The sequence below is a fragment of the Phodopus roborovskii genome, unplaced genomic scaffold (assembly GCF_943737965.1).
Source record: "Phodopus roborovskii unplaced genomic scaffold, PHOROB, whole genome shotgun sequence".
NCBI classification, from domain to species: domain Eukaryota; kingdom Metazoa; phylum Chordata; class Mammalia; order Rodentia; family Cricetidae; genus Phodopus; species Phodopus roborovskii.
Window position 1 is genome coordinate 8979672 of NW_026126599.1, and position 72089 is coordinate 9051760.

The 72089-nt window shown below is 43.4% G+C and overlaps 1 protein-coding gene and 1 pseudogene across 1 annotated transcript; one reads left to right on the plus strand and one right to left on the minus strand.

Annotated features, from left to right (window-relative positions):
- Window positions 1-899: 899 nt before the first annotated feature.
- Window positions 900-58232, minus strand: B3glct (beta 3-glucosyltransferase). The gene is made up of 13 exons (XM_051205583.1): window positions 58211-58232; window positions 52380-52489; window positions 36800-36876; window positions 35715-35826; window positions 32196-32332; window positions 28351-28414; window positions 26074-26193; window positions 22816-22885; window positions 16560-16673; window positions 15459-15558; window positions 11373-11492; window positions 6429-6573; window positions 900-1327 (listed from the first exon to the last, which is right to left on the minus strand). The coding sequence occupies exons 1-13, from the start codon at window positions 58230-58232 to the stop codon at window positions 1160-1162; spliced, it is 1359 nt and encodes a 452-aa protein (XP_051061540.1). The 3' UTR covers window positions 900-1159.
- LOC127237352 (60S ribosomal protein L8-like) lies at window positions 58231-59003 on the plus strand (annotated as a pseudogene).
- The last annotated feature ends 13086 nt before the right edge of the window (window positions 59004-72089 follow it).

The following is a 72089-nucleotide window of genomic DNA, read 5'->3' on the forward strand; positions in this document are numbered from 1 at the left end:
CATGCTGTCCTTCCATGAGGGTCCATGCAGCAGCTGCCAGGGTGGAGGTTGTGTATACTGAGCCAGAAACAAGTTACTAAGTAACACTTGGAGAAAAGCAAGAGTTACATCAGCTCCATCAGCTCCAGGTGCAGACTTCCTGAGCCAGAAACAAGTTACTATGTAACACTTGGAGAAAAGCAAGAGTCAGCTACAGGTGCAGACTTCCTGAGCCAGAAAGGAGTTACTATGTAACACTTGGAGAAAAGCAAGAGTTACACCAGCTCCAGGTGCCACTTATAGCCTGAGACTCCCACCTGATTTCCACCAGGTTTGCTGACACAGAAGAGACCTGTGGACCCAGCATCCTAACTCCTGGCGAACTCTGTACACTCACTCCAGGAAGGGGCTTCCGGAAGGATGGTACCAATGCATGCTTCAAAGGGAGCAGGAACTTCAGCAGATGGCCTTGAATCTGTTTCTGGGGTGCCACCAGCAGAGAAGGTAAAACACAACAGCCATGATTGTGTAGCCCGGGATTTCACATTTATGAATCAGCCTCAGTACCTCATTCCTACTGAGTTCCTGGGAACTAATTTTCATCATCAATAGGACTCTTTAAAGCAACAGTTCTCAATCTTCCTAATGCTGACCTCCAGTCATAATATTATTTTCATTTGCTACACCCTAACTGTAATTTTGCTACTATTTTGAATTGTAAGGTAAGTAAGGTCTTAGGTGACCCCTGTGAAAGGGTCATTTTAACCCCAAAGGGGCCCGTAACCCACAGATTGAGAATTACTGGTTTAAAGGTTCATCCCACTGGCAATATCCATGTCAAAAGACTCAATGCTTACATAACATCACAGCCAGTCACGTTCTTGTATTAGAATATCCATTACAATGAAAAAAAAAATGAAGAAAATTCAGGTACCATTTATTTCCTGTGACAGTAACAAAGATGTTGAGTCACATCCCCCCCCAAAAAAAAAGTACAGTAATTAATCACTGTTACAATAACGACAAAAATCAAAACAAGTGATTTCCCCCAGTCTCCCCTTTGAGTCCACCCATGTTCAAGAAGGCTGAGAAGTGTCTATTTCACGTGGCATACACAAGCAGCTGGAGCACAGCTCAGCCGATGGAATGCATCTCTTTATCTGCTCCCCCAGGCTCTGTTCTATAATTCTTCTCTTGGATCCTTCTGTGTCTCCTGTGTGGAGCTGTCTTCCTCACTGGGTGCCAGCCACGTGAGATACACCTTCACTGGGTCAATGTGCCAGTGTTTGTGAAATGATATAGGGATCTGATGGGAGAGGTAGTCCTTTGGGTAATCTACTGGCCGAGCCTGTACAAAGAACAGAGAGTTACAGTTTCCTGGGGATTAGAGTGATTGGCTCATCCCTCCTGCAAATACAGACAATCCACAACTGGACAATACAGAGAGACCTTGGAGAACTCAGTCCCAAATGGGATGCCTCCATCAAATCCCTCCCCTCAGGGCTCAAGGAACTCTTCAAAAGAGGAGGCAGAACGTGTAAGCGTCAATGGGGAGGGAAGACACCAAGGAAACAAAGCCATCTAACCACAGCAGGACCAATGCCCTCACAAAAGCCCAGGCAGCATGCTCAGGACCTGCATAGGTCTAAGCCAGATAGGGTTCCAGTGCGAGGGAGGGAGTGGGCACAGGCTCCCTCCCCTGGTCCAGAAGTTATCTCCAACTGATAAGTGCTTGAAAAGAAAAAATTAGTTTTCTCCAAAGGAGTCTCACTGGGTATACAAAACCCACTTAAGGGTAGGCTCCATGCCCAACAGAAGATGGTAAGATGGTCAACACAAAATGAACCCATTGCTATTTTTAGAGAGTTATTGTTTGTTTGTTTTTGTTTCAATGCTATGTCTGGGCTGTTTGTTTCCTTTACAGGTCTTTTGCTTATATACTATGTTTTCCCATTTTGTGTGTTTATGAGACATCTGTGTGTGCAAATATACGTATATCTACATCTGCATGCATCTCCTGTGCTTTCCTTCAGCTCTTTTTTTTTTCCTGTTTGTTTGTTACTTTATCTTATTTTTGTTGTTGTTGTTTTTAGATCCCTTTGCAGAGAAAGAAAGGGTGGGGAGATAGAGAGGACCTGGGAGGAATTGTGGGGTGACTGTACTCAGAATGTACTGTATGAAAAAAAAATTATCAATAGAAAAACATTGTGATTAGCTCAGCAGGTGAAGGTGATTGATGTCTAGCCTGAGGATCTGGATCCATCCTCCTTTGAGCCCACATGTTGGAACAGGGAGAACTGATTCTAGCAAATTCTCACCTGACCATCGCATGGCCCCTGTGATGGCATCTTTCATCCACACACTCAATAAGTAAAGGTAAATCTTTCAAATTATTATTTCAGAATAACATTTTGCTTTGCTTTGCTATTAGACAGAATCTCTCTATATAGCCCAAGATAGCCTAGAAGTCCCTATGTAAAGTAGGCTGGCCTTGAATGCTGGGATTTAAAATGCATGCCACAACAATTGGTCCAAGATAAACGTTGACCCATATTGCAACTATTTTGCCTTAATATTTGATAGTGACAATGGGACCCTTAAAGCGAGAAGGGACATATTTTCTACTACTTTCCCTCAGATTCCATATTCATTGCCTTATTTTCTCTAATAAATTTCTCAAATGTTTTACTTTCTATGCCTGTGTCCCACACTTGGCTTCTGGGAAACTGTCCCAGCATGGTAATAAACACAAAAGGTTTCCTCCATGATTCATTCAAGTCTTCGGTGTGTGATATAAGTTTTGGTTAAAAACAATAACAACAACAACAAAAAGGAAGAAAAACTTATTTACAGAGTCTCTTCTGAGAAACCACCAGGCATGGATTATTCAGGAGCTGAGGCAAAGTGTTCTCAGAGCCTGGCCACCTACTACTTCAACATATCCAGGTGACAGCTTTCAAAGAAGGAAAACATCAGTTCACTGTATCGAAAGGCAGTGTAATCCTGGTCTAGACATACAAATGAAAATAAGAACTAGACCTAAGAAAAATTAAAAAGGTTTAATATCATCACCGTTCAAATTCTCTACAACTCAGAAAATGAAAGACAGGCAGAATTAGACATGCCCTAAAATGACAAGATATAGGACAAAAGCTACAGTGTTCAAAGGAAAATGGAAACCAGGCATGTTCTTGTTTGCATTAATCAAAGTATCCAGTTTCTGTCAGGCAAATCTTTAATTTGCCTATAAATTTTATATAGCAATTTGTTTTATGTGGCAAACTACCTTATACTATTAAAACTGTCTTCATTTTAAAAATGGTATGTAACACTTTTTTTTTTTAGATTCTTTTACTTTACGTGTATGAGTGTTTGCATATATGTATATGTATGTGTGTCACATGCATGCCTGGTGCCATTGGAGGTCAGAAGAAAGCACTGGATCCCTGCAATGGGCATTATAGATGATTGTGAGCCGGGTGCTGGGAACCAAACCTGGGTCCTCTGCAAGAATAACAACACGCTTCTCTAGTGATAGCTGAGCGAGACACTGATCTATGGGGATAGCAGTGGAGATGGGGCCTATTTTTGTTTGCTCCATGTCAAAACGGACCATTTTGGCTGACATATTTGTATGTTTTCATCTGTTCCCCCACCCCAAGCCACATCATCTCTTCTTGAAGCAAAGCTTTTATTTATTCCAGTGAGGTACAGGTAAAAATAATGTTCTTTGTAGCCAAGCTGAAAGGGTAGGGAAAAGGCAGAATGGCAGGGACTTGGGCATGAAGAACTTGTATCCCATTATTCATATTCAAAAATACACATAGCAGGTGGTTTTTTTGGGGGGGAGAGAAATCAGTGTTTGTCAATTTATTGCTAGCTTTTACTTGATGTCCAGAGTCCTGAAATCATTACTTATTTTTACAAATCCTTGTCCAGTTTAATATTTGTATTTTTTGCAGAGAATTTACTGACCACTGCGTATTGTCATATCCACTAGTGAAATAAGATTTTGGAAGAGGTGATCTAGAAATTCCTTATAGCCCCCTTTTAAATCTATGTGATTCCATAGTGATATGCCCTGACAGAAACAGAAGGTAGCCTGGCCAGTGCTGCCACCAAGACCCTCTCTCCATCTCTCACATAGCGGGAATCTGAGGTGTGGGCACACCATCTTAGATTCTCTCAGCACGAATAAAGTGTGGAGATCTTGGTTCAGTCCCTGCAAATGAAAAACCCTCCTAGAATCCAATCACATGCGGAAAGATGCTGAAGACAGCAGATATAGCAATGCCAGTTTCGGCACAGGTTATGAACACACTCTGTAGCTTCACATCGGGTTCAGGGTTACCATGGGGAGTAGATTAGAGAAAACACCATGAGGACTGACACATAATTCTAAAGGCATAATCATTTCTGAATTATCTTCAAAGTACTTTCACTTAGCGATTAACATTATCTTTCCCTCTCTCTTTCTTATGATTTTATTGACTAATGTATTTTATCCTAGGAGGAAGGGGCTTCAATAGAAAAATTTAATTAATCTTGATAAATTACTTCCCTTATACCCAAACAGTTTTAATTATTTTTCCAGGAGTGAAGCGTTGTGACATAAAACATCATAACATAGAATCTGAGAGGGAGGGACAGAGCATAATTCACTTTCTGAGTTATCGTAAAGATAGCATAAGACACTGACTTAAACGGGAAAGACTTCTGAGGTATGGGTGCATATGAGCCTTCCCCTGGGGACCAGGAGTGGGGTTCCTGTGAGCTTCCTGTGCCTTCCCCTGGGGGGGGGGTCAGGAGTGGGGTTCCTGTGGGCTTCCTTTTTCAAAGGTTTATTCCTAACCTCCTTGTGTTTTCCCAGATACCAATATGGTTTCTATCTCTGTTGCCAATGCTTTGTTCGAGTTGTTTTTCTATAGTGAAATTCTGCCACGTTCAATTTTCTATAGTGCCGTGCTAATATTTGCTACTTATTGCTTTAGAAAAAACAGGGAGAGAGAGAGAGAGAGAGAGAGAGAGAGAGAGAGAGAGAGAGAGAGAGAGAGACTCAGAGGTAGGGGTTGGAGAGATAGCTCAGTGGTTAAGAGGACGTGATGCTCTTGCAGAGGACATAGGTTCAATCCCCAGCACCTAGATGGTGGCTCACTACCATCTGTAACTCCAGTTCCTAGGGATCCACCGCCCTCTTCTGGCCTCTGAGGTACTGCACACAGGTAGAGCACAGACACACGTGCAGGCAAAACACTCATATACATTATAGTAATAATAATTTTAAATAATTTAAAAAGCACAGAGGCTGTATTTAGGATATATGGTGGGACTTAAAATTTACATGTGTCCATATTCAAATTTCAAAAGGCTTCATAGCTCTTATAAAGGACATATGTACATTAAATGGATGTGAATTATAAATTATATATACATATATATAAATTTTTATATATACATATATATAATTTTTAGAACACTAGTTGACTAAGGTTCTTAAAATATTACTAAAATTATTGAGAAGAATTCCCCTTTTCAACTCTGAAATTCATATCAAGAATTTATAAAAACCATCACGCCTATAAATGCCATCTTATCCTTTTATTGGCTAATGTAATCATTTTATTGGTTTTCTATAATCTGGGAAATACAGTCAGACACCACCTTGACATTTAGTGGACTTTAGTCACCTGTTTAAAGTAAACCAAGGAGAGAAGCCATAAAAACTCAACAAGTCAAAATAAAAACCGAGGATACCATAAACTTACATCTACCTGATAGCATCCAGCCTGAAAAGACATAAGTTCTTGTTTCCTATCAAGGTCAGCAATTCTGGCTGACATCCATGGGTTCTCATTTCCTGTCCCCCGGGAAATGATATATTGATATATCTCTGTCTCTCTTCCCAAAGGAGAAAAGAGAAGCAGAGGAGAGGGAAGGGGAGAGAAGAGAGGAGCGGAGGGGAGGAGGAATGAGGGGAGGAAAGGGAGGAAATGTGTGCTTCCTAGTGCTACCTGCAAGCCCACTGGTCCAATGCCACTTGGTTTTCTAGGCATTGTTGCCTCATCTTTAGGATGCACATGAAAAGTACAAGATCTGGTAAGGACCTCTCTCCTGGGAGGGGTGAAGAGATGTCTCCGCGGTTAAGAGCACTGGCTGCTCTCCCAGAGGACCCAAGTTCAGTTCCCAGAAACCACACAGCAGCTCCCAACCATCCATAACTCTGAGTTCACAGGATAGGATGCTGTTTTCTGAACTCTGTGGGCATAGGCACATACAACACACACACACACAAGCAAAACACATACACATGCCTGAAAATAAAAAGAACGTTCCCCCGTGGAACTTTTCCTAGTCCTTAATATTATTTCCAAAAGTGAGAGGAGAAAGAAACAGACAGTCTAAGTGAGAGGGACTCTCCCCCTGTGACGAGAACAGAAACATTTTCTCACCTGATGGAAGAGGGGACTGTGTGTCACAGGAACTCCCAACCCACTGAAGCACATTCCCAGGACCATGTCATCGGGAGCGTCGTTACTGTAGCACCGGCAGCTGCTGGCAAGAAGTCTCTGGATGGCTTCCCTGCTGAAGACCATGCTGGTGAAAGCAGACAGAAAAAGGAGTTAGAGTAGAGCCATGGAGCCAGGTAACCTGAATGGGGGGCTTCGGCTCAGTTAGAGGCTACACTCCTGAGAATGGCACTCATTATTGACATGGGCACACTTCGTTGACTGCACTGGAGAGAACAGTTTCATACTCCACTTACTTACCTAGTAGATAGTTGTATGTGCATTTCCTATAAACAAACACTATGAGGTGATATTTTTCTGACATTCCTGACTTCGCTTTTTTGTCAGCTTGACACATAATTGAATCAACTAGAATGAGAACCCACCTAAGAAAATGCCTCTATCAGATTGGCCTTCAGAAGAGTCTGTGGGGCATTTCTTGATTAATAATTGATATGGGAAGGATAGCCCACTGCGGGCAGTGACAGCCCTGGACAGGCAGTCCTGGGTTGTATAAGAACAGGCTGGGAAAGCCATGGGAACAAGTCAGTAAGCAGCAACCCTCCATGGCCTCTGCATCAGTTCCTGCCTCAACTTCCCTTCATGATGGACTGCAAGCTGTAAGATGAAATAAACCCTTTTCTCCCCAAGTTGCTTTTGGTTGTGGTGTTTGTCACAGCAACAGAAAAGTAACTATTGCAGGGGTGGACACAGTGTGACCTGTCTTGAACAGTGCTGTGACACCATTTGGCCTGGGATGCAGGGACTTACTTCCTAGGAGAAACTTCAGCCTCACCATGGTCTTTCTATGCTTCCCTCAGCATCCTGGGCAGCAAAGTGTTTTCATATAACCTTCCTGGGCTTCCCCTGACAGCTGAGTTCTTGATTCATCTGACAGTAGGGGGCCCAAGACTGAGGGAAGACTGTTAGCTGCTGCCCCTGTTGGTCTGTGCTGCAGAGGCAGCCACTCATTCTTCCAGAGTATCTAGGGAGCCAATCCCTATACGTGCTTTGAATAGAGTATCTGAGCATCAAGATCCCACAGCAGCCGTGGGCGGAGAGAATGCACCCATCCCTGGCAGCAGGAGTTCTCTATGGTTGGTGACCTCGAGGTAAAACTACTGTCCTGTGATAAATTCTTTTTAAAAGAGAAATGAGTTTTTTTGTTTCCCTTCTGGTCCCACAGCAGTAAAAGTCCTCTTCAGACCGTAAAGCCTCAAAGGTAACACAGCTGAACTAAAATCCACACACATCTTCCCATCCCCAATGCGTGCACACAGTAGGTGTTCAAGGTATAAAACAACCCAGAAAATCCTCCTTTGCAAAGATCTTCCACCAGTCCACCTAGCAGAGCACTGGAGGAAGTTGGAAGACACTGATTAAAAATGGTGATTCTCTACCTCACTGGGGTCTGCTGAATACCAGAGGCAAAGGCTGCATGCCTGAGACAAATGTAGGGAACTGCAGTGCAAACACTGGGGAGGACGATAGTTCAAATCCTAGGGACAACAGTGCAATGCTGGGATTGACAGTGGAAACACTGGGGACAACAGAGTAAACATCAGGGACAATAGTGAATGCTGGGGATGACAGTGCTGCTGGTCTTGCTGAACTGCCAGATGACTCAACAACAACAAAAACAGAAGTTCTTTATAAGATGATATATAAAGAAACACACACACACACACACACACACACACACACACACACACACATATATGTAAAGTTCCTGTCAACCACATACACTAAGAAACTACAAGTTTGCAAACTGGAAAGACCTTTCTTAGAAATATGCCGGGCAGTGATGGTGCATGCCTTTGATCCTAGCACTTGGGAGGCAGAGGCAGGCAGATCTCTATGAGTTCGAGGCCAGCCTGGCCTACAGAGTGAGTGCCATGGATAGGCTCCAAAGCTACACAGAGAAATCCTGTCTCAAAAAAAAAAAAAAAAAAAAAAAAAAAAAAAAAGCAAAATTAAAAAAAAGAAGAAGAAAAGAAAGGGAGAAAGAAAGAAAGAAAGGAAGAAAGAAAAGAAAAGAAACATGGCCAGTGAGACCCCAGGGCCACATGCTTTCAGGTCCCTGTCAAACTCCAGCACAGATAGCTAGCTATAGTTAGTTGCCCCCAAGCCTGAGGGAAAGGCTTATGTGAGCGAAGTGTCCAAAATACTTTCTTGTTTTCTTTTGCAGCTCCAGCAGAATGAGAATATACATATATATCCTTTCATTGTGGTTGGCTCCTGGAAGACCAACTACAGGCAGATAAAATCTAAGTGTGAAATTCCTGTTGGTAATATTTTATACGTTAGATAATTCACACTTACTAAGTACACACTGGCTTTAGCAAAATTTGTCTTTTGGATAAAGTTGACCACCGCAGGGAAAGTGACTGATCCCAACTTGATCGGAAAGAACACTTGAGTGTTCCATCAGCCCACTTTTAAATATTAAAAACAGTGGGGGATGGGGAGATGACTCAGTAGCTGTTTTTATTTTATGTGTATGCTTGAGTGCCTGCATGTATGTATGTATGTATGTATGTATGTATGTATATATGTATGTATGTATGTATGTGGGGCCAATGAGGCCCCAGATCTGGAGTAACAGATGGGTATAAACCACCATTTGGGTGCTGGGAAGTGAGCCAAGTCCTCTGCAAGAGCAGTCAGTGTTCTTTACCTCTAGGCCCTCTCTCTAGCCCCTAACCTACTGTTTAAAAACAATTACTTCTTCAGTCAAATTCTTAGAAAATCCTAAGTGGCCCTGGGCAAAGTACACAATATTGTCTGTACCTTTTTTCGAGGACTGACTAGAGGGATCACCGTGTGACTATTACTTCTGCATCTCAATGAAGGAACATTTTTTTTAAAAAAAACCAAACCTTGTATGAGTCATGCCATCTACGAGGAAATTAAATGCCAGTGTCTGGTGTCTCTTTATTTACAGGTTCTCTGTACCTTGAAAAGCAATGAGTCCCTTTGCTACAAAGTGGGACCATAATGAGAAGTAGGACACAGGTGCTGTCTACAAATAACGTACAACCTAAGTGGGAAAAAAGAGAGTAAATCGGCAACTAGATGGTAATGGAGTACATAGTGCACTGTGCAAGTGTGTTAGAGAAGCATTGGACCCGACCACAGGGGCTGGTCCACACTGCTGCCACAGGAGTGGAGAATGACAGGGACTGAATCTATAAGGAGAACTGGCCACATAGGAAGCTGGGTTGGGGAGCGATGCTTTACTGGGACCATATTCAAAGAGAAGAAAAAGCAGTGTTTCTGGGAAATTGCAACAAGTTCAACATGGATCCATTAGGATAGGAGTGCACACATATGAGGCTAGAATGTCCAAAGGACGCATGCCAAATTGGAGGTGGGGCTCAAGAACCTGGATACATGCTGGGCTTTGCACTTTACACTCTGGTAACGAGGCGGAAGCTTCCTCTTGACTGGCTACTGGGTTATCAGAAAGGAAGAAGCCGCCCCTTGGACTTCTCTTGCTTCCTGTCTCAGCCTGTTTTCTCCCTCATGCTCTGCTCCAGTCACCATGCCATCCTCCGTGTGACGTTGCCAGAAGGCGGCCACTGAGGCTGAGCAGAAGTCAGGGCCATACTTTTAGACTTCTAAAACTGTAAACTAGAAAACCCTCTTAGTGGTGAAAGTTACGCAGGCTCGAGTATTTTGTTACAGTAATGGGCAAAATGGACTGGGACAGGAGCATTCCAAACCCAGGCAAAATAAAATAGGAATGAAAAGCCTTCCAATGCTTCTACACTTTCTATGACACTGCTTGGCACACAGTGAACATGAATACCTGTGGATGGTAACCAGTTAATGCCCTCCTTAATACCAAATAGTAAAGACTGCAGCAATAACAGAAAAGACAAACTGCTCGATTGATTTGCCCATAAAAAAATCAAATTAAAATCTTTCCCCATAGAGTTCAGGCAGGTGCTTCATCTAAAACAATTGATTTCTTCTTTTTTTTTTTTTTTTTAGCTATTATTTAAAACCTATATATCCTATACAAATACTATTTAATTGCCTAAATCTAAGATTCCATATTCTTTCATCAAATATGATTTATTAAGCACTGGATAATTTAAAAGTTTAATGATTTATTTTTTTCTGAAATTAAAATCTATAAGCATTTTTCCCCATCTAACATGACAGTCAAAACTAGTTGGTCATCTAGAATCAGGCATTAACTCCAGGGAGATTCCTACCAAGTATGCTGACCTGCATTTTATATTATTCCATCAAAGGATAAGCTATTCCTTACTCTTGAGTTCTGTTCATATTTCTCAGATGTAAAGTTTATTTTTCTGTTATAGGAACTACCTCCACCTAAAAAGTCCACATGTCAGAACAGGCCTCAGCACTGCAAGCCAAGTCTGCATGTGCAGAAAGAAAAATCCAATGTTTAAACTACAGTTAGTTCTCTCTGCACCCATGGGTTCCACATCCGTAGACTTCATCAAACACCGATGGGGAAAAAAACATTGAGTTTTATCCTTTTCATCATCCAGTAAGGATCACAATATAAAAACTATTTCTAGCTAGGCATAATGGCACACGCTAGCTATCCTATATCACTCTGGGGGCAGAGGGAAGAGGAGGAGTTCTAGGCCTGCTGAAGCCACACACTCAGATCCTCACCTCAAAAGAGGAAATTCCATAGCATTTACGTTGTAATATGTATTAGAAGTGACCAGGAATGGACTTAAGTTTGCAGGAGTGTGGGCACAGGTCACACACCAATGTCACATTTTATCTAGAGGCCTTGAGCACCTACAGGGATTCCTGAACCCTACCCTTCAGGGGTAAATAGAGATACAGAGAGGCAAGAGATGGCTGTATCCATACCACCCCCTCACCGCACTCACTCACCCGCCTCCTCCTGTGACATAGCTGTAGCCTCCTGTGCCCAGTCCGTAGCCATAGCGCTCACCCAGAAACACTGGATCACTGGAGTCGTAGCAGCTAAGCAAATGTCGGAGCCTGGAGATGCTGAGACGCAAAGAGAGGCTCATTTAACTTCAGAATAAATCATTTAGAGGTGAAATTCAAGTGTAGAAGAAATGGATTTTAAAAGACCCCTCCCCCAAAAATATGAACACTGTACATTAGAAGAGAAGGCAAGAAGTCAGAGGTACCCTGCATCCAACCTGAACTCAGCCCTGCCAGGCACAGGTGAACGACAGAAGGTGGTCAGATGGCTAGAATCTCCTCTACCAAGCTGTTTCCAAGTGAGTGTCACTCAAACCTCCCCTCTTCTCAAATGGACAAGGTTATTTTAACTCTTGATGGGCAAAAAAGAGCTTCCCAAGGGCAAATGGGCTTGGGGGTTTACTCTCAGGCTGGGGCAGGCAGGAAGAGAGCAAGGCTAGACGGTTTCCCCCACAAATCTCCGATTGTGCTTTCCTCAACAAGGCTTCCGGGGGATGAGCTATGGTCTACATGTGAATCCCTTGAATACTTTGGGAGCCCACCTGTCCTTGAATGGTCAACAGTGGCAGCTAGCAGAGGCCAGTGAGAATGCTCAAACGCAGCAAAGAGAGCTGCAGTGAGGTGAACAAACCAGATCATTGGGGGGGGGGAGGCATAAAACTCACTTTTAAAAGCCAACATACAGGTCCATGTAACAAAGGCAAGAGCTCCCCTGCTTTTAAGCGTTAGACCATTCTGAGCTGGGTGTGGTGGGCCACGCTTTTAATCCCAGCAGTTGTGAGGCAGGGATAGGCAGATCTCTGAGAGTTTGAGGCCAGCCTGGTCTACACAGTGAGTTCTAGATTAGCTAGAGAAGAAAGATGAATGGAAGGAAGAGAGAGGGGGGCAAAGGGAGGGAAGGAGACAAAGATGAGGGAAGGGAGAGAGGAGAAGGAGAGAAAAGGAATCCAATGATAACATTTAGAAATGCCTCCCCTACTCTAGAGATTTCCAGGTCACCCACCAGCAAGTGTTCATTTTCCCTTAGAACACTGACCAGTGATCCTTAAAACTAATTTTTGAATAGCCCATGACTCTGGGTTAACATGTTAAAGGGCCTCTGAGACCCTACTCCATGAGCTCAAGGGCTCTCAGGTGAGTGACACAGGCATCATAACACTACAGAATGAGAATAGGGTTAGCAGGGTTCCCAGACACTGGCTGTCCCTCACCTGGGGAGAGTTGACAAGGAAGAAAAGGCCAAACACACAAAAATGATGGATCTATCACCCTTTCTAGACACTACAAAAATAATAGATAGATAGATAGATAGATAGATAGATAGACAGACAGATAAATAAATGTGAAGCTTGGAGTGGGGAAAGCGATTTTACTGTATAAAGACAAGACAAAAGCAGCCACAAACTCTCCATACAAGGATGTGTTCCAAGGCCTTGCAAGTTGGCAGGCAGGTTTAGAATGTTTGGAGTCCACGGCCTTTGCCGACGTTGGCAGTTTCTGATTGAGCAGAAAGCACTACCCTTCTACATTCTGCTCTTCCGAATGAAGGTTACACACATCCTAAGCACTGAATTTGGAATCTGTCTTCAAGAAGCCATCAGAGAAGTTAATCTGTAAGGGGAGGCTGACTGTATTTGCCAATGGAGGACCCACACATTGAAACTTCTAAGGGTTCAGTTTGTAAGAGACTAAAATCCCCCAAACTTTCTAGGGCAAACAAGTATTTCTTGAGCTTAAAAAGACAGGGGCCGCTAGAGGGGTAGATCGACAATTAAGCACTGGCTGCTCTTGCAGAGGACCTGAGTTTGGTTCCCAGCATACACATGGCAAGTCCCAACCACTTAACCCCAGGTCCAGAGGATTCAGCGCCCCCTTGTGACCTCTGCAGGCACTGCATGCATGTGGTACACATACACACATGCAGGCAAAACACTCATAGACATAAAATAAAAAATTTTTTTAAATCGCAAAAATTTAAAAATGGAAATAATTGTTTTTCTCTTCTCCCCACATATTGTGAAATTATCAATTCCACCTACAACATTCAGTATTTTAAGCTTAAAGTAATTTAAGATTCCCCTGGGCTTCTTTTCCTTATAACACAGATGATTCTCATTTTCAACATCCTGCTGCAAGGCTCAGGGGCTGCAAATGGAGGCTGGTAATTATCACCCACTTCACATTCACTGAGGAGTAAGAATGTGGATGAAGCAGATAGACTTCAACTCCATCTATGGGGATTTGGCCCAGGGAAAGCATTTCACATAACAATCTGTTCCCATTTCAGCACTTCTGAGCCTACGACAAGTAGGAAAACAGCACGTCCATGCTCTCTATCCAGCACACCCCTGGTGGACGAGTACAGCCTGGCAGTGCAGGCAGATTTCATGGGCAGAACACAGACCTTGCAATGCCAGAGGATGCTCCATTCTGCCCTATTATGGTGTCACATGCTATAATTATAGGAAAGTTACAAAAAAGAAAAAAAAAAAGGATAAAAGCCCCCCAAATAGCCTTTCCCGAGATTAACCAATTATTCCCATTTACTCTAGTGTCTCGTTCACAAGCTTTCCTCTGAGTATATATAAAAACACACACACACATAAACACTCTCCTGAAAGTGCATACATTACACCCTTCACCACTGTATATCTCTTAGGGGCAGAAAAAGTCCTCATCTTCAGGAAATTTAACATTGACACGATACCTTTCTTTAAAAAAGCAGCCATCCTGCTCCTACATATTTAACCAAGAGAAATGAAAGCTAGACTACACTGAGACTTCTATGTGAAAATACATAGCGGGCACTGGAGCGATGGCTCAGCTGTTAAAAGCACTGGCTGCTCTTGCAGAAGACTGGGGTTTGATTCTCAGCATCCACATGGTGGTTCACAAACATCTGTAACTCCAGTTCCCAGGGATCGACGCCCTCTATGGACACTGCACGCATGTGGTCCACATACATAGATTCAAGCAAAACATTCAAACATAAAATAAGATAAATGAATCTTTAAAAAAAGTAAAATATATAGTAACTTTAATTATCATAACTTGAAATTAAAACATTAAGACAATATATTTAAGCAATAACATTATTTATAACACCCCCCCGCAGTCTCTGGGGGGGTTGGCTATTAATTATTGCCATATTGTTGAATTCCTATATTTTTCTTCTGCAATGTCTAACTTGCTGTTAATACTGCTCAAAAGGCTTTTAAAAATCCCTGATAATAGCCAGGCAGTGGTGGGGCACACCTTTAATCCCAACACTCTGGACGGGAGGGTCTCAGTGAGTTTGATGGCAGCCTGATCTACAAAGCTACACAGAGAAACCCTGTCTCAAGAAACAAAAAATAAAATAAAAGCTAAACAAAAGAAAAAAATCCCTGATATTAGTTTTCATGTCTATAAGATTGTTTCAAACTTGTAGTATACCTTCCATGCATCTCCTCTGGACATTGGAAATAGTTGTGATTATTTACTAACAATATAATAACTAATGATAACAATTAGATATCAATTCTGGGACAGTGTCACCGAGTTATGGTGCCTCATTCTGCCCAGTGAGAACAGGGACCATGCCCAGCCCTGCACGAGTGCCCACTGCCATTCCCTCTCATCATTTTGGTGGGTTCTGTCTCAGCATGTAGAAGCTTCCACACACAGACATTCTATTGTACTGAATACTTGAGGAGGGCCCTCCCTCTGCAGATGCCCAGGGATGTCATTTTGGACATTTGTTTCTAGTTCTAGGTCCTGCAAACTCTAACAGCTTTGGTCTCCTGAGACTCTCAGATCCAACTCTCTAACATAAACTGTGTGTAGGTTCCCAGCTGGTGCCTTCTCCCCCTTAACAATGACTGAGCAAGGCCAGAAGGCAGTCAGAGGGACAGTGACCTGCCTCAAATTGCCAGATGTTCAGGATCTTAAAACCATTCCATCGCTGCTGCTGCTGCTCTCATTGCGCAGAGCAGACATGCCTACCATAGCAGTTAGAGCCAGTCCTAGGATGAGAAGGGCTCTTACCTGATTAATGTGTCATCATCCACGATGACTAACCATGCCACTTTGTCATGACTGTGGTTCAAAAATCTTTCCAGAATGGCAAAGGTTTTCCCACAATGACCTAGGAAAGGTAAGAAGAAAACTGTAAGTGTATTATTTGCTATATACAGCATACATTTATTTGTTTGTTTAGTCTATTTATTTATTTTAAAGCTTTGTTTATTTACTATGTATACAGTGTTCTGCATGAATTTCCTGTAAGGCTGTTGGGAATTGAACTCAGGACCTCTGGAAGAGCAATCAGTGCTCTTAACCCCTGAGCCCTCTCTCCAGCCCTGTTAGTTTAGTTTTAAAGTAATGGAAAAGCCTGAACGCTGACAAGCACAATAATAACTTGAAATTTTCCCAGAAATTAGCCTTCCCTAATTCTCATGTAAGCTGAATTAATCCCTTTCCTCCCTAAGGTGTTTGGCCATGATGCTTTATCACAGCAACCGAAACTCTAAGGCAAAGCCTATAATTCTAGCACTTGGAGGTGGATGCAGCAGGATCCAGCACAGTGGCTTTAAAGGCCACCCTGGGCTACATGAGACCAACCCAAAACCAAACCAAAGTGTTTTCCACTAGTAAACTCCCCCATCTGGAAGGAAAACCAGATAGACTCAGAAGCACACTCTAATCAAAATACAGACACCGCTTACTGAATATCTGAGCACTACAAGAATGTGCCAGGTGCTCAGAAAGTCAAAGTATGAACTAGACCAGAGACTTGGGATGACACAAGCTGTGTGTGGGAAGCTGACAGACTAACTTGTCACCTCCCGTTCTGGTCATGACAAACTGTGGAGTTGAGAAACCACTACCATTCATCTGTATTGTGACTGTCACGAGCTCAATGCTAGGGTGCATCATATCCTACCCAAAATGCAGAGCTTCTGTTTGTACTAAAAGTCCCATGTGAGAGCCTGTATGTATCTACAGGTAAAGATGCTCAGTGGAAACAGAGAAAAAGAAAAACTAACATAAGAAATCCTAGTGCTTAGATTTCGGTTTATCCTGACTTGCTGAATGTACACAGTCTGGGATTTTAAACCCAGGGGATAGTAAGAATTCAGGGCTCACCTCTGTCCGTATTGGGAACCCCCAGGTCCACAGTGGGAATGGGACTTTCTGCATAGTCACTGTAGTATTCGATAAGGCTTGCCTGTGCCGCCCACGTCTTCTTTACAATGGGTACTGAAAACACAGCGGAGGGGATTGTCACAGGCATGCCACAGAAAGAAATGAACATTGACACGGGCAGCATGACCCTGCAGAGAAGCAACTTCTTCCTTAGTGTCCCCAGACTTGGTGCTTGCCCAGTACCCAAGGGAATGGCAGTGTCGTCTGCTGCCGGCCATGGGACCGACCACTCTACCTGAAGTATTGCTTGCTGGCAGCCCCGGGTGCACGCATCCATTTTACCCCCATGTAATAAAGCATTGTTCACAATACTGCCTTGTTCAGATCAATTGTGAATCATTTCTCTTTTTCCAAAAGGTCCTTTCATTTACCTCTCCATAAATGGATTCTTAGAATATTTTTGGAAGCTAGAGAGATGGCTCAGTGGTTGAGAGCACTGACTGCTCTTGTACGGGACTCAGGTCCAAGCACCTACAAGGTGGCTCATAACTACCTGTAGCTCTAGTTACAGGGGATATGATGCCCTCTTTTTACCTCCTTGGGCATCAGGTACACATACTCTCATGCAGGCAAAACCTTCACATACGTAAAATAAAATACATATAAAATGTGTTTTGTATGTATGTGTGGATATGCACTATGTGAGGCATGTGTGCGTGCACGTGTGTGATGTGCACATCTGTCAGCACAGAGGTGGGAGGAGGGCTTGGGGTGCCCTCATCCATCACCCTCTGCCTTATATCATCCGAGGCAGGGTCTCTCACTGAGCCTGGAACTTGTGTTACTCAGCTAGGCCACATGTTCAAACACATGAGCTGATGGACTTCCCATCATGGAATAAAATCATACTGAATCAAGGAAGCTTGCCATAGAGTTATTTTAAATTGAAACAGAGTAAAAATTTATTATTCAAAAAAAAAAAGAGGAAGAAATCCCAATGGCACGGGTAGTATGAATCTTTCTAGATGCAGTGGAAGACATATCTCACTCTAAGGGACAGCAGAATAACCCATCTTACCCCTATGAATCAACTTGCAAAATTGCCTCGTGTGACAAGTGACATTTGAACATTTTATAAACGTTCAATCCATCAATGTGAACATAGTCAAGAGTGACGGGCTGTTCTGATTCTGAGGAATTTATTATTATAAACTGGCAAATGGGCCTTTTCTCTCCAGGTACAATTCAGTGACCACAAAAGGGAAGTCCTGGTGGTATTTTTCTTCCCCAGAGAGTGTTAGGGACACACAGGTGTGCAAAGTTCTCGCTTTTGAAGACTTAAGTGCCCCTAAGCAGGAAAACCATCCCTCCTGGCTGGTCAAAACAACATCGGGAACATATTCAGCCATTCAACAGCCAGGTAGAGTGAGGGAACACATGACTCCCTTCAGTTAATTCATATTTAATCACCTTGTCCGATTAGTGTGGCCTTCCAACTGGGGGCATTTTAATGCAAGCCTCGCCTTGTAAGGAACTGAGTTGTGTGCCTGTACCTGAAGCCTGTTTCATCAGAGGTGGCAGCTATGACATTGTCTAATACAGTCACTAAGATTTGCTTCCCTTGGACAAGATCACAGCGGGAAAGATTTTTCCTTTTTTTTTTTTTTTTTTTTTTTTTTTGAAAACAATAGTGTTGTTTTTAAGACCTAGGGAAAAGCTGAGAAAAAGCTAATAGCTGAGGAAATCGCACTTAACGATTTTAATTAGAAGCCACAGGAGACCATGTCACACCCCGTCTATGGTGATGAACGGAAACTGCCTACTCCAGGAATGTGAGACATGTGTATGCACCGTACGACGGCGTGGCAGAACGAGGCAGAGAAAACACTTAAGGGTTCCTGACAACTCACATCACACAATGAAGACCCTATAACGCAAGAGAAGTCACTGAGGGGTATCATACTTCAAATGGTGTCAAAACATAATACTCCCTACAGTTAAAAAAAAAAAAGTAAAATACTTTTTGCTATGAAGGCAGGGTTTAAATGAGTCCACCAGACCCAAGATAAATGATAAGTAGGTGCTTATTAAGGCAGCACTTACACAGATAGGAGCAAATAACCTCTGTGGTCTCCCTGCTCCAGGAGATGCGGTCTCTGTCCTTCCGATGCTCTCTCTCCACAACCCGGGAGAGAGCCCCTCCTCTACCTTATGATGGGTCATGTCTGCACTTGAGACCACACCCAAAGGGTGTGGCCAGCACTACAAGTTCACTGGCAAAGCAAGATGCCACTACATTGCTATGTTCTAAGAATTTTCTATTCTATTTCTGTCAGAATCCACACAAAGTCAGTAGCATTGCTCTTTTGTGGTTAGGGATACAAGTAAACTTGTTAAGAGATTTGAAGTTGGTCTTGTTATCAGTTCATCATGATGATATAAAGATATGAATTCTATGTTCATTAAACCTTGCCATTCTGACCCTCATCCTCTTCCACGGATGTGATGGGAGGTCATGAAGCAGGTGGGTCCACAAGAAATAGCATGGTCGACTCTCAGTTTTTCAAAAATATAGTTTTTTATCTGTTTTTTTTTTTCCCCTCCCCTTCACTGCCATTTGGCTTTTGTTCCTTCAAGGACTTCTACCCCAGAGATCAGGAAAAGAGGAACCCTAGCCCCCATCTGTGTATTCTGCTTGGATAGTACTATGCTTTGATGGGGGCCCCACCCAGTGTGTGCTGTGGGTCACAGGCGGCCTCCAATTCCTTGCTTCCCTTCCTCATTGCCACTGCAAAGGGAAGACCTGCTCACACAGCTTCTGTCCAACCCCTAACTGGCCTTGAGCACAGCCAGGCATCAACATGAACATCAAAGACAATTTATCAAGTGAGGTTTGTAATAATCCAAGAGGTATAGTCAGGCTAGAGCAAGGAGACCTCCTGTTGTCAATGGTGGTAGAGTAGCATTGGAGGCTCACTAAGAGCTGTTACCTCCAAGCCAAAAGAATGGCGTGTACCTGGGGCTGGAGAGATGGCTCAGCGGTTTACAGCACTTGTTCTTAACTGTGTTCAATTCCCAGCATCCACAAGGCGGCTCACAACCGTCCTAACTCCCATTCCAGGGAACCTGATGCCCTCTTCTGACCTCCACAGGCACCAGGCATAAAATAAATAAATAAATTGTGGAATCTACCTCTGGATGGAAACATGCCATTGTCTCCTCCAATTGGGCAGGTAATGAATGACCCACCCCCTCAGGAAGACAGGTTCACCTTCAGCCATGTTGAAGAGGTGGGAGGGATAATTATCCCTTTAATAAGACAATATACTCTTCCTTCCCAGAATCCTTGCTCCTGTACAGTCATTATAGGTCTCCCTGGGAGCTTCTGCTAGATCTGCCCACTTTAGAAAAGCATAACTTCTCCTTTTTCTGCTGTTTTGCCTCCAGATGCTAACTAGAGCACGTGTGCTTCCCCTGGTACTCTGGATTTCTCACAATTTTCCTATAGCTCCTTCCCTGGCATGGCCCCTTGTCCATCATGTGTCTGACCTCCATGCCCACTCAACTCAGATGCCATGGTCTCCTCATTATCTCCCACATCTAGGCAGGTGCCAAGAATTATAGTTTGCCTGCTTGGAATTTTTCTTTTAAATGCTAATTAAACAGTCCTAGGGTTTCTGCTTAAATCTGCTCTTAAATTTACTTATTAATGAGACTAAGCACCCAAGAGGGGATCCTGATTTCCTGGTAACATATGGCGACTGTAGCAGGACACCCCCACATTTCTGGTAACAAGAGGCCGTGCTATGTGGCTCACCTGTCTCTAGAAAGTCAAGGGTATCACAGTAATTGTCTAGCATAAGGAACTGTCAACATAAGGTCAGATTAGGGAATGGCTATAACACAGAGAGAGAGAGAGAGAGAGAGAGAGAGAGAGAGAGAGAGAGAGAGAGAGAGAGAGAGAAGCTATTATGGCATTGTCTGCCACTGGCAGGATAACTGGTCAATCTGTGGGCTAACTGGTGGTTAGATTACTTAGTGAACTATTTTTATTACCTTTAAATTGTGTGTGTGTGTGTGTGTATTCCTGCATGTGAGTAGGTATACACAAGTGGCAAAAGTATCAAATCCCCTGACATGGAATTAGGTGACTGTGAGCTGGCTGACACTGGTGCTGGGAATGGAGCATAGGTCATCTGGGAGAGCAGTACATGTTTTTAACCTGAGTCAGCTCTTCAGCCCTGGACTAGACCTTTAAAGGAGACTGCAGAGCCCAGTGGCCAGGCAGGATTTGCTTCCACCCAGCAAAAGACAGAGCCAATCTCCCTACAAAGTTGTCTTCACAAACCAAGGCATGGAAGCTTAAAGATAGTTCACTTATAGAAACTCACGTGTGAGAGCTTCAGACTTAGGTCTCTCATCTCAGTCCCAACAGATTCAGAAATGAATTCTTAAGGTTTTTATAATTTTAAAAAAATGTTTAAACTCTAAATCCAAGGATAAAAACATTTCATAGCTATCTGGGAGAAAAATTATCTCAATCTTAAAGAAATAAGAAAACTAAATTACTCAAAATTCAGAACCCATAATGAACACACATTCACTTGCATGGATTATGAAAAATACAACAGGTGAGACATTTAATTTTTTTCTGTTTCTCTACCATCTGAAAAATATGCTTTAAAGCAAAAATTACAGTGTCATCTCTTACTTTCCACATTATTCTCACCATCAATATAACAAAAATAATCACTATTCTGAGGGTAGCTTCAAGATCAACTAAATCAATGTAAATATGTTTCCAGCAAAACAAAAATTTTAAAAATCTAGTGTATTCCTCTATTACCTTTTCCCCAGTGTTAAAGATTTACTTTTGGTGTATGTATTGGGTGCTTGTCTACATGTATGTCTGTACGCCATGTGTGTGCAGTGCCCTTTAGGGGAGGCCAGAAGAGGGAGCCAGATCCCCTGGAACTAGAATTATAGATGGTTGTGAGTTGCTATGTGGGTGCTACAAACTGAACCTGGGTCCTCTGGGATAGCAGCCAGTGCTCTTAACCACTCCATCCCCTCAAAGATATTTTTTCAAAATCACCCCACAGAGCCCTTCCAGATATTAAATTTAGGTTAAATTTATGATAAATAAAAGTCTCCTTTCAACTCCTTTATTGATCTTAACAGTACATGCTATAGGCCTCCTTGTATAATAAATACATATATTTACTCAGTCAAATTTAATAGATTTGGGATTTGACATGACAAATTCAGGTAGGTCTAAAGACATGATTAATACACTTTTACTGGTTTTTAATTGGTGACGATGTCATAGGTCACAAGATAAATCCAAATTATCATATTCTTACATTTATAAACCTCTTCTCCCTTAAAACATAACCTATGTGGATTGTGTTATAGCATAAAATATGTACATGAATTTCTCAATACTCTAATCCCATGACCATGATGGTTGCCTTAGGAAGCTTCCTACATACACATGACACCCTGTGCAATCAGTCTACATAAAATGTGCTAAAATCAGATCATGCAAAGGAATGTCTTGTTCTGAGCATCAAAACGCGTTGATTCAAATGCAACATGAAAAGAGGAATTGTGCCAATTATATCTAGGATGGGTCTTTTCTTCTAGCATTGTCCTCATAACTAGCAAAATTCTATAATGAAACAAAACAACATTTATCTGCACACTGGGGGTTCCGTACATTGGGCCATTGTTTCTAAGGTGAGTTTTGTTTTGTTTTGTTTCTCTTTTCCAATACAAACACTCAATGAGAAAATCCATGTTCTTCATTAAAAAGTGCCAGTGTGTACATGTGAAATAAATATAAAGGGGATATTCTCTATTGGGATAGTATTACCTTGGAAGCCCCTCTGGTAGTTTCCATACGGTTTGGCCACTGAGCCTGCACACAGTGGGACCCTTTACAGAACAGAATGTCACCCACCCACACACACTGCCCCAAGGCTGACACAGCTGAGTTTCCCATTTTCAATTTAAGGTGCTGATCTCAACAATATTTAGAAGATCTATTCGCACCCATGCGTCAATACAAAATTGCCTCTCCTAAGTGATCTCCCAGGGAGTGGAGTGGCCCAGCAAGGAACCCTGATTAAATAGTCACTTTCCCTTCAGCTTCCACTATCATAATCACCCATCTTGAATTTGCACCTGGCCTGCACTGTTTCAAAGACATTTTGGATCTTCAAAGTTCAAGAAAAATGAATAGGGCAAAACATACTTCTATCACCGTGAAATTTCTTGCATGTTTTCACTGCAACAAAAATCTCCTCCTTACTCACTGGTGTTCCCTAAAAAGAGGAGGGGGGGAGAGAAAAGAAAAAAAAATTATATACATCTGTGTGTCAGCATTATCTACACTTCATGCCCATAGGAGATCTTACAACTATAGTTAAAATTAATCCATGGCATAGCTATCTAATCTATCTATGGTAGTTCTAGGGAAGAAAGGGAATGTGTATGGAAAGTGACAATGAAGGCTCTAGAGTCAACCAGCACAGGACCCGAATCCCAGCTTGAACCTGGACCTACATCCAGTCCAGCCCCAAACCTATTTCCCAGCCCAGCACTATTTGCATCCCAGCTCAGCCTTGGTCCTGCATCCCAGCCCAGCCCTGGACCTGCATCCTAGCTCAGTCTTGGTCCTGCATCCCAGCTTAGCCTTGGTCCTGCATCCCAGCCCAGCCCTGGTCCTGCTTCCCAGCTTAGACTTGGTCCTGCATCCCAGCCCAGCCCTGGACCTGCATCCCAGCTCAGCAGTTACAGACTATGAGTCATACAAACAAGTCCCTTAAACTCTCTGAACTTCCATCTTGTCATTTAGGAGTCAGGAATGAGAACCGCCAAGGGGCTGCTGCCACTACTAACTCACTAGGCCCATGGTAGGTAACTAATGAATGTTAGCCGCTCTCCTCATTTTCTCACCTGGCAGAGACTTTGACAAAGGGAGAAGACAAAGGATGACTTCATATGTAAGTGGGAGCTATCTGCTTCTCTAGGTGTGACCATGCTTGGCACCGAAAGCCATGGATGATCTCTTTATTTTGTCATTTATTTCGTCTAGGCCAGGGCTGCTTTGTCCTCTGCTAAAGAGAGAACTGCTTCACACCCCTGGTGGGAGCAAGGTCACACAGGTGGGAAGCAGACCCCCGAGGGATTTGATGACCATGCATACCGAAGGACTTCAGCTGCTTCCTGGGGGCTGGAGTGCTGGCCCCACTTACTGCTTAAAGTTTTTGTGGATGACTCGAGTCACCTGGGAAGGAGGATGCTCAGGTGAGGAATCACTTCCATCAGTCTGGCCTCTGGGCATGTCTGTGGGACATTCTCTTGATTACAGATTGATGGGGGAGGACCCAGACCACTGTGGGTGGTGTCCTCCCTGGGCAGATGGTCCTGGGTTCTATAAGAAAGCTGGCTGAGCAAGCCATGGGGAGCAAGCCAGTGAGCAGTGTCCCTCCGTGTTCTCTGCTTCAGTTCCTGCCTCCAGGATCCTGCCTCGAGCACCCTATCATCAGTGGTGGGTGGTGGTCAGGATGTGTAAGCCAAATAAACCCTTTCCTCCCTGACTTCATTTTGGTCACAGTTTATCACAGCAACAGAAAAAACAAACCACAACACCCCCACTTGACTGTCTTCAGTCTGTAGTAACAGCCATGGTGACACCACCATGAAGTTGGGGTTAGTTCATAGTGATGTACCCCAGCTCTACCACGCTACTCAAGACACCAAGAGCATTACAGAGCGAACAGGTTTTATGTATAGAAAGACCAGTTGCCCACTGGGAACTGCAAAGATTACAGGCACCCCACCCCCACTGCCACACCGTGGTGTGTGTGTATACCTTTTAAGATGGCACACACAGCCTTTTCCATAACTGGTTTGAGAACAACACACACTGTATGACGGTGCTGAATGTATTTTCTCTGACAAGAAAAAAAGGAGGAGGGATTAACAATCTACTAAACTTCAGAGTCTCCAGGCCCATGGTGGCAGTAGACCATAGGTCTTCATGGAAACTTAGTGTCCTGTGTGAGTTCTGAATTGTCCCAGGTGAACTCAAAAGCAAGGTCACATGCTGAAGAGTGGTACAGGCAGGGCGCGTCACAGAAAAGGCCTGCACTCGCCTTTCTAAGAAGTGGAACAAAAATTCCCATCACCACACATACCAACAAAGGGTATGACATGGGCAGAGGGTGCTGAACCCAGCCCTCTGTTCTCACTCTGGCCAGGCAGCCTTCTCCAAGCACCCGCCACTGCGGTGCTGCTCCTTCAACGGATCTGACTGGAGCTTCCCTTCCCTGGCTTTCTAAGCCTGGAAAAGCCACACCTAAGTGACTAAGAGCATTAACGGCTACGGCATCTTTAGACTTCCAGAACATCTGGCAACCCTCGGGTACCTTCAGAATGTGCGGCTCACCTCCTCATTCTTTAAACACAAAGCATAGAAAAGACTGTGAGATAGTTGGGAGCAGCTCAGGAAAGCAACGTTAATGAGCTGTGGCTGAGGGTGGGTGGGTGGAGGGAGGAGAGGGGGAAAAACAGGGAGGAAGGGGTAAGGACAGAGGGGCAGATGGGACACACAGCCTTTCCCACAACTAGCTGAAAACATACACACTGAATGAGGTTGGTGAATGCATTTTCCCTCACAAGAAAAATATATTTACTAGTAAGTTCCAGAGTCTTCAGGTCCATGATGAGAGCACACACACACACACACACACACACACACACACACACACACATACACACACACACACACACACACACACACACAGACCTTCCCCCCACAGCGTGACAACAGAGGAGATCTGTAATGTTTGCAGTCCCCAATGGGCAACTAGTCTTTCTAGACATAAATCCTGTTTGCTCTGTAATGGTCTTGGAGCCTTGAGTAGTGGACCTTTTATGACAAAGGCCCTACTAAGTACACATAGATTCCTGCCCATCACCCACTGTATCTCCTTTCCCTGCCCAGTGTTCCCTGCACTTCCTTCTCCTGCCCAGTGTCCCCTGCACCTCCATCCCCTGCCCAGTGTCCCCTGAACCTCTTTCCCCTGCCCATCACCCTCTGCACCTCCTTCCCCACAAAAGCCTTTTCATGTCTATGTTCTCTAAGACAGTCTCTTTGGGAAACAACACTTCCCATCTTCTAGTACACTAGTCTTAAATGATCCATTTGTTTCCCACGGCTCTTATCTCCCTGGTGCTGGCTGTCAAGTGGTAAGCAGATGGACCTGGATCCAGGAACACTAACTCTCCATGCATCTCTCATCTCAATATAGGTGATAGGAATAGCAACAGCACTTACCTATAAGGCATATGGCATATGGCTGTGGCCAGGCTCAGAGCAAAAGCTGATTTATTTTTAAGTGAGTGACTTAGTAGGATAATGTTATGTCCACAACACATAAATGTTATACACACAATATGTGCATTTTCCTTTGAACCACAAGGAAGTGTTGCTGTTTTTACTTACACAAAGTGGCAGAAAAGAATGGAACGTGGTGGCACAGTGGGAGCCAGCATCGTCTGTACAAAACTCAGGCACATGAGTGAGGGGAGAGCCTCCACCCTTGTCCCAGATGTAGAGGGCAACCTGTCTCAAGACAAGAGAGTTGCAGAGAAGAAAGAGCTAAACTGTAGTGATATGTTATTTATGATATAATAAAGCTGGCCTGAAGATTCAGAAAGCAAAGTCAGCCTCAAGCTACAGTAATCAGGCAGCAGTGACACACACACCTTTAATCCCAGCAGCCAGAAGCCAGGAGGTGGTGGTACACACCTTTAATCTTAGGACTCAGGATTAAGAGATACAAGGATCTCTGTGAGTGCAAGGCCACCCAGAGCTACATGAGTGAATCAGTCTAAAAGAGTTAATCCCAACAATAGGGAAGTATATAAGACAGAAGCAACGTCTCAGAGAGGAGTTCATTCTCCAGCCACACTGAGATGAGGCAGCAGTTTGAGACTTGGAGAAGAGCTCATGCATAGATCAGACCTTTCAGCCTGAGGTAGTGGTGAGAGCTAGTGGTTGGCTACTTTGCTTTTCTGATATTCAGCTTAGAGTCTGAACCCCAACATCAGTCTTTTGATCCTTTTATTTATTCCTGTTACACTAAAGAAAAATAACAAATACAGGAAGGTACAAAATGTCCGAAGGGGCAGCAGGATACACCTAGAAAAGGCATTACGTTGAACAATTCCCTGTAGCCCCCAGTTTAAAAAAAAAAATGGTAATGCCACATAGATTGATCTGATCTTTTATAATCAATAAACAGTTAACCATGAATCATGCAAAACAAAATGAACCATGAAAGAAAAAAACTGTAAAGATGACAGGAAGTAGTTTGAGGAAGGCGAGCCAAGTCAGCACAGAAACTGATACAAGGATACAACACCACAGTCTGGTACCCAGAACAACCAGTAGCTGACTTGCTAGAAATACCTGTGGTGGAGTGAATGAGAACTGTCCCCACAGGCTCACCTGTTTGGATGCTTGCTCCCCAGCTGCTGGAACTGCTTGGGAAGGATTAGGAGGTGTGGCCTGTTGGAGCTGAGCTCCTGGAATCTGCCTGTCCTTGCTTCCCAGCACTGGGATGACAGCTGGGCTGCTGTACCAGGCTCTTATGTGTGTGCTAGAGGTCTGAACTCAAATCCCCATGCTTATATAAGTGCTTTACAAACTAAGCCTTCTGTTCCACTTTTTTTAAAAAAAAATGTATTTTTTAAAGTTAAGTTGCAGTTCAAAAGAGTTTTAAATTACCTTGCAATAGAGAACCTCACAGGTAGTTGTGGCACATACCAAAAACATTCATAGAAACAATGATTACCATAATGAAAAACCAGGAGCCAAGCAGACACTCACTATCAAGAAAGAATAATATTATGTTAATACAAGAGACCACTATATAGGGCTAGAGAGATGGCTCAACATTTACAAGCACTTTCTGATCTTGCAGAGGACCTGGGTCAAATTCACAGCACCCACTGGTGGCTCAGACCTGCCAGTTCCAGGGGATCTGATGCCCCCTCTGGCCTCTGTGGATACTGTACATACACAGTACACATGCATACACAGAGACAAACACTCATACACTCATACATAAAGATAAATCAATCTTTAAAAAAAGAATGAGACAGAGAGCACCGTGGTAAGTAACACTCCCTTGGCTAGAGCTGCATATACCAACATAAACAAACTCCCAGTTACAGCGATGCTCCTGGTCCAATTCCAATGTCACAAAGTCCGGAAGGGTACAAGTGCTTAAGCACCAAGCAATAGAGGGAGGTTTTCTGTGATGTTTTGGCATGCTTTTAAACATTCACCTCCGGACTCATCTACTTACCTAAGAAAGCAAAGAATCACAAACCAACCTCCCCCACCAACTCCCACTTCTTCTCCACCCACTGCTGTGACATCATCTCAGTGGGGAGAACACGAGGTTGTGTGAGGAAAGGGGATAGAAAATTTAAACCACGACTTTTGTATGAAAATACATGACTATTTTTTTCTTTGGCACAGAGTTAGTGACAACAGTCGTGAACTTTCCAGCTAGGCTGTGTGTACAACCACTGAGCCCCACCCCAACCACTGAGCCCCACCCCAACCACTGAGCCCCACCCCAACCACTGAGCCCCACCCCAACCACTGAGCCCCGCCCCAATCACTGAGCCCTGCCCCAACCACTGAGCCCCGCCCCCAACAAAAGGGGCACCTCCTTGACCACTATGTCTTAGTCAAATCATGACATACCTCATGCTTTAAATCTATCGTGAAATCAGACTTCAGGGGCTCACTCTTTAACCTCTTGGCAAGCCTAGAAAATAGAGACATTTGATTTTAGTTTTTTAGAGATAACAGATTTGTGAGACGTTCTAATAGTTGAAAACAGATAAAAATACAAGTTTTAAGGTAAGAGTGTACACTGGGTTTGGAAGGAAAATGCCAGTTTTCTTTCAAGACACTTTTTTTTCTTTAAAAACATCTTCATGGTTCCTTTCCTAAAAGGAATAGAGCTCCATACTCCCGCCTGGCCCAGGGGGGCTCTGCTTTCCACCAGCGTCCAGAGTCTTAATCCCCATGTGCTCCCTGGAACACACCCCTCCCTGCCCCATCCAGTCCTCTCTTTCCAGGCTTCACATAGCAAACCTTTCATTTTTAAGAACAACTCTAAGGAACCATCCCTGAAAGTCAGCTCCTCACTAGCCCATCAGGACAAACACTGTCACGATCCCTGAGTGTGGCGATGAACAAGAGTTGCCATCTTCACATACTTTAGACCAAGAGCAAGCCCAAACGAATTCTGTCTGTCTGTCTCTAACAAAGGGCCTATTCTACATATATTCAACACTGCAGGGAAAGGAATGGAGAACATCTGTTCTTAATTTTTAAATTTCGTATTTATTTTATTTATATGGATGTTTTGCCTGCAGGTATGTCTGTGTGACACCTGCATGCAGAGCCCAGGGAGGCCAGAAGGAGGCACTGAATCCCTTGGAACTGGAATCACACATGGCTATGAAATGCCACATGGGTGCTGAGAACCAAGCCAGGGTCCTCTGAAAGAGCAGCGGGTACTCTTAACTACTGAGCCACCTCTCCAGCCCCTTAATCAAAAGTTTATCAGAGTTTATAGGGGAAAATTTACTAACCCAGAATAGAACTCAAAATCACAAACAGATGTTATCAACCTATACCCACTGCTTCCAACATTTACAGTGAATAGATCTTTTCTTTAAGGTTGCTTCCAAACTATTAGCTGCTTTTAGCAAGTGATCAACACAACACACACATACACACACACACACACACACACACACACACACACACAGACACACACACACGTGGGGAGGGAGGAAGCAAGCTTTAATAATAATTGTTTAATAAATCTTGTGGGCTTCATTATCTTAATTTTTTTTTATTCCTTGCCTGCACCAGAGGGAAGCAAAATATAATCTAAACCACCAGAGTTTGGATTTGTTACTATGCTAAAGTCTATATTTTTTTTTCACTTGACTGTTTTTGCTAACAGGAGAAAAGGTGGGCAGAAGGGAGGGAGAAGACCACAGTTATTGACTAATGCTCTCATTTGTTCATCACTGTTCAGTGTGGTAAAAAGCAGATGACACTGAATGCGGAGGTCACCTGGTACCAGAATTACAGGGGCATGTTGGGAGCTTTTTGAACTCTGAAAAAAAAAAAAAAAAAACCAGGCTCTTGACCCTAATTCCATTAGCCATAGTTGGCTGCAGCTTTTGATGAACATTTGCATTCTTATATTCCTATGCTGAATATATAAAAGTCCTCTTAGGAGGAGCAGCTTTCACCTTTGGGGAGGTCAGTAGCCATCATAAAGGGGTCCAAAGCCATCCAAAAGCAGCCTGAGGGAGCTGTGTGCTCTTCAGGGGTCCCAGTGAGAAGGCGTTAGCACTAAACTAGAGGGCAGGCATTGCCAGCTACTGAAACTGCAAATTCCTTCATCTTGAAATTTCCTGGCCTCCAAATGTTGTGAATAATCTTTTTGAACACTGTGAAGATGTGTCTTTGCCAAGGCACCTTCTGATTGGTTTAATAAAGAGCTGAATGGCCAATAGCTAGGCAAGAGAGGATAGGGACTTCCAGGCAGAGAGAGAGGACAAGTGAGGAAATAAATCTAGACGCCAGAGAGATGCCAGAGGCCATGAAGAGAAAACAGGAGGTGCAAGATGGAAAAGAGGTAAAAAGCCACATTAATATAAATGGATTAATTTAAGTTATGAGAGCTTGTGGGACAAGCCTAAGCCATAGGTGGAGCTTTCATAATTAATAATAAGTCTCCATGTCAATTTTTTGTGAGCTGGCAGCCTGAAGAAAAATCCATCTACATCCAAACTCTCAGGCATTCTTATATGACCTGGTCTGTGGTATTCTGTTATAGCAGGCCAGACTAAGATGCCTACATACCCAGCTACCACAATGAAACCCTGAGTTCTCTCCTATCTCAACAGGAACTGTGCTTACACCTGGCTGGAAGAGAAGATGGGAGACACTATGGAAGCTGCACCTGGCTGTCTCCTCCATCCACAGATGGGTCCAATGGGCTCCATATACCCACATGTGCGCACACACACACACACACACTATACACACATGCAAAACCTTTTAATAAAACATATAAAAATGAACTTTCCAAATGAAAACTAATAATTATTACTGTAATCATTTCCAATAGCTTAGAAGAAAGGATTTTTGGTGCTCTCACCATAAATGATATGTAGACGACAAATGTGTATACCCTAGTTTATTTATTTTTACTTTGTGTGTATGAGTGTTTTGTGTGCATGGATGTAAGTGTACCATGTGCATACAGTGACTACCTGAGGAAACCAGAGAAGACATCTGATCCCCAGGAACTGGAGTTACAGATGGTTGTGAGTCTATACATGGGCGCTGAGAACCACATCTTGATCCTCTTCAAGAACAGTCAGTGCTCTTAACCTCCAAGCCATCTCCCTGGCCCATGTACAGACTGACTGAAACATGTCCTGAAGCACTGTACGTAGCCATTAGTGTATATAATTTTATGTGTCACTTAAAAACTAAATTGAATTGAAAAGCTCTAGCGTTAGTCACAGAAGTTCAGAAATTTTCCATGTAACCCCCAGAAAGATGGAGAATCATGGTTCCAGATAAATTTGCTCATTCAGCCTCATCTGTTCTCAGCCACAAAGAAAAGTGGCCAACACACTCCGATTTAAATTAAAAGTGTGCAGGCCGGATAACCACTCTGCCACTGAGCTACACCCCCGTATAAAGGGGGCAGCTGTGGAATCTATACTGGGCAGAGGAAAATTACAGTGCACAAAACTACCAAATGTGGATAGATATTTAGGACAGCTGTGAAGTCACATGTATGTGTTCCTCTACCCCAAACACTTTCAAGACCCCAAATCCTAAAATGAGGACATTTGATGAAAAATTAGAGAAATCCTTCCATCTCTAAAGATAGAAAGTTCACAGATGTTTTTCCTAAGGGTCTTCCAAAGAATAAAAGATACATAATTAATATAAGCTAGCAAAGACCTGAGGACAGCCTTGTTTCTCCTCAGCTGAACTCAGTCACCTTCACTCTCTGTGCCACAACTGCGTGTGCCTTGCTGTGGCTATGCACACAAACAGCTAGAGCTAGACATGATTGCCCAGGTTGCCTTTGGGAGCTGGTCTGAGCCTGGCCTGTGCTACATCTGCATATTCATTCCCTTAATTAGCATCCTCTCCAATCCCTGCAAGTCACTGTTTCACTTTCTTACTGGTGATCAAAGGCCTTGCACAATAGTTATGACTCCGTTCTCCAGCCCTTTGGTACCCTCGCTTAGTCTCATGACTTATTTATTAGTCACTTTATTTTGCCAGAAACTACCTAGGAAGTAGTCAGAAGGGGAGTGATATGTCTGCAGGGCTTCGCAAGGGATCCAGCTGAGGCAAGACCCTCCTGTCTGTCACTTTTTCCACTCCCGTGGACCACCTCTGGCTGAGGAACTCATCTGAAAACCCACGAATCATCAGTAACAAACCTCAGAGACATAATATACTCCCCAAAACATCTAATAAGCTCTTACTTGTTTACAAGTGGAACACTAAGGGCCCAGCCAGCAGCAAAGTCGGGATATTTAAAGGCTGAAGGATTCTCCGAGAAGGCATAATGGTGAATGATGGTGGATTCCTCATCGTACAATGCTTTTCCTAAAAACCATTCCTGTTAAATAAAAAGATAAAATATCATTGTTTTCAAAAAGCCATTTAATCTTGATTGCAAACAACGCTATAGTACCAAAATTCATTAACTAAAATATTAAAGTTAGACTATTTAGTTAACTAAAATATCTTGGCAGACAACACATAAGTTATATATTTCTGCAGAATCCAAATAAAAATATAATTAACAGAAGTATGATAAATCTATCATAATATGTATAGTTAAGAAAATAATTCAAGACCAGGTCATTAGTGTGAAAAAATACTAACCATCGTTATACTATAAATATAATTTTTTTCATTTTCAAAACTTGTCTTACTGCCTACACTTTTGTGTGTGCCATAAATATAAGAATACTTTCTTAATTTTAAACTGCCTTATTATTTAGATTATTTGGGAGGGGGCATGCACACATGTACATATCAGAGGACAAACTTAGACAGTCTTGGCTACAGGTGCCTTTACCCCTTAGCCCTTTTGCCAACCTGAATGGTATTTCTGTAGACTACTCCACAGAAGAATATAAAAGATTTATTTATTTTTATTTTATGTGAACGAGTCTTTTGCCTGTGTGTGTGTATATATGCAACACACACATGCAGTGCCCATGGAGGTCGGAAGAGGGCGTCAGATCTCCTGGAACTGGAGTTACAGATGGTTGTGAACTGCCATGTGGATGCTGGGATTCAAACTGGGTCCTCTGCAAGAACAGACAGTGCTCCTAACCACTGACCCATCTCTCCAGCACCAACCACCGAGGTTTTCAATAAATCTTTGAAAACTTCCATCCAGAACCAATTCATTTGTTCATTCACTCAATATTCATCAAGGACCTGCAATAAGCAGGGGTGTGGCTTGTGATACAGAGGGGTGGAAATTAAAGTGAGGGCAACAACTGATGGGGGTTAGGCCGCCCTGGAAGAGAGGGAAACGGACAGTGGTGAAATGACTTCAAGAAGCCTGAGTGAAAAGAAGGATCAGGGAAAGAACAGTAAATGTCAGGGTGAAGTCCCTGGTGTGGGGGAGTTGAAACCTCCCATGGTAAGAAAGCCCGGCATCTGGCATATAGTAGGTATGGGAAACCTGACAGAAAAGAGGCAGCCGGACAGGGCTGGGCTTCCCGTGCTAGACTCTAGCAGCCAGAGGAATATTATCTGTGCAATGAGAAACTGCCGTCCAGCCACACTGGATGGCCTGGCTCAATCTCCACAGCCACGAGAAAGAGCAAACACAGGAGACATGCGCATAGCAAATGATGGGAGGTGTCAGATGAGAACCGTGGCAGGTGGGGCAGGAAGAGCTGAGCCCAGATCTGGAAGCCCCATTCTCTGCACAACGCCCCCTCCCCACTCACCTTTCACTACTAAACCTTCGACGACAACACTCTTACGCAAAACATTCCATCACATTTTTATCTCCTCATTGCAATGTCCAGCTATTATAAAGCACATATGATTGTCTATTAATATTTTTATTGAGGTTATAAACTATTTTAAGGAAGAAGCCATGGAGACTATGGGAAGAACCATACATCTTCCCTCCTAATGAAGGGCTCTCTTAAGTGGCTTCATGGAAAGAACAATAATAAAAAGATAAAACTGGAAAGATAACTGATGATATTCTACAGGGATTACTTTTAACCAGCACCACGCCTCATTGCTGTTAAAAATAAATCAAAGTTAATATGCCTCATCAGATGTACAGATATTAAAAGCATACTATGGAGTGGGAAAGACACGGTTCAAACAAGATGGAGATTTGCAGAAACCAGCTAGGGAGGCACTTTAACTAAGATCAATTACTTCAATAACTATTCAACTCGTGTATTTAAAACATTGAACAAGAGCCCAAGTTTGCATTTGTAAGAATGACTGAGAGCAAGGAAAACAGTATCTGAATCAAAATACCCAATTTCCGGATGCATGGTATAGTTTTTATCTTGATATGGCTTTTTTATGTCAGTATTGGCTTCTTTTTCTCCTAAGATTTCAAACAGTAGAAGGAAAAAGCCCCCACCCGTTTGATCTGACCTCAACATTATGTCATCTATATTCCGTCATGCTATTTTCAAAAGAAATAAAACATCTTAGCGTTTTCATTTCTCCAGACTGCAGCATTCAGAAAGGAAGGGCAAATGTCTGCCTTTGGCTCCGTTCTGAACTTGCTTCCCGTGAACTTGCTTTGAACTTTTTCCATTTATCACTCCAATTTTCATTAAAAAGACACTGTGAGTCACCATCTCCCAACAGAATTAGAACCACGGGTAATGGGACAAGAGCCTTCAGGTGACATGAACAGCAAGAAAGAGGCTAGAACTCCAACATTCAAGTCAGGAGGAAACAAAAGCCTCCCAAATGGTGCATTAAACACAGCAGCAAGACCCACAGCATCATCTGGAAACACATTCCTAACTTCTCCCACCTAATGGCCTTCCCATGCATTGTAGCTGTGGCTTTCTCAGAAATCAGCAACAGAAAGAAATCATAATGGCTCCTTCCAACACATAAATGGCATGAAACTCAGTGGGTTTTTTTTTTTTGTTTGTTTGTTTTTTGTTTTTTTGTTTTTTCATTGCAGTAAGGCACTATGCAGTGTTTGGGAAGCCGATCTCATGATGGGTGTTGTCTAGCTTTTAATTCTGAACCAGAACACACAGCCTGCATTCCCCCAGACATCTGACACGCACACTCCTGTCTGGAGTGAGCCTTTGGGTGGATGGTGCCAGTTCCTATGAGTACCAGGAAGGATCCAAAGTCCCCTTGTCCAAAGTGACCAGGTTGTGAGTTGGGTACATGGATATCAGACCTAGAATCTTAAGACATCAAAATGTCTTTCAGTTTGAGATGTAGAGAGACAGCTCAGTGGTTTAAAAAGCACTTGTTGCTGTTACAGAGGACCTGGGTTTGTTTCCCAGCACCCTCATGAGGGTTTCTAACCATATGTAACACCACCAGAGTCTGATGCTCTGTTCTAGCCTTTGTGGGCATTATCTGTGTATGGTGCACACACAGACATTAGGCAAAACATCCCTCCATATAAGATAAAACCAACCATGAATAAATAAAATTAGTTCTGTATGTTATATGTGTGCCCTTTCTGATGGGGAAAAGCAGTTTATTTAATGTTATTCCTATGGAAAACTAGTTGGTAACTTTAAAAGGGTATTGTTGTTGCTTTTAACTTCCTTATGTTTTTAACACATATAAATATACATTTTCCACACAAAATGGTTCATGTTATTTGTAAGCTATAAACCTCAGAGATTTTACAACACAGCTTTCAGAAATCAAGCTGTTATTTCAAATGACTCTTAATCAAAATCACATTTTTCTCTGAATTATTGCCCCCCCAAGTCAAAACATGGTTTCAAAGCTGTACGCACCTTAGATGGGTCATATCGCCTGAGTGTTTCTAGGAGTCTGCGAATTTGTATTCTCGTCTCTTCTTCCAAGAAAAAGATCCACGCTGAATTCTTGCTATACGTTACAGAAAAGCTGATGGGAAGAAATTTGTTAGGGCACACGGACTCATGGTACACAGACTGCATATTGTGGGAGAAGAGTTTAAATAGATTGTCTTTCGAGACAGGGTCTCTCTGTGTAGCCCTGGCTGTCCTGGAACTCACTCTGTACACCAGGCTGACCTCAAACTCAGAGATCCACCTCCCTCGGCCTCCCGAGTGCTGGGATTAAAAGTGTATGCCACCACTGTCCAGCTATATTTCTTTTCTTTCTTCTTTTCTTTTTTGAGTTTATAGTGATATTTAAACTGGTATCTAGGAAATGGATGAAGGAGAAGGGGAAAGCAAGTGTCTAGACTGTGCTGTTCTCTGTATAGTCCACTCAGATCTCAGCTTTGTGTCTTAGCTTCAACTGCCAGGAAAGCCAGGAACTAACGGTCTCCAGATGGTGAGAGTGTTTATAATTCATTCTGCCCAAAACAATATCAGTTTAGAGGAACAATTTCAAACATGAGCTAGAAGCATTTCATCATTTAGGAAAGAAACACACCTAAAAATAAAAACTATGGGGCTGGAGAGATGGCTCAGCTGCTAAGCACACTGGCTGCTGTGGCACAGGACCTGAATTTGAGTCCCAGCATCCACAGGGCTGTGTTCAACCATCTCTAACTCCACTTCCAGGAGACACAAGGCCCTCTTCCGGCCTCTGTGGGTACTGCATGCAAGTAGTGCACCTACTTACAAGCAGGCAAATACTCAAAACATAAAAACTAAATCATTTTTAAAAGAAACTAAGCAAAAACAAAACAAAAAATCTAATTATAATTAAGAGCAAATCATGAAAAAAATACTTAATACAGTAATCACAAAATATAAAATTCAAATTCACTCCACTGAGCATCTCAGGAAACATACAACCTCTTAATTTGAAAAGGCTTCCTAAGGAGTACGAGAGTGTGGAGGCCCAAATGCCAATGGCTGACACTGTTTTAGTGAAAGGTACCTACTTCGGTAACAAGGGAAGGATGGTCCATGCACCTTCCTGCTTCGACAACTGATGGAGAAAGAGGACTCTAGGGAGATCCTGAAAACACAACAATCAAAGAGGAAAGGTAAGAATATAATAACCCTCAAAACAATGCAACACAGCTCTGTTGTCCCCAGAGTTGACATGCTTCCCTTAATATCACTGTTTCCCACTTTGCTTCAGGGGCTATTGCCGCAGTGAAATGTCTCACAGGAAATCAACCAACTTCCCCACTCAGACCCCAAGAGTGCTCAAGGGGTAATTGGAGATTAGGTAATCATAGAGAGAAGCCCCCAGGGTTGTTTGTCAGAGATAACTCAGGGGCACAAAAATTAAAGCTTTATACACATGGAAGCAAAGCATGCTCTGTGAGGCCCTCTATCTGAACAAGAGGATGCAGTATCCCATCTATCTCATATACCAACTTTTTGCTTAAAGTACCCCAAAATACCTCTAAATATGTTTTGCACCATAGGAACACCACTCTAAGTCTAAATACTAGAAATATCAACCTTAATTACTCAGGTATTAGGAATGGCTTGCTGAAGGACCTACAAATTGATAAACACGGGAGGAACCAAAAGAGCCAAAATTAATGCACCACTGCTACATAAATACACATGGATTCAAACAAAGCGTAATGACCCCCAAGGCTGTGCATATTAGCTTGAAATTTCACTGCTATTTGCTGTATTTCAAGTTGTTAGGAAAGCTAACAGTCACGATTCCTTATCTCTTATGCTTGAACCTTTTCCTCCAACATGTGTTACTGTGTCTCCAATTGTGTATTAGTTGTAAAATAAATTCATGGTGACTCCCAACAAAGAAGAATGAATTCCTAAACATCTGATGTGCTATATGGGCAGCCACACTTACCACTACACCATCCACACACACCACACGTGAGATACAGGCTATCAAAATGATTTTGATTCCTCACCATTTCCAGTACATACAAATTTATTATTAAGAAGAGGTGGCTTTTAATATAAATTGCAGCCACTGGATATTAAATTCATCTCTTTCCTTCTTCTGTGTAGTGCTTGTTCCCATTTTCATGTACAAATTCGAAAAACACAATCAAAAGTCAGATCAGACAAACAATATGACATGCTCGGAAAAAAAGCAGCCTAAAGGCTGAATTAACAGTTATCCAAGATAGAATAAAATCAATTCAGGGCCCCTCTGCTCTTGCTTCTGAATTATGCACAAATTTTCACCACCTTTTAAAATGTATAATGTATGCACATATGGCATATATATTCATGCAGGATTATATAAGAGCAAAACTCATGTATAAACTAATGATATTAATATTCACATGGCACTGAAGTAATTACATGTGAGTATTAATGTGAACTAGTTAACAAGTACAGCAAATACTGCTAAAATCTTGAGATGAAAAGTAAGTGCTAACGAGTCACAAAGTGCCATTAAAATTATGATAAAAGTTACCTGAGCAATGGTTATGCACACATTTAATCCCTGCACTCAGGAGGCAGAGGCAGGTAGATTTCTGAGTTCAAGGCCAGCCTGGTCTACAGAGTGGGTTCCAGGACAGTGAAGGTTACACAGAAAAACTCTGTCTTGAAAAACAAAGCAAAACAAAATTATGATAAAAGTCTTATACTGACAGAAACATCTCTATGTCAAATAGACAAACCAGTATGATTCCTATAAGAAAGCAACTTTCTATGTGAGCAAGAACTGAAGGAACCAGGAAGTGACAATGTCTGTTTTGTAAGACATGAACTACATGTTCATGGTGAACTACATGTTTCCAAAAGCCTTCAGTAAAGTTACCATATGGTTATTTCTTCTTTGTAAAGTGAGGGGTGTCTTACTTTCCTATTGCTGTAATACGACCACGAACAAAGCAACATATAAAAGAAAAGGCTTCATTTGGGTCTTCGGTATGCAGTGTATATGTCTGTGTGGATTCAAGCCCCACTCCTGGTACCAACTTCTGTCTTCATTGCTTTTCTATTGCTATGGTAAGACACCATGACCAAGGCAACTTACAGAAGAGAGTAATTATTTGGGACTTACAAATTTCAAAGGGTTAGAGTCCATAACAATCATGGCTGGGAGCATGGGAGGAGGCAGGAAGTTGGGCAGTAGTTGAGACATTTTAAGACAAAATCACGAGGCAGAAAAAAAACTAACAGGGAATGGAATGGGCTGTTGAAATCTCAAAGCAACCCTCAATGACACACCTCCTCCAACAAGGCCACACTTATAATCCTTCCCAAACAGTTCTATCAACTGGGGACCAAGTATTCAAATCTATGAGCCTATGGGGGCCATTCTCACAAGAAGAATGGAACATGCCTCAAATTTTTACTTGCAAATATGTATTCCACATCCCAGTTGTGAGACAGGTATGGTATTAACAGGTAGTCCCGGGCTTCCTCGCCAACAGCAATAACACTTTGCTGGCAGAGGTTAGATGCTAGCTTATGAATGACTTCTACCACAATACAAATTCAGCAAGAGTTTAGTCAGCACAAAATAGGAGTCAAATCCTCTTCTGAAATTGATTCTATGGATTAGCAGTGGACTAAATCTACTCCTGACTTCATTAGTTTTAACTGACTAAATTGTTAGACAAGTCTCCTATCTCCTCTATTTGTGACTACAAGAAAGGCCAGAGGTTTCTGTCTTCATTTTGTGCCTAAGAAGTATTTAATAAGCATGTGTCTTGTAGATTACAATTCCTGAGTGTGCTCACGGGTGACGAGCAGGCTCTAGCTGTTCCATTCACAAACCTAGGCTTAACTGATGTGAGAGCAAGCCAAACTCATCTTAATTACAAGGAAAGCTTAGTCTACTCCAGCCAAAAAGCCCACGAGCTTTCGTTTTTGTCCCATACTCAGATGCATACCACTTCTCAATAACCAAAAGTCACATCAGGGGCTGGTGAGGGTGCTCAGCGTGTGAAGTGTTTGCTGCTCAAACCCTGACAACCTGAATTCAGTCCCAAGAACCCAAGTAAAGGTAGAAGGAGAGACCTGAGTCCACAAAGTTGTCCTCTGACCTCCGCACACACATCCTAGCATGTGTGATGCTCCCACACAAATGATGCAGGCACAATTGTAATATATAAAACAAAGTGCTTTTAAAGGCCACAGTAAGATTTTTCTATCGAATGATTTAATTCATGTTTCATCCATCACTACAGGATATAGTCAGCAGCTCTATGGCGCCTTCAGACACAAGACAAATGTTTTTAGTAAGCCATTGGGAAGAGAGCACTTTTTTTGGAGTCGGAGATGTAGCCCAGGGGGCTTGCCTACTGAAAAGCAAATTTAGAAAAAGAAAGAAAAAGATTAAAAAGAGGTGCTGGGGAGATGGTCTAGCAGGTAAGAAAGTTCACCGAGGAAGCATGAGAGCCTGAGACTGGATTCCCCAACATACAAGAGCCAAGCATGGCTGTGCATGGCTGTGACCCCGACACTGTGTTGAGCAGTGACAGGAGGACTGCTGGGGTCTGCTGCCTAGACAGCCCAGCAGGAGGGACAGCAGTGAGCTCCAGGTTCAGTGAGAGACCCTGCCCCAGAGGAGTAAAGAGAGTGAGGGGGCAGACGGGGTACCTCACAGCCTCCTCTGGCTTACACAGCTGTGTGTACCCATAAACACACACACACAGACACTCGCGTATGTATACATCTACCCACACAAACCCACACACATGCAGATGCACACATATATACAGAGAGAGAGAGAGAGAATACATTGTTGACAGCCACTGGTGGCTCGTGCCTACAATCCTAGTTCATAAGAAGCTGAGGCAGGGGGATCACTGCCAACTCCAGCCCAGCCTGCGTTACACAGTGAGTACCAAGCCTGTGAGAACATAAGGAGGAGGGGGAAAATGAAGAGGGAGACGAGGGGAAGGGGGGGGGGAGACAGAAGACAGTTTCCAAAGAAAAACTCAAGAAGAAAAAGAAAATGCTGTGTATGGTTATTGTGAGGTCAGTGGAGGTGCTCCCACAGTCTAATGCTGCCTGGCCCCCAGCCAGGCCACTATTTCAAGTCTAAAATGCTATGCAAAGGTGCGCAGATAGGGAGAGGATACTGGAACAGACGAAGCTTAAAGGAATAAGAAATGCAGCTGATGGAATGTGGGTAAATGCAAGGGTAGGGGAACCACGGGACTTTCAGTCTGTCAATAGGACCCCTGTGTTTGAACCAAAGCCCACTTCTGCCTGTCCTTCACCTCCGGAGTATCATTGTCTCTTTGAAGACAGCCCCATAGATGATGCCTCAGCATTTCCCTTGAACTCATTTGTTGCAAGGCACATACTCACATTTAAAGCAGGTAATGAGTGCTGAAAGTTAACAAATGTAAAGCCAGCAGTCTAATTCATTGGTGGGTCCCAGGACATATACATACTCATCTTCATTTGGAAAGGGGCCTTGATGCCAGTGTCACAGCTGAGAAAGGACTTATTCATCTCATTGGTTTTGTGTTGTGGCACTGGGGATTGGACCTGAGACTCTGCACAGGCTGAGTACCTACCACTGAACTACACCTATAGTCCAAGACCACTAATCTTAACACAGAGGGAACCCTGAAGATCTGATGTCTAGAGAAATCAATGGGACAAATGAAGAGGCTGACATATGAAAATACATCAAAGCAAATGAATATTTAAAGTGTTGTCGATAATTTTAATCATTCCAAAGATTTAGTTTTGTACCGCTTCCATCTTTCTGCCTCTGTCTGGAAGAACAAGTTCAATGATTTAACTCAACTGCTCATCTCTTCTTTCAAAAATTTATTTTATATGAGTATGTGTGAGGCTGCATGTGCGTATGCGTACTACATGCATGCAGGAGCTTTCATAGGCTAGAAGGGGGCATCGCACTCCCAGGAACTGGAGTTCCAGATGGTTGTGAGCCACCATGTGGGTGCTGGGAATAGAATCCAGGTCCTCTGCAAAGCAGCCAGTGCTTTTAAATGCTGATCCAGCTCTCCAGCCCTGGTCTCTCTTTGTCCACAGACATTTCTCAGCCATTATGTTTGTCCTTACCTTCATGCACTGGCCTACACTTTGAAGTACAAGGCTTTATGGACTCCCCACCCCGCTTTGCAGACCTGAGTGCTAGATCAGACAGCAAGCCAAGACGTTTGCAGGTACTATTGAAGATGCTAAGATCCTAAAATCTAACCCAATCTTGTGTAGCCCTGGACACTGAACTGAGCTGTTAGACCAACAAGTAAACTATAATAAAGTTCCACATCTGCTTGTTATTATAACTACTTCTGTGAGAGATATATACTTATTGTCATAATAGGGCTGTACTATATGCGTCTTGGAACATATATGAGACATATTTATAACCTTTAAAATATAGTGTTCATTTATAGGTTAGAATATTATGAGTGACAGTATACTGATATTCTGTCCAAGAACCCAAGTATGTGTATTTGTGTGTACATATATATCTTTTCCATATACCTGTCTTAATCATTAACTGATTTTTCCAGAAAGAAAACGTATTACAGCATTATAAATTTTATTTATAGGCTATGTACTTTGAACTGAACTACTAAATATATTTTTATAGCACATATATATTTAACTAATCATTTCCTCATAAAAGCAGTAAACCTTGGTGTTTAAAGACCTGATTTTTTGGAAGTGAAGTATTCCCATCTGAATCTTAGCTTTTTTTTTTTTTTTTCCCCTCTGAGCCATGTGATCTTCAGTAAGTTCTCTGAACTGGCTTTGGGCCTGCTATTCCCTGTAATGAGCTAACACAATAAACAGGGAATAAGTGAGATATTACCCACCAAGCACTTAATAACTATTAATAGTGTTGTTGTTTTACAGGATGTTTTGAGCACCTACTATGTACCAGGTATGATGGCTTGAATGAGATGACAATGTCCCTATAAGCTCATGCGTCTGAACACTCTGTCCCCATAGTTGTTGGTAACACTGTTTGGGGAGGTCTAGGAGGTGTGGCCATGAAGGAGGAAGTACGTCACTGCAGGCCAGATTTGAGGTTTCAAAATCTCTGTACCATTCCCAGTGGTCTGTCTGTCTGTCTGCCTCTCTTCTTTTTTGTACTTGTATTTCAGAACATGAGCTCTCAGCTTGCTGCTCCAGTCACCATGCCTGCTGCCTGCCACCTGCTGCCACATTATCCTCACCATCAGACTCAAACCTTCCAGAATCACGCTCCCACACAATCCTTTCCTTCATAAATTGCTTTGGTCATGGTGTTTTATCACAGCCCAGACAGGTAACTAATGCACCTGGCATGACTATAGGAATGCAGTCTAGAGCTGGAAAAGGCAACAGAGTTCCTGTCCTCTCGGGTCTCACATTTCAGTAAGGGTCAGACCACTCAGAAACAAATCAACAGGAGAATCGCAAGGACCTGTGCTAGGCACAGTGCCGATGCAAAAGGCTGGCCTAAGAGGCCATTCTTCACCAATGAGCACAGAATGCCTATCATGCAGACCTGCTGGTGGTGCTTCTGGCCTGGTTCCACTAGAGATGGCACATTACCCACCTCTCTAAGCAGGTTCCTTTCTGCAAAATGTTGACTGGGAGTGAAATGTATGCGCTCCTGTCTGCAAACAGCAGAACATAACGCACAACAAGGCCCTGGAATAAGAATGACGGTGATATGCATTCAACAAAAGTCAGTTATGACTCCTACCGAGTTCCCGATACTCTCCACTCCAAGCCTGGTCCTACGCACTAGATGTCCCTTATATGCCACCTTCCCAAACACAAGCTCAGCCTCTTAGCTCAGCATATCTTTCTTTCCTTCATGTACTCATACATCCAGTCAAACCTCATCGCGGGCTTCCCTCCGCAAGAGCCCAGCAAACTTACAATCTCAAGGCTTGCTTCGAACACTGTGACTTTGGCATGTCTTTCCCAGTGTGGTTAGATGTGTCCCTGCCTGTTCTTACACTGTTATGTTTGTATAGAGCCATGGAGCAATTCACCCAGCTGGAAGCACGTGATCCCCTCAGTACAACAGGCCCCCCTGACACCGAGCAGGGGACCATACTCAGTGACATGCAACCCAGAGAGGCTGCCCCTGCCAGCATCGCCTCACCATCTGCATGAGGCACTAACCCCATGTGCACACCTGCACATACTGACTCTTAACTTGGTCCTCCTGTTACCATTGATGCTGACACTAATGTCACCTCTAGAGGACAGAGTCCTAAAGCAATCTGCTTTTTCAGGTCCTGGGCTCCAAACCCTACTTGACAACATCCCACTGACCATGTTGGATCACTGGAGCATCTGTCACCTGCTTCCTTCATGACATTTCTCATTAGCTTCAGCTGCCACTTTGACATAGCCTAGAGTCCTCTGAGGGATTGCCCAGGTCAGACTGTCCTACAGTCATGTCTGTAAGGGACTGTCTTGGCTAATTGATGATTGATGTGGGACGGCCCAGTCCTCTGTGGGTGGCACCAAACCTAGGCAGGTGGACCCTGGCTGCATAAGGAAACAGGCTGAGCATGAGCCAGAAAGGGAGCCAGCAAGCAATGCTCCTCCTGAGTGCTCCTTCAAATTCCTGCTCATTTCCCACCTTGACTTCCCTCAGTGATAGACGGTGAGGCATAAGTCAAAGAAACCCTGTCTTCTCCCAAGTTGTTTTCAGCCACAGTATTTAATCACAGCAATAGAAAGCAAATGAGAACAATAACCAAACCCCAGGTTTTTCCAGTCTCATGCAGGGCAGGTACCTAGGACAGCAAATACTTCAGGTGCTGGCCAGCCAAAAGCAGACAACAAATATTAAGGAGACGGCTTCTGAACCATCTGAAGATTTCATCATTGCTGGGCGACCCCCACCTTGAGTCACAATGTCCTATTTCCTGTGCTGCAAGGAATACACTAAGTAAAGTCATGTGTATGTAAGATGTTTCTGAGCTGGTGATGACTGAGTAGGTAAAGGTACTTGGGCACCATGCCTGATGACCCGAGCTCACTCCCTGAGATACCCATTATGGAAGGAGACAACTGACTCCAACAAGTTGCCCTCTGAGTCCACAGCACAACAGGAATGCGTCACAAGATACAAACAGGAAGCAAATAAATACATAGTGACATTTTAAAGCATTAAAATAAATAAAAGATGTTTCTAAGAATTTTAGTTGTGAGTTAAAAAGAAACCATTGTTTTTGTGAAAGAATTTATCTTTTAAGAAAAAATCCTATTTTCTCCTGGGATAGTTTGCCTAGATACCTTCAAGAAATACTTATTAATAATAGTACTTATTATTATATGTTTTACTATTATATATTTTTGTATTTATTTTACACAATAACATAATATATATCCAGTAAAAATAATAATAGATATTCAGTAAGTGAATGGATAATTTCTTATTCAACAGCAGTGTAATAAAGTCTCCACTATAATAAAAAAGACCTTTTATGACAAATTAACATCTACCAATCTCTACCAAAAGAAAGGGTTTTGAGTGAATAAGCACCCATTTGTTTTCATCTCAAAATGAACGTATAGTGATAACATCAAAAAACTGTGGGAAGTCAGGCATGGTGGCACACACCTTTAATCCCAGCACTAGGAGGCAAAGGCGTGTGGATCTGTATGAGTTCAAAGTCAGCCTTGTCTCACAGTGCGTTTCAAGCCAGCCAAGACTACATAGTGAAAAAAAGACAGAAAAGGGAAAAGCTAAGGCAATAAAATCGCAACACTAAACTTCTAATGAAGTACTTCACACTATCTCCCTGCCAATAAAATAAATTTCTAAAATTACGAAGTGTGAGGCCATCCTTCTCCAGGCTCTTCGAGCCAGACTCTGTCAGCATACCCAGCTTGCTTTATGGAGCTGGGGTTGTTTTAATCTAATGAGCCAAGGCCTGACTAACTCAGCTCCAGAAAATGGCAATTTCCACAACTTTCCGTGAACAAGCACAAGGAATAATTTATTGGCGAGACTGGGGTTCTGCCACGCTTTAAATAAAGCTTAGAGTCTCCCCACAATAGAAAGCAGTGAAATCAGAGGCTACATGGGTAGGAGCGGAGTAAGGGAGCTGGCACAGCCCCACTGTGATCAAAAGCAGAATGGTCTGCCCAGACCCAGGTCAAGCACCTCTTGCTTGTGGTGTTTTCTCTACTGATTGATTGCCTGGAGAAATGAAGTCTCGTTTGTCCACAGTTCAGCCCATTTTTCAGTCTGCAGCATTATACTAAGCTTCTCTCTACTATTGAGAAGCCTCCCCCACCTAGCCTTTCATTGAGCTAAGTGTAATGATCATTCTCATCACAGCGCCTTCAGAGGTGCCTGGCTCCTTGTTTGATGAGAAAGTACTACATATGATGTCATTAACTAACTACACATGATGTCATTAACTAAATATGATGCCATGAACTAACCCACACATGATGTCATTGACTACACATGATGTCATTAACTAACTATATGATGCCATTGACTACACATGATATCATTAAGCTTAATGTCTCCTTTCCTGTGTTCTTTCCACTTCATCTTACATTGAAACACGTTCAGTTCCCACCATTTGAGGCAGGTACACTTGGTAACTAGATGCCACATTCTGGAAAGTTAAAAAAAAAAAATACTCAGATGCCAGCCCTTCTCTGTGTCACAACACAGCTGTAACAAACAAGAAAATGATCTTCACACAACCAATTCCTTTGAGAAGGAATCGTGCTGGATTCAAAAAACCCAAAGTCAAATCATAATTGATGCCAGATGCTGCGGACTAACAGGTATTTCCACAGAAATCAACTCTGGTGCCTGGTTTATTGGGAAAGCGCCCACAAGCGCTTCTCAGGGCCTTCCTTCACTTAGCTCTTTGCCTGTGTGCCTCTCTAGACTCAATCTTATCCTTTCACATCACTTCTCCATCTGTAGAGCAGGGAAGGCAGAAAGGAAGAAATCTTTGGGGAAATGGCATTCCTTCAAAATCTGCATTCTGTCTCCCTCATATTTGGGAACCTCATATTTCATCAACCATTGCCCCAACATTCTTCTCCCTCCAGTCTAACCTGAAAGGATCCTACGTTGTCCCCAGCACATGCTTGCTCTATCCAACAAGGATGACTGAATGGACTCCAGACCCTGCTAGGCATCCCAGAGTACGTAGTTCTGAAAATTCACATTGTTGCCTCCCAGAACTACGATCTAAATCCACTTCCTTTGGCTGATTCTCCCTTTCTTTGTTACCTAATTTCACATAAGTCTCACTCCTCCATCATTTGCACCTGCCTCTACCACAAAACTGGTATGAACCAATCTACTCCCTCCATTGGGCCCTGCTCCTTAAACAGTGTTGCATGGACATCAGTTTTCACAAGCCTATGGGTTGTCGCAAGCCTCCTTTTCATAGAGACAAACATGTTCATAAAGTTACAGATGCCTGCTGCATAGGTACAGTAACATGTTTGCTCTGTATGCCCAACCTCTACCCAATGACATTATGCACAGTATAAAAGTTACCACTTGCCTTCAAAGTAAGTCAGAGAATTAGACTATCCCTGCTCTACGGTTTCTCTGGCATTCTTCACACCAGAGCAACCTACAGCTGCAGTCAGCACTGGGTAAAACATGGTAATTTACTGATTAAAAGCGAATGGTAATATTAGAAACTTCAGCTGAGTAATGATGACACACACTTTTAATCCCAGCATTCAGGAGGCAGAGGCAGGCAGATATCTGTGAGTTTGAGGCCAGCCTGGTCTACAGATCAAGTTCCAGGACAGCCAGGGCTACACAGAGAAACCCTGTCTCAAAAACCAAAACCCCAAAAAATAGAAACATCAAAGTGACTATAACCTGCCTGTCATGCTTCAAACGAGAATATTCTAGCAGCCACTAGCAACACACTAGTAAATTTCACATAGAGTGGGTGAAAGCACCTATTTCTTATTCACACTGTAATAATGTGAAATGTTTGTGGGTTTAATACAACCACGTTTCAGCACCTTGGGGCAAAGCAGGCCCCGATACCAGCCCCACTGCATAGAGAGCAGCTTAGAAGGAAACATGTAATCCCAGAGCCGATTCCATTTTTGTGCCTTGATGTTTTTGGCAGGCTTCAGAGCAGCACGCAACCTGACAGGAGTAATGAATAAATAAACAGCAGTTCTGGGAATCTGCTACTGAGGGAGGCACAGATATTCTGAGCTATCAGATAAATATTCAAATGACAAAAGCTAACTGCTGATTGCCCCTCACGGGGCACCTTTTAGGAATGATCTCAACGGCATTCTGAGGGACTAATACTATAAGTTAAAGGCTTCATGTTCAGGGTCCTGGGAGGGTACCCCCAACCATCCATCACAGTCCTGCACATACCGCCACACTGACCCACCCACCCCCCATCTGTGGCCCTTGCATGCTCCACCACCATCCCAGAGATACTGACAGCTTTCCTACTCTTCCCCTATCACAGCTCTGAGGCAAGCTGAGCTGTCAACACTTTCCCAAAAGTATGTCAATTCCTTGCGACAGTTTCCAGTTTGATTTCAACTAGGGAGCGTTCCTGCTATATAAGGCAAAGTCCCTTGCTTGGTTGGTACAACTCAACAATCAAGTCTCAGAAAATAACCTTTCTCAAGTGCTCATGGAGTCCCAAGGCTAAGTGTCTCATCACTGTCCCAACCTTGAGAACTGTCTACAGACCCAGTACTAGCTGCTGGGTATTTTTAAATCTCCTAAGTGCCATTCACAGGATTAAACCAAAGTTTTAATCCCATCTCAGAGATAAAAAAGCTACATGAAGAGAAAGGGATCCAGGACTAAGCATAGCTGCAAATTCTGCAATCTTTTGGCTGATGAAAGCCTTGTTAATCCACATTTGAACCTGCCTAAGGCATACAGCGCACTCCTCAGCAAATCAAGTCAGTGCCCTACAGAGCTGTCCTCTCTAGCCTCTCAAATGAGCTCCACCCCCCGGGGGATGTGATGTCAGGGTAACAGTAACAGTTGATCTTATAATTAGAAGGAGGGGGGCTCTTTGTCACTTTAGAATCTATTTACTATCACAGAAATTAAACGCTGGGGGCCAGGTTACTTAATGGCATTACTTAACTACACCTCTTTAAATGTAAAACCAATATCGCCACCTAGTGGCCATCAGTGTCCTAACTCACTGAGTATATAAATGAAAGACAATAAAAATTAAATATACACTTTAAAACTAAAGAGAAGCAAAGAGTAAAAGAGCCAAATGCTTCAAACAAATGGAGATGCTTCCAAGATTGAAAAGTTAAGACAATACATCAATGGAAACATGGTCTCTAATATAGTATTTGGCTTTCCAATAGGTACTAGGCTGGGTGGCGGGGGTGGGGGGGTGGAGGAAAGGTCCTGCCTTGCTCTGATATTTGAACACAGGATACCAAGAACAGAGGTACCATGAAGAGACATTGGCAGGATGCCAGTCAGAACAGCAGGAACAGTGAGTGCATCTACAGATGAAATTTTCCATCACAGTGGACTGGGGTCACAAAAAATATTGACAGCTATTTTATTTTTATGACTATGTGTGTTTCTCTTATCTGTATATCTATGAATCACATATATAGAGATCCCACAGAGGCCAGAAGTAGGTGTCAGATCTCCTAAGAACAGAGTTACAGATGGTTGAGCCTCCATGGGGGGTGGGGGGGGATAGAACCCAGGTCCTCTGAAAGAGCAGCCAGTGCTCTTAACCACTGAGCCATCTCTCCAGCTCCCAGCCATTCTTTTTGAACAAAGAAACCTTAAAAGCATGATTAAGTGAAACAAGCCAGTTCCCAGGGGACAATTACTCCAAGACTTGCCCATCTAGGATACCCATAGCAATTATATTCAGAGACTAGAAGTTCAATGGTAGTTTCTGGGAGATGTAGGAAAAGGGTAGCAGGGAGTTGTTCAGAGGTTCACAGTATTCGTTTTACGGAATAGGGGGGCTCTGGAGATGTACTGCCAACAGGAATATACCTGACTGACTAAACTGTGCCCTTGAGATATTACTTTGTGGGCTGGAGTGATGGCTCAGCCATTAAATGCACTGGCTGCTCTTGCAGAAGACCTGGGTTTGGGACCCAATGCCCACAAGGTGGCTCACAACTATCTGTAGCTCCACTTTCAGGGGATCTGACGCTCTCTACTGGCCTCTGCACTGTGTGCGTGTGTGTGGTGCACAGACACGCATGCAGACAAAACATTCACTCATAGACATAAAATAAAACAAATATTTTTACAATTGTTTTAAAAGAAAGCAAACACCTATTACAACAGAAAAGAAAGCAACTCAGAGAAGAAAATGAATTTGGAGGAGTCAGGGTAAGCCACAAAAATATAGCTTGGTATGGAGTAATCAAAAGCTAATGGGATTCAACCTGTTCTCTGTTTTCAAAATCTGTGGGAAAGAAAGATAAATAGACAACACGCAGGCCTTGGAAGACAGCAAAACTCACCACTCTACCATCAACATGTGCACCTATGTGGATTATGTCACACTAGTGCAGTTACCATCCAAGGCCAGAAGATGGCTTCCCATCAACAGGTACCCAGAGGTCTCATCATCACTGTGAGCCAAGTCCCAGGAGCACTGCCCTGCTACAAAGTACCAGGGAGACTGCCAGATGCACACATTCACACAGGCATTCGTGCACATGCACACACACCAGGACATGAAGAGAAAGAACAGATTAGGTGGAGGTGAACGTGCAGAAGAGAAATAATGGAATGAATTCCATCACCAAGGCTTGGTTGGCACAGGGTGTCATCCACATTATCGACAAGGACCATAGTGCCATTTAAATAGATAGAGATCACATAAACACAAAATTGCCTCTGGGAGCAAGACACGGGCAGGAACACAAAGAAAAGTGTGTCCATGGTTGCCACGGGAGTAAGTGATCCAGTCTCGGTGTCTGACATCATCACTAAGGACACAAGGTCTGACTGGGGGAGTTCAGTAGATTCATGGCTGCCTGAGTCCAGGCCACTAGTGTTCCCTTCTCCTTTGTGGCACCCAACCCTGCCTCTCATCAGCTCCTCTAGTGGAGCAGACAGAGATAAGCAAGAGAGAGCACAGATGGGCAGTCTTGCCGGCCAAGGCAATTGATGCAGAGAGAGGGGACTTGGAAGGGTGTGCGTGTGCATGTGTTTCTGGGCTTCTTAAAGAAAAAAAAATGTCCCCAGCCATGTTGGTGCACACCTTTAATCCCAGCACTCAGGAGGCTGGGGCAGGCAGATCTCTGTGAGTTCAAGGCCAGCCTGATCTTTATAACAAGTTCCAAGCCAGCCAGAGCTACACAGAGAGACTCTGCCTCAAAGGAAAAAGGAAGAGAAAAATAGAAAGAGGAAGAAGAGGAGTAAGAGGAGATGGAAGAAGAGGAGGGAGAAGGAGGGGAGGAGGAGGAAGGAGGGAAAGAGGCATGGAAAGAAGAGGAGAGAGGGAAAAAGGAAAAAGCATCTACAGACAGCAGACCTCCTTATCTTCAGTCTCGGGCCCACAAGGTCAACAGTGATGGAAAATACCATGCATAACTGTGTGCTATTCTGATATATATGGTAAAATGTGCTGTCTCAATGCTGCCAGGACACCCATCAGGCCTGTGTCCAGCACATCCTCACAGATTATGCTGTGGGTACTGGTAACTATCAGTCACATCAGGGTCAGAGCTGACTACTGTCACACTACAGTACTTGCATTCACATATCCCCTGATCCTCATCCAAAGCATCATGGTAACATGCTGACAACTCCATTACAGCATACTGTTCTAACTACTCTGCTTTTAGATACTGTCAGTCTCTTATTGTACTTAGTTTATAAATTAACTTTATCTTAGGAAGGTGTATGTGTGTGGGGGGGGGAGAGAGAGAGAGGGGAGAGAGAGAGAAAGTGTGTGTGTGTGTGTGTGTGTGTGTGTGTATGGAGAAAACATGGCAAATAGAATCTGGGTCTGTCTGTGGCTTTAGATACCCAATAGGAGGCTTGAACTATGTCCCCACCACATAAAGGGATGACCTACAAGAAAGTAGAGCTTGTTCAAACAACCTACATTATTCAGAACAACCTGAGACTCAGTTCACACCTCTTTCGAATGTCATCATTGTAGCTGGGTGTATATATTTTTCTCTTCATAATCCTGGGATATTACACTATAAATCAGATCAAAGGTTCAATTCATAACATCCAATTAAAAGAAAGCACAAGAAGAGACTCATAGAGAGCCTGTTACAGAAAGATTAATGAAAATGTTATTTCAACATGCAAATTGCCTTAGAACTTGTTACCAAAACTTTGCATGTTAATTATCTCTATTTCTTCTAAAATGTTTTTTCTTCTACTTTATTCTAATATGACAAAGCCATGGTAGTCCCATAAAATTACAAAACTCTTGTAATTAGATATATTCATACCACAAGAGAACACTTTCAGCAATATTCAACATTGAATTAGTACAAAGAATACAAAGAGTTATTCTTACCTAAATAAAATTGATTTTCTACAGATTCAGGAAAATATAAATATCTCAATACATACATAATGACCCCTGAATACACCAGGCCTTCTCTACATACCTTTGTCAGATTCGCAGCCTGCTGTAAGATGCTCCTTTTCAACTGCTCTGCTCTCTTGACATGAAAAGGGTTACTTTGACTCTGGATGACAAACACAATTTCTTTCAAGTCTAAAACAAACAAACAAAAAGTTCCCAAGTTGTTTAATGGTAATTAAAATAGACTTGAACATAAGTATAAGAGCACAATTTTTTTGTGTCTTTTTGCTTTTGTTTTTGGTTGGTTGGTTGGTTGGTTGGTTGGTTTTCTGAGACAGGATTTCTCTGTATTGCTTTGGAACCTGTCCTGAAACTTACTCTGTAGACCAAGCTGGCCTCAAACTCACAGAGATCTGCCTGCCTCTGCCTCCCAAGTACTGGGATTAAAGGCGTGTGTCACCAACACCCAGCTTACAAGCACAATTTTAAGACAAGCATTCAAGCAATAGGCTTTAAAGGGAAAATTCTGTAGTTTTAATATTCTACGTGCATGGGTGTTTTACCTACATGTGTGTATGTGCACCATGTGCATGCAGTGCCCACAGAGGCCAGAAAGGGAAGTCAGATCTCCTGGAACTGGAATTACATCAGATGTGAACCATCATGCAGATGCTGGGAACTGAACCCAAGTCTTCTGAGAGGGCAGCCAGTGCTCTTAACCACTGAGTCAGTTCACCAATCCCAGAAATTTTTTATTTATATAATTCTAGAACCAAAATCTACTTTTAGACAACATCCAAAACTTCCTTCCTAGGAGTAACAAACAAGCTTACTGCACTAAACCAAGCCTTGGGGAATAAACTATAATTTTGCCCCTGCATCTGCAAAACAAACCTGCCACACCACCAAGTGAATTTCCAATGGCCCCAACATAATGCTACACTGTGCTACGGGGTGGGTTGGGCCCCCTCCAAAAGGTATATGCTGAGTTCTAGCCCTCAGAGCATGATCCTGTTTGGAGTTGGATCTCCCAGAGTCATCAGGCTAAAGACAACAAACCATTTTGTTGTATGGCAAAAGACTGACACAATTTAGAGGAAGCAAAAGTTTCCTTTGGCTCCCCACACATGCTCACTTGTCCTGTGGTTTTTTGGACCCCAGCACAGTGCGTCATGGAATGTGTACTACATGGTGCCCCATTATGATTCAAATTTGAAAAGTCCTTCACAGGCTCCTTCCGAAAGTTTGGTCCCAGCTGCCACTGCTCCTGTGAGAGGCTGAGGGACCTTTATGACCATATTGAGCCTGCCTACAGAAGTAGGTCACTAGGGAGGGCCTCCGACAGTTATTCCTGGTCCCTGGCTCCTGGCCTGCATTCTGCTTCCTGACTGGCTGTGATTTTGAGGAGGCTTTGCATAGTCCCACCACTAAGAACTCTCCCATCTGTCTGACTGCTCTGATACCAAGAGCCCAGATAAAACTTCCCTCCTATAGAAGGTTTCTGCAAGGAACTGTGGTCACATGGGCACAAAAGTAACAAACATACCCCAGGGCCTACTCACCTCACTGAAGCCTAGGAAAAGACAGGAAGCAGCCAGGATCCCAATATCCCCTAAAAGACACGGCCCCAGTCACCTAGTTTCTCCCACTTCCTGAGGATGCTGGGGGCTGGTGACCAAGCCTTTAATTCATTGCTTTTGAGAGAATGTGTCATATCTAAACTACAGCAGCCATAGCAAACTAACATGCAAAACGCTTCAAGAATGCTCCAGATGGCCTTTTACGGTGATACTTAAAAAGTGGCTGTCTATATCCCATGAGGTCACAAGGATTTTCAAATAAGCAAGGCAATAATCCCTGCTCTACTTCCCAAGGCATGTAGCCAGGACTGAGTGTTATCTCCAGGAAACCAGCTTCAACTATCCCACAGAAGCAGGGGCTGGTGGCAAACATCACACAGAGGACTGTCACGGGGTACACTGACTGCAGGAACCGACTGGACTCAGCCAGCCTTTGACAGCAGGGAGTGAGGAGGAAACCTCCAAGTAGTGACTGCTGCTCAGTCACGTGTCAGAGAAGCACATTCGGCCACCTCAGCTTTTGAACTTGTAATGAAAAAACAGCTCCAAGACAACAGCACAAGGGTCTAGTGAGATGTCATCTGTGGCCTCCAGCCAGGTTTATAGCAAATCAATATGAGGACTTCCTCCCACCAAGCTCCCATCTTTAACATTTCAGCTCAGGGATGCTAATTTGACTTTAATCGTATTCTATTATGTTTTATCGTTCCATTTGGTTCCAGTATTCCATTTGTTTATTCACTAGTTCAAATATTCACACAACTGATGGTTTCATAGTGAGCCATCCAGGCCCTAAAAATGATCAGAAATGCTCTTTAGTTAAATAAAACTCAATAAAAATTTTAAAAGGAGATTCTGGGCAACCTACTGAATATGGCCTAAATCCTGTCCTGATCTATATGAACAGGAACATTTCATGGATATTAAGCTGGCTTCCTGGCTCCATATACTGAGTACAGGGGTTAGGTTTAAAGGGGAGTCTTCCGTCTCAGGTAAAACAGTATCTTTGATCTATTCCACTTGAAGCATTAATATAAGCCAGTGGTTCTCCACCTTCCTAATGCTGAGACCTTTCAGTACATGCTATGGTGACCCACAACCATAAAATTATTACATTGCTACTTCATAACTGTAATTTTGCTGTTATGAATCATAATGTAAATATCTAATATGAATGATACCTGCTAGGAGGGGCATATGCCCCCAGAGGGGGCTGCAACCCACAAGTTGGGTATCACTGATATAAAACTAACACATTAAAGGCCGAGTTGTGAAGATGGCTTCTTATTAAGCATGGCACAGGGGCTAGAGAGATGGCTCAGTGATTAAGAGCACTTGTTGCTCTTGCAGAGGACCTGGGTTCAGTTCTCAGTACCCACATGGCAGCTCAAAAATATCTATAACTCTAGTTTTGAGGTATTTGACCCCTTTTCTGACTTCTGTAGGTACTAAGTACACATGATGCACAGACATATATGCAGGTAACACACTTATACATAGAAAATACATAATTTTAAAATACTAAAAGAAGGAAATGAAATGAATAAGCTTAGGGGATATGCTTTCAATTTTTAACTAAATTGAAGATGTATTTTTCTTAGTGACCCAGAATCCCATCCTTTTAGTCATCCTTAAGAAAGAATGTGGAGCTGGGCGGTGATGGTGCACATCTTTAATCCCAGCACTTGGGAGGCAGAGGCAGGCAGATCTCTGTGAGTTCAAGGTCAGCCTGGTCTACAAAGCTAGTTCCAGGACAGGATCAAAGAAAGAAAGAAAGAAAGAAAGAAAGAAAGAAAGAAAGAAAGAAAGAAAGAAAGGAAGGAAGGAAGGAAGGAAGGAAGGAAGGAAGGAAGGAAGGAAGGAAGTCTGTATGGGCTCAATACAGAGGCAGTTTTGGGAGAAAGAATGTGGAAAGAAAAAATGGACACAACATAAAAAATTGATTAGCATGGACTAATTAACCACTACTAATTAATTAAAACAACATGTATAGATCCAGACACTCTAGATTAAACCTCATAGGTAGAAAGTTGTAATACTGCCAAGATACAAAGAAAGAAGGAAACGAATCTATATAAATCAGTAATTTACAAAATATAAACAGAAATATACATCAATTATATAATACTCTTCTAATTTACTCTGTTGTGGTAATAAACACCATGACTAAAAACAACTTGTGGAGGAAAGGGTTAATTTGTTCATCATCCAGGGAAACCAAGGCAGGAATTCCAGGCTGTAACCTGGAGGCAGGAACCGATGGAGAAACCATGGAGAGATGCTGCTTAGTGGCTTGCTCTCCCTGGCTTTTTCAGGCTGGTTTCTTAAACAGCCCAGGTCCTCCCTAGGCATAGTACCGCCCACAGAGGGCAAGACCCTTCTCCATCAGTTAGGAGTCAAGAAAACACCCCATAGATATGCCCATCAGCCAACCTGGTGAAGGCAATTCTTCAACTGATGTTTCCTCTCTCTGGGTATCTCTAGTTTGTATAAAATTTATAACAAAAACTACCCAGTATACACACTATGTATATGTCACTTAAAAGTGTCAAAGGTTCCGAGTGACAAACATAACTGGGGACAAGGACTAAAAGCTTATCAGTTCTCTCATTAATGTTTTGCTTCCTAACGTAAGTGGTGGATACACAGGCATTCTTTGCATTAATCCTCATAGCAGCTTGTAAGCCCAAATTATTTCCTAATAAATTCTGTACTACAGCACTCCACCTGTCAAAAGGCTAATCCTGTGCTCACTGCAGTAAACAAGACCTGCTGCCTCTGCCAGTGCAGCCAAGCTTCTATTGTTCCTCTCACTAAGACAACAGACCCTCCACACAGGGAAAAGACTATCAGAGAAAAACAAGAGCAAATTCTTCCCCTTCCAGCATCTTCATCAGGCCAGTCCTTTCGTCCTTTGCGTTTTCACGTAGTTGAGATCAGTCCTTTGCGTTTTCACGTAGCTGAGATCATACTGGATCATACTGGCTCTTCCTTTCCTGCAGACTACAATCATGCCCACTACACACTCAGTCTGCAATCACCGCCAGTAACCCTGCTCCGAGTCACAAGCACAGGGCATTGTGGAAGCATCAGAGGAGCCAGGGCCTGGGAACACTGAACTGGGTAGAGAGCCAGAGTCAATCATGGAGTATTGTGGAAGCGGGGCAGACAGTAGGGCGGGTCACAGAGGTTCTGATGAATGTCTGGAAGGGCTGCAGCTTTCTGCACACTTGTACATGAAGGACAGTAGCAGAGGAAGAACTGGGGTTACCATAGAGCCCACAGCCAGCACTATCTCTGCAGCATCCCCATGCCCACAAGAGTCTGGAAGCATTTGTAAAAAGATTTGTGGTGCCCAGGTGATGGAGTTAGAATGTAGGGGGGCTCAGCAAAGCCAGACCACAAGGGATTTATACACAGGCTAAGATGTGTGGCCTATGGACTAATTGCCTTCAACTGGAAATGGTACCAGAAGCCAAGTAAAACCTGAGGCATCAAGGCCTTTCCAAAAATGGGACTATAGAAACTGTCTTGGGGACAGGATTCATTTGGTAGCGTTATCCAGAACTGGGTGGTGGGGCTGAAGAGAAAGGGAGTTGGATAATGAAAGACATTACTGACATGCTTCTTGGCCCCACCCGCTCTAGATTAATCTAGTTTGTTGCTGGAGAGAGTGCACATGCTTACATTCCTGCCGCTCTTTACATATGAAATAAGAAATGTTTTCTACACATGACCTGAATGTTCCCTCAGGTGAGCCACACTCTGGCTGAAGCCAGAACTGATCCCCATAGCCTTCTCTGGCATGTCACCCAGCCGCCTGACTCTGCTGCCCGGGGGTAAGCCCGGGAGCTGTCCCCTCTTTCCTGTGCACTTTGGCTGTTATTTTTCTAAACTCACTAGTTTGCCTTCAGCAAACATGGCCATGGCTTGCAGTGATCGACAGGATTTCTCCTGTGCCAATAAATGGATGGCACGGGAAGTACACACATATCAGAAGCCATACACTGCTCTGAAAATGTTCTCCTGAGGTCTTCATGATAACAAGCTTTGGGCTCGCCACAAACAACAAAGTATACCTCATAAATATAATCAAAAAAGGAAAATTCACTTTGCTAGTCTATAATTTACAACAAATTCACATAAGTAAACCTTTTAAACATTCCTTGCTGGGGATGGGTATGGTGGTGCACATTTTTAATCCTGGTATTCAAAAAGCAGAAACAGTTGGGTCTTTGTGAGTTCAAGGCCAGCCAGAAATATATAGTGAGCCCCTATCTTTAAAAAAAAAAAAAATATCCCTCTTTTCAGCCATGCTTGCTGACAGACTCACCTCCATGGGCCATCACTGCCATGGGCCATGTGATCCAAGGATCCAAGGACAGAGGAAAGACAGCACTTCCGTGTTCCCCCACACATACATACACACAAAAAAAACATAAGGTGCACCTGCATACTGTGGACTTTGCTGAGTGGCATGGCTATATTAAGGGCATTATAAAGGATATCGTTCATGATCCTGATTGTCGAAGTGTCCCCCTTGTGAAAACAGTCTTTTGTGATCCCTACCGATTTAAGAAGCAGATGGGGCTGTTCACTGTTGCAGAGGGAATCCACGTTGGACAGGTTGTGCACTGCAGCAAGAAGGCCCAGCTGAATATCGGCCATGTTTTGTGTGCTGTTGGGAGGAGAAGTCTGGGGACAGGAGCAAGGTGGCACCAGTCTCCAGGAACTATGCTAGTCATCTCCCACAGCCCGGAGACTAAGAAGACCCAAGTGAAGCTACCTTCAGGGTCCAAGGTCATTGTCTCAGCCAATAGAGCTGTCCTTGGTGTGGTGGTCAGTGGGAACACAACTGACAAACCTAGCGCACACACTGCCCATGGGTATCACAAGTACAAAGCTAAGGGGAAGTGCTGGCTATGTGTACGGGATGTGGCCATGAACCCTGGGGAGGTGGGAGCCACCAGCACACTGGCAAACCCTCCTGTCGGAAGAGATGCCCCAGTATGTGCACAGTGGGGCTCATGGCTGTCCGCCAGACTGCATGACTCCATGGAACCAAAACTGTGCGAGAGAAGGAGAACTGGAACCTGGGAGCTAATAAAGTATGTCTTTTGGGCTAATAAGTAAAAAATCTTTCTGGGGATGATTCAGGGGATTAAGAGCCAGCCACACAAGCACAGGGACTTGAGTTTGGCTCCTCAGAACCTACATGAAGACCAGACTCATTAGGCAGAGACAGAAAAGCCTAGGGAAAGATGGCCAACTAGGCTTACCAAATTGGTGAGCTAGCAGTTCAGGGAGAGACCCTGCTTCAGTGCATAAAATGGAGAGCAAATGAGGAAGACACGATATCACACACACACACACACACACACACACACCTGCACACATGTGCACCCATACACATGCAAATGGACATGTGCACACTCACCATATCACATATGTGTAAGGATAATAAAAGTTCATTACTTACCTATGTCATGTTTCCTTGATTGACGACTCTGCTCCAAATCCTGTATTTAAAATGAAAGAGACATAGATGAACTCCATCATATAACTGAACTAGTAACACGGTGAATAATAATGATGAATAATCTGGGTTAACACGTGGTAACCAGGACTTGAGATTGAAACTAAAATGCTTCCCTAAACTAAGGAGGCTAGAACAGTAAAGGGCAAAGCAGGAAACATGAGCGTCTATCTGCCTTGCTCCAGAAGTTCTACAATAAGGTTGTGCCTTTAAAATCTCTTTATTTTTATTTGAAGTGTGTGAATGTTTGCTTGCATGTATGTATGTGCATCATACGTGTGCAGTACTTGATGGGACCAGAAGGGGGAGTGAGATCCCCTAGAACTGGAGTTACAGATGTTTGTGAGCTACCATGCAGTTGCTGGGAATCAAAACCAGGTCCTCTGCAAAAGCAGATAATGCTCTTAACCTCTGAGCCATCCTCCATCTTGGGCTGTGTCCTTTGTATGTGATCTTAGGCAAGTCATTTATTTGGGTTAAAAGCTATTCCTCCTGTATAAAATTACGTTTCAGGTAACGTTAATTCTAAAGGCCTTGTCAACTCTAAGAAACGATAAGAATGCCAGACATAGTCTGAATGCTGGCAGGGCCCACCTCAGGATGAAAAGGTCTCCCTGCTAGTGTCTTAATCTGTTGAGCTCAGACATGCTGTATGGTGTTGCATGAGAATGGCCCCCATAGGCTCATATATTTGAAGCTGGGTCACCAGTTGGTGGAACTGCTGGGAAGGATCATCAGATGTGTCACTGGGTGGGGATGGGCTTTGAGGTTACAAAAATCCTTCCTAGTGTCTCTGTCTCCTACTTGTGGATCAAAGGTAAGCTCTCAGCTACTACTCCACCACCATGCCAGCCTGCCTGCTGCCATGCTCCTCACCATGATGGTCACAGACTCTGGAACCGTGAGCCCCAAATCAAATGCTTCCCTTGGTAAGTTGCCTTGATCATGGTGTTTTGTCTTCACAATAGAAAAGTAACTAAGACACAATGTCATAAAGAATGTTAATACATAGAGCTGGAGATATGGTTGAGCAGTTAAGAGCACTGTCTGCCTTCCAGAGGACCCAGGTTCAATTCCCAGCACCCACATGGCAGCTCACAATTGTCTGTAATCCCGACTCCAGGGAATTTGACACCCTCACACAAATATACATCCAGGCAAAATATCAATGCACATAAAATAAAAATAAATAAATCATTTTTTAAAAGAAAGTTAATACATTCTTCCTTGCCTAAAAAGCACCCTAAGGTTCCACAAAGAGTCTTGGAGGAAGACAGAAGATGGCAATTACAATGGTTTGTATGTATTTCTCAAAAGATGTATTGAAAATGCCATCCCAAGCTAGGTGTTGTGGGCACACAAACTTTATTCCCAGCACTAGGGAGGCAGAGGCAAACAGATCTCTGAGTTCAAAGACAGCCTGGTCTACAGAATGAATTCCAGGACAGCCAGGGTTTGTCTTGCAGTGGGGAGGAGGGCTCAACCTTCAAGAGGTAATGGATGCACAGTGCCATTGTGGGAGTGAGTTCACTATCAAGTGTGGATGTGTTATACATTCAAGTCCAGCCCTCTCTTTCTCTGGCACTCCTTGCCCTTCTCTGCTTTCTGCTATGAAGTAACTCAAGAAAAGGTCTGCATCCTATACCTTGGACTTTACAGCCTCTAGAAGGATAAGAAATAAGTGGCAGTTCTTTATAAATCCCTCAGTCTCAGTCATTTTGTTATAGTAAACACACATAGCTACTAGAACTCTTGGGCATGGAAGGCTGCCTCAGGGCTGGGGGGCCCAGGTCATTCACAGATAACTTGATTCTAACACTGAATAATTCATTGGAGACTCACAACCACTCTAACAAAGCGCTATGTCAACAGCTCAACCTGACATTGCCAGTACCTTCTCTTCAGACTAGGACAAAGTTTCCTTCCTATGCCAGGTGTTGGTGGTACACAACTTTAATACTCAGGAGGTGGAAGCAAGCAGATCTCTGTGAGTTCGAAGCCAGCCTGGTCTACAGAGGAGTTCCAGGACAGCCTCTAAAGCTACAGAGAAATCCTGTCTCGAAAAACCAAAAGAAAAAAAAAAGTTTCCTTCCTAACTGCTCATTTTTCATTTTTGGCATGATTTGTCCATAATTATGACAATTAGACACTACCAATATCCTTCGATTCTCTTACAGGCCGAAATAAGAAGCAGTTGTGAGCCTTTACCAATAAAATTTGGAGCCACTTCAAAGCTAAGGCAAAGCCACAAAGAGAGATGTCCTCAAAGAATGGCAAAGGGACCATGAGACAGGCAGAGACAGAGCTAAAGCAGGGGTGTGACTTGACAGGCTGCATTTTATGAAACTGTCCTTGCCTCAAGAGCAGAAAGGCCACTGAGTAGAGAAGATGCCCCTGCTGATGCTGCTCTGTCAGATCCCAGGATAAACAACCATTAAATCAATTGACTTTGGAAGAATCTACTGAGACTGGGAAGTTCAAACCCTTCTCTGCAGGTGTTCCAAGCCAGGTTAGTATCCCAAGCTGGCCTGAGCAGACATCAAGAGGCCACACCTGATCAGGAGACCTTGCCACTCTCAGTGCAGCCAGGCTGCACACAAGGACACCACTGGCTCCCACCATGGCTGCTCCTGAGGTCCCTGCTTCTTCTTATTAAGCCACAGAACTGCCTGTTGTGTGGTTGGTGGGGAAACAAAATATTTAGAGGAAGAAACAGCACCAGAGATGATTACAGCTCATGTTCCCCATTTCCAAACAAGACAATCATTTATCATTTATGTGTCATTGGCCACAAATCCAGGATTAACACCTGGGTCTTCCTAGTCCCTTCCTGCCTACAGCACCAGCCTGGAAGTCTTTGGGAAAACAGTCAATACAATGAACATTTGTGCACAACCGGAGTCACCTCCAACAAAGTGATAGATGAAAACCATCCAGACTCATAGTTCCAGACAGTGACATTTCGACAGCCCCAGACACTTGCTGGACTTGCCACCACACAGCTTTGCGACATCAGAGAAGATCAACCCGGATCACGTATCTTCTTAGGTGGCATTAAGTCTGTAGCTCAGACTGGCTGGCACAATAGCTAGGGAAATAATTAGCTTTTTCAAACAACTCAATCTATAAACTGTAAAAATAAAATGCCCAAGGAGCCGTTGAGTTGGGTAGATTGAAACAGAACCAAAATAGTCTTGAGTCATTTCCCCTTTGAGAAAGAAAATTGGGCTAAATGAAGGAATTGACAGAACATTTAAAATCCTGTCTTACGCTTCCCTCATGAGAAGGCTTTTCCAAGGAGGAAAGTGCAGGCCTTGTTTTATGATCTCTAATGCCACAAGTTTCTTCCACTGACTACCAATATTAATCAAAATATGTGCTAGCTTGTGAAGGCTGCACATCAACCACTAGACAGACAAGAAAGAGATCTGTTATTAGCCCGTCTAACCCACATACAGCTCCGAACAGAGACATGACGACATGACCAAGTCAACCTTTCTACCTGGGTTTCATTTTCTTAATGCACAGAGCTTTGAACAGTGACAATTCAAAACATAATGCTTAGTGTGCAAGTTCTTTACATAAGAATGATAGGAGAGGCTGAGCGGTTAAGAGCACTGACCGCTCTTGCAGAGGATCAGGCTTCAGTTCCCAGCACCCACAGGACAGCTCCCAATCATCTGTAATTCCAGTTCCAGGGTACCTAACGCCCTCTTCTGCCCTCTATGGGCACTGCACCCATGTGATGAAAATGCATACATACGGGCAAAACACACACATAAAAATAAAATTTAAAAATCATTTTAATGTGTAAGCTCTAAATTCATTAAACAAAATTTTAATCCTCTGCTAATAACCCTTGCGTAGCACATTAAACTCTTTATGAGCAAGCCCCAATCCTATCAAACACACACACACACATTATAATTACAACAGAGTACAGGCTGAGAATACGGGATTCAGAACATTTGAACTTGAACTTCTAGAAATCCTGTGTCCTTGGTAAAATGACACAATTGCCTTCAGCCTAAATTTCCTGTTTAACTGGGAATATCTATTTTGTGCTTAGCAATACCAGCATCATTGAGAGGTTCAAATTAAATAAAATGTGTTCAGTTGCTTTTACTAGCCCTAAAGAGTCCTAACATGGTAACAAATGCTTAGCATCACTTCCCCTTTGGAGGATTCCATAGCACAGTTAGAGATAATGCTCTGTTGATCAAAGAAACATTCTCTTCAAAGGACCATACACCAATTGTAAAGTGTTGATTCAGTGGAGCCTTAATTAACAGGACAAAAATGAGTCATGGTTCTTAAATATTGTTTCTTGTTCACCTGTTAAATTGAGCCCATGCAAAGCTAGTGGTATGTACACACACACACACACACACACACACACACACACACACACACTTGAAATCCTCCAACATCATCAGTGATAGAAAATGGAGGCTCAAAGACTTTAGAAAAGTGTGATTGACTCTACCCAGCCCCTGAGCCCAGCTTCAGGTTCTGAGTATCCAAGGAATTTGCCAGCTTGGCCACCTGTGGAGTCCTTCATCTGGTCCTCAGGATGTTTTTCCCTACGCCTCCATCTTCAAGGCAACAGTAACCAGGTTTTGGACTCTCCCCAGCCCCATGAGAATCCTCTCACAGACTGGAAAATAAAGCCAAGGGTAGGATACCCTGAGACATGACAAAACAAAGCTACTCAAGTAGGGCTTCTCAAAGATCTATCTCTGTATCAAAATGCTTTTTCCTGAAATGATTGAAAACAGGCTGTCTGTCTGAATTGTTACATCATAGTTTTTGATGCAAGTCTGGGGCTGAGAACATGGCTCAGGATAAAGTGCCAGGATGGAGCTTATAGAGTGCAGATCTCCAGAGACCACAAAAGCTGGGATACAGTGGGGTTAAAGATAAAACATTCCCAGAGTAGGCTGACTAGCCAGACTAGCTAAAAAGGAGAGCCCTGGGTCCAGTGAGAGACCCTGCCTCAACATCCATGTGGAGAGTTGTAGTGAGATATTCACTCTGTCTGCACCTGTTGCACTGACCACGCCCAGTGGGGGTGGGGATAGGGCAGATATTACATGGGGGAATGAGATCTGGGGAAAGGGCCCCAGAGTGCTCTCTTGCTTGCTGGACAGAGACAGAGAGCATATGAAGGCAACCTTGGGACCAGGAACCTGCTGGCGTTCATCTGTCTCTGTTGTAAGTTATTTCTCCCTGAATAAAAGTCTATTCAGCCTATCTGTTCTTCCCGATCCTTATTATTCCACGAGAGTGATGGAGGACATACACACATACACACTCATACATGTGAGCATGCATACAACACACATAACAAAAACAACCAAATTTATTCACAGGTTGCTCTTGGGGCTTCAAAATCCATACTGATAGCCAAAATGATAGTTGGTAAAGCACTTGTCACGCAGGCATGGGGACCTGAATTCAATCTTCAGCACCCATGTTAAAAAAAAAAAAAAAATAGGTCTGGTGGCACGTGTTGTAATCCCAGAACTGGGGAGGCAGAGACAGACAGATCCCTGGGGTTTGCTAGCCAGCCAACCTATCCTAACCAGGAAGACCCAAGGCAACGAAAGAACCTGTATCAAATGCAAGGTAGGGCTGAAGGAGCCGGCTCAATGGATAAGAGTGTTTGCTGCACAAGCATGAAAACTTGAGTTCAAATCCTCAGAGACTATATACATATCCAGGTGTGGGTATGTGCACCTTTAACTTTAGACTGTCAAGGGGTAGAGACAGATGGATAGCTGAAATTTGCTGGTCACCAGCCTAGCCCCAGGATCAGGGAGAGACCCTCTCTCAAAGGAATAAAGTGGTGAGTGATGGAGCTGGACACCTGACATCCTCTGCCGGCCTCCACATGTACATATATAGGGCATACACCCAAACACACATGTACATGCCCCCATACATAAACCACACAGATATACCACACACGCACACACACACACACACACACACACACACACACACACACGCATATAGAAACCGATATTGAACACATACATATACATACAGAAACATATTGAACAATATCTCAATTCATACAGCAGCAAAAAAAAATGTTACTGTTAAGGATAAAATCTTTACATTTCTCATTAAATCTAAAAGAATGCTGGGGGAGTAGTTAGATTCGATTGCTACAATTAGTACCTTGAAAGCCTTGACCTTTTCTTTTGTCTCTTCAGACACCAAAGCAAAAGCTAGGAGGAAAAAGAGAAACATGTTTACATTAAAATTAGCAGTCTGGGTTCATTCTCACATTCAACAATTCTGCTTATAATAAGGGGAAATAATTTAAGAAGATACATTTGCTCACTTTTTAAAACAGCTGCATTTCTACAAACAAGTATTATTGGTTTTCTTTATCTTATACCTAAAATACTCATCAATGAGCTCAGGCTCCCAAGCAAGCAAAAGAAAAAAAAAAAAAAAAAAAAAAAAAAAAAGCAGAGCAATTAAAATCTTTACAAACAACCAAAAAAAAATTTTTTTTTATTTAGATATCTTCTTAGCATAGGAAAATTCCTGAGAATGCAGGGGCCGGTAGTACAAATCCCTACCTCCATCTTCCCTGTCAAAGCAACACAACTATCTTTGGGGTGCACTTGTTGTTTGGGTCTGCGGGGCTAGAATCGCAGATGCTGTTGTTCACAAGCCATCGGGAGGATATGCAGCATCCTACTGAAACTCCAGGGCAGGAGACTGAAGGAATTAAAATCATCCTCCATTCAGAATGATTGAACGTTTTCAGTTCAAGTCATAAATAGGCAGAGATCTCCTTAGAGGCACACTTAGGCTGAGCTTTAAAAATAATAACAACAATACAACACAGCACTGGAAACATGAAGCAAAAATGCTAAGCCAAAAAGTCAGGAAGGGTGGGGACAAAACAACCATGAATTGTATAATGAGTTTCTCCTACGGAGTTAAAGGGCAGCATTGCTGGGCGCATCTTCAGGTCCTCCAGGCAGCGTTCCCAGAGGAGGTGGGCACTGTGCCAGGGCAGGCACATGGCATACAGTGTTCTAGGACACCAAGACAATATGTAATTTAAGAAGCATCATGGGAGGGTCCTTGGGGAATGCCACTGTACAAGCAGGAGACAAGGCAACCACTCAGGTCCCTCTGTCTAACCCCTCCCTCCCCACTACATCCCCAGACGTCCACTGGCTCACATTACCCATTAACATTTGTTCATAGGAAATCATCTAAGAAATGGTCACGCTAAAAAGTAAATGACTAACACAGCTTAATCGTTTCCATTTCCAGAATGGCATTTCAAAAGGCAGGGTTGAAACTGAAGCACGAGCCAAAGGGACCTCGGTGTGTGGAATTTAGATAAGCTTCGATGGCTTACAAGGTCCTAAGACTGCCTAAACGTACAGCCGCCTCAGCCCTCCCCCACTCAGCCCCACTGTTCATTAGAGAACTCAGCACCAAATGGAAATACATATTTGGGGACCATCACTGATAGACTTTTATTAGAAGCGCCACACAGACAGCAATATAATTTTATTGACTAAGATACAAATAACACACAAAAGTAGCTCTGAATGAGTAAATGTCTTCATTGTTGGCTGTGGGTTCTCATCACTGTAAGGCTACCTTACCAGGCAGCATCTAATCCAGGAGAGGAGAGTTCATTGCCCATCCCCAAATTATTTCACCATGATATGATCTATGTTTTCATGCTTCGCACACATACATGTACCTGCGCACACACACATGCCACCATGTAGTGTTAATTATTCTCCTTTTGCTATGATAAAACACCATGACCACTTCAACTTATAGATGGGTTTGCTTGAGGCTTATGGTTGCAGAGAGGAAGAGTCCATCATGGAGGATTAGCATGCATGGTGGCTGGAGCAGGATGCTGAAGACTAACGTCATGAATCACAAGTACCGACAGTGAGCTCAAAGGGAAAGAGATTAAAGACCCTCAAAGCCCACCTCTAGTGACACACCTTCCCAACAAGGTCACATCTCATAAGCCTCTCACACAATGCCACCTATAGACTGAGACTATAGGGACATTTTATTCAACACACACACACACACACACACACACACACACACACACACACACGTCAAGGCCCAAATCATTTATAAAGCAGAGATTTAACACAAACACCATTTAAGTCCTGTTTCTGGGTACTTAATATTTTGGGTTTGTCTTATTTCATTTGCTCCCAAGAGATTCTCACATAAAAATACTCAAGGAGAAGACTGGAAAGATGACTCACCAGGTAAGAGCATTTACTGTTCTTAAAGAGGATGTGGCTCCCAGCACCCACAACCCAGCACTCACAACCACCTGTTCCTCCAGCTTCAAGGCATCTGCTGCCCTCTTGTGGTCCCCACTGGCATCTGAACACACGCATGCACAAACCCACACACAAACGCAGACATACACGTTGTTAAAAGAAAATATTTTAATTAATTAGTTAATTAAACCCTCAAGGAGATACCAAAACTAGAATTATTTAGTAAATGTAGAAGCTGGGAGAACAGCACAGTGGGAAAGCATGTACAAGGTTTAACCTCTAATACCAGTGAAGAAACAAACAAACATCATGAGTGGTCACATGTTAATATCAGTTGGCACCACAGAACTCTGGAAAATAAATGCTGAGAACTAATAGACTAGAGAAACTGTGGTCAGGCTATAGCAGTTCATTTAAAATTGTCCTTTGCAAGGGGGTGTGACGGCATACACCTTTAGTCTCAGCATTCAAGAGGAAGAGTACAGTGGATGTCTGCAAAATCAAGGTCAATGTGATTTATATATCAAGCTCTAGGGCAGCCAGGGCTATATAGGGAGAGTCTAGATGGATGGATGGACCGACTGACAGATGGACAGACAGACAATGCAGGAGAGGTGGAGAGATAGATGGCTTAGCAGTTAAGAGCACTGGCTCCTCCAAACTGGGATCCAGATGTAGAGAGGGAGGACAAGGCCAGGCTACAGAAACCCACAGAGACAGCTGACCTGAACAAGGAGGAACTGATGGACCCAGATTGATAACTGGGAATCCAGCATTGGACCAACTCAGACTCCCTGAACATGGGTCTCAGTTAGAAGGCCCTTAGATTTAAGGGACCTGGGACAGTGGAACCAGGATGTATCCCTGGCGCACAGGAGGACTTTTGGGAGCGCATTCCCCATGGAGGGATACTCCCTTAACCTAGAGGCAGGAAGGAGGGCCTAGTCCCTACTCCAGATGATTTGACAGATTTAGATGACCCCTCCTGGAAGGCATCACCCTCCCTGTAGAGTGGGGGGGAGGGGGATGGGATGGGAGGGTGGTCAGGAGGCATGGAAGAGAGGGAGGGAGGGAGGGAGGGAGGGAGGGAGGGGGAACTGGGATCTTATAAAATAAGAAAAAAGAAAAAGAGCACTGGCTCCTCTTGCAGAGAACCCAGGCTGAATTCCCAGCACCCACTTGGCAGCTTTCAATCATCTGAACTCCAGTTTCAGGGTGATCCAACGCCCTCTTCTGGCCTCTGCAGACACTACACACACAACTAAGCCCAACCCCCAGCACTGGAAGAAAAACTCCCCTCTAACCCCAATCAGTTCTTATTTCAAAACTAGATAATCTCAGTTATTATTGCCTATTATTAAATAAAGTAACTTTCTCATTTAAGAGGTCCGGAGGCACCATCTAATACCTGGCATTTTCTTTCACTTGACTTGCCTGCAAAGTCGATGGTGGGCTCTGACATGTGGGGTTGTATCGGCCACTTGAGAAGGGCTGGCAGACTGAGGGAAGGCCTCTTCCCTGCACTGGTTTTAGGAGGCACCCGTGCAGAGCCTCTCCTTTAACAGCTGCTAACATTTGCCAGTGTCACTGTTTAAAGGAGATCCACACCTCAAGGAATATACCACTAATAAGCCCAGAGAGCCCCACAGATCCTGCCTGCGGAGATGGAGATGCCAGGCCTTCCTGCAGAGAAGGCTTAATGTTCACTTCTATCTCTATCCCAAAACACACAGATCTAGCCTTCTTTAAAAATCCTTTCAAAATAAAAAGCCTGTCATCGTCTCCATCACTCTACTGTGAAATTAAAATCTCTTTTTTCCACAGCAGAGATGACATAATACTTACAGTGACACCACGAGTATGTCCGTTGCTTTCCACTCCTCCCTTACCCTGATATTTTTCTATAATCTAAACCAAACAAACAAAATTGTGACGGCACCAAATGTATTTTATAGGCATATAATAAATCAGAGCATAAAATGATGAGTCATTTGCAGAATTCCTCCCAACAAAATCCAGGTTTCCTGGGAAAAGATGATGAAAGAGAGGTGTAAATGGGTCAAAAGAGTAAAAAAAAAAAAGAAAAGAAAAGAAAGAAAGAAAGAAAGGGGGGGTAAATAAGGTTTTTTTTTTAATGTCCATTTATTTCAGCAATTCTAACAAATATTAACTTTGTATTACCACACCAAAGACAATTTCTCAATAGCTAAAGTGTGGAAGTCTTAAACTTTTTTTTGTCTTAAATTAGGTCTCCGTATTAATAGAACCAAGGCTTTCATTTTCACACAGTGGGAGGAGACAGGTCACTGCTTTTGTTTTCCTCTTGTTTTTAATTTTAATTCCAGCATTTTGACGCACTGCAAATCTGGGGTATGCTAATCAGAGGAGCAAGCAGAATTTATGAAATATAAATATAAACAGAGGCTGAATAATTCGCAGTGTAAAATGATGGGGTCTGAGTGCTGCATTTGGAATGTGCCGCATTTACACGGATGAAGTTCCTGAAGTTGCCACCCAGGCTTCGTGTCTTCATGAGAGGTCCTGTATTTTTAATGTTCATGGTTGACTTCATTCTGATTTTGATATTAAGGTCTGGCAACTTCAAAGGGGTTTGGGGGAATATGAGAGGGAGAAGGAGGGGAGAGGGGAGAAGGTCTCTAGTTCATACCCTCCCAGCCAAAGGGGCCCCCAGGAATGACCAACTGGGGGCTCAATGTTCACTGTCTCGTTTCACGCCGATTTCTAGGTTTGGCAAGGGAAAGCGTTTCTGAAATTTTGGCTTTAGCGCCTTAATGTGGAGTTGGAGAAATATCCCAAGGTAAACCATGCTTTTACATGCCAAACTGCTGTTTAAGACTCATTTTCTCTTTTCAACATGAATTCTGGTGAACTGAGACAGGGAGATATATTTAAAGTGCAAATCTGAGCAGGCAATAGAAATCAGGCCTTTTTCATGATAACTTTAAGTAATCCAAGCCAACAATTGTGTGAGCACACCTATAACGGAAAGATAAATCAAGATTTTACAAATAGCCTGGGATGCAGTTTTATGGGCTAGATGTAGCCTGGGTGCTTAAGGACCCTGAAGGAGTTAACTGCAGTTGCCTGTTGCTGTGAGAGGATCGAAGGTGATGCTTCCATGCAGGGAACTCACTTGAGCTCCTAATTCCCAGACTCTTCCAGAAACATCCATCAGAAAGAAAAAAAAAAAACAAACAAAACTGAAAACACTATCATGCTCTGCCCCTTAGGGCCCAGCTTAGCACAGAGGGAAGCTCGCTTAAGCTAAACATGGTGGTGAACATGTGTAATCCCAGCCCTCAAGAGATGGAGGCAGGAAGGTCAAGGTTAGCTTGGCCTCCATAGACCCTGTCTCCAAAACAACACAAACCAAAAGCTCAGGCAACAGTGGAGGGTATGCTGCTGGTGCAGGCTGTCCATCTGTCTGTCAGGGGTTTGCAAGTCCTGCACAAATGTCAGGAAGGAGGCATAAAATCAGACAGTCACCAGTATGTTGTGTTTTTTGTTGTTGTTGTTGTTGTTGTTGTTGTTTTCCTAAAGCCCTGTGGGAAGAAAGTCTTGGGCTTTCTTTCTTTCCTGTGACCTACTTACCAAACATTTCCTTTCCCCTGGCAGCTCTGGCCTCCAGGGGCTGGCCCTCCCCTCCTCTGAGCTTTCTGAATTTCACCCAGGAGGGAGGACACAGCTCAAGGCCAGTGTGATGGTTTCTACTGACTACTTTGAAGTAACCCACTCCAGCTGAGGGGAGGGAGAAAAAGCAAATGTGATGCCCATGATTCAGCAGACTCGACCCAGAGACACGCCATAGGCCCAGAGGGTAAGCCTTCCTCATCCTCCCTGGACAGTCACATCACCCCTGCCGCTGATGACACATTGACAAGCAGCTGCAGCCTGTACAACCAACCCAAAGGATGAAGGGGCCTCTTCACCTTGGGGCCACCACCGGACCGGCCCAGCAGGGACTGAGGGTGTGATGTTTGACAGAGGCTTCCGGGTGTGTGCAGCATGTTGAAGGGGGCAGCAGCCATTTTCTCACTCACACTCTCATTTGTTCAGCAGACAATAAGACTTCGGTCTGCCCCTGCTGTGTTATGCTGAAGACGGAGGCCCCACTTCTCCACACCATCCCCCCACCCCCCACCCCCACCAGAGGAGCCAGTGTGTGAACGGTCAAGAAGGCTGGAGTTGGCTGTCTGCACCCCTAGATTCCATGCACAGATGGTTCCCAGTGAGATACCTGGAGGCCTGGAAACAGACTTCCCACACTGCACCCTACAGGCCAGGAAGCCTAGAGCCTGGACACCCAAGGCATAAAGTGGAGGAGAGAGGCTGGGCGGGGACACCTGAGGGAG

Coding starts and splice junctions, on each gene's coding strand:
- B3glct (XM_051205583.1), bottom strand. CDS start 58,232: ATGGCAGTGATGGCCCATGGAG. Junction 52,490..58,210: donor GGCAGTGATGGCCCATGGAG/GTGAGTCTGTCA, acceptor TGTTTGTTTTAG/ACTTGAAAGAAATTGTGTTT. Junction 28,415..32,195: donor AGTGTTCCACTTGTAAACAA/GTAAGAGCTTAT, acceptor TCTATTTTCTAG/GCTTGCCAAGAGGTTAAAGA.